The sequence below is a fragment of the Vigna angularis genome, chromosome 4, assembly GCF_016808095.1.
Source record: "Vigna angularis cultivar LongXiaoDou No.4 chromosome 4, ASM1680809v1, whole genome shotgun sequence".
Classification (NCBI taxonomy): domain Eukaryota; kingdom Viridiplantae; phylum Streptophyta; class Magnoliopsida; order Fabales; family Fabaceae; genus Vigna; species Vigna angularis.
This window is the reverse complement of record NC_068973.1, coordinates 40,514,437-40,585,719: the sequence shown is the minus strand read 5'-3', so window position 1 is coordinate 40,585,719 and position 71,283 is coordinate 40,514,437. Positions and strand designations below refer to the sequence as shown.

General features: G+C 32.7%; 8 protein-coding genes and 1 long non-coding RNA gene across 12 annotated transcripts in view; 4 read left to right on the top strand and 5 right to left on the bottom strand.

The window, feature by feature from the left end:
• Window positions 1-1,312, top strand: part of LOC108342524 (WEB family protein At1g75720) — a 1,726-nt gene extending 414 nt beyond the window's left edge. Inside the window, exon 2 of the mRNA XM_017580311.2 lies at window positions 588-1,312. Within this exon, the coding sequence (XP_017435800.1) occupies window positions 588-1,064 (477 nt within the window). The 3' untranslated portion in view covers window positions 1,065-1,312. The remainder of the gene's footprint in view (window positions 1-587) is intronic.
• A 6,158-nt stretch (window positions 1,313-7,470) lies between these two features.
• LOC128196141 (uncharacterized) lies at window positions 7,471-7,874 on the bottom strand. Its single transcript, XM_052876062.1, has one exon. It carries the CDS (start codon window positions 7,770-7,772, stop codon window positions 7,533-7,535), a length of 240 nt encoding a protein of 79 aa, XP_052732022.1. The 5' UTR covers window positions 7,773-7,874; the 3' UTR covers window positions 7,471-7,532.
• Window positions 7,875-13,683: 5,809 nt separating this feature from the next.
• Window positions 13,684-14,063, bottom strand: LOC128196140 (uncharacterized). Its single transcript, XR_008248299.1, has 2 exons — window positions 13,984-14,063; window positions 13,684-13,895 (listed from the first exon to the last, which is right to left on the bottom strand). It is a non-coding gene; the product is annotated as an uncharacterized LOC128196140 (long non-coding RNA).
• A 159-nt stretch (window positions 14,064-14,222) lies between these two features.
• Window positions 14,223-15,195, bottom strand: LOC128196139 (uncharacterized). Its single transcript, XM_052876061.1, has 3 exons — window positions 15,089-15,195; window positions 14,743-15,002; window positions 14,223-14,660 (listed from the first exon to the last, which is right to left on the bottom strand). The coding sequence occupies exons 1-3, from the start codon at window positions 15,110-15,112 to the stop codon at window positions 14,456-14,458; spliced, it is 489 nt and encodes a 162-aa protein (XP_052732021.1). The 5' UTR covers window positions 15,113-15,195; the 3' UTR covers window positions 14,223-14,455.
• A 9,875-nt stretch (window positions 15,196-25,070) lies between these two features.
• LOC108341948 (transcription factor E2FC) lies at window positions 25,071-28,853 on the top strand. 2 transcript variants are annotated; one of them, XM_017579639.2, is made up of 14 exons: window positions 25,071-25,435; window positions 25,848-25,941; window positions 26,110-26,160; window positions 26,254-26,339; window positions 26,519-26,607; window positions 26,694-26,748; window positions 27,375-27,427; window positions 27,509-27,559; window positions 27,644-27,692; window positions 27,782-27,847; window positions 27,932-28,008; window positions 28,125-28,323; window positions 28,400-28,457; window positions 28,583-28,853. In XM_017579639.2, the coding sequence occupies exons 1-14, from the start codon at window positions 25,307-25,309 to the stop codon at window positions 28,624-28,626; spliced, it is 1,101 nt and encodes a 366-aa protein (XP_017435128.1). In that variant the 5' UTR covers window positions 25,071-25,306; the 3' UTR covers window positions 28,627-28,853. The 2 variants fall into 2 exon arrangements, with proteins under 2 accessions (XP_017435128.1, XP_017435127.1); XM_017579638.2 differs by having other exon boundaries at window positions 25,848-25,995.
• Window positions 28,854-31,363: 2,510 nt separating this feature from the next.
• On the bottom strand, window positions 31,364-34,209 carry LOC108341909 (putative HVA22-like protein g). Of its 2 annotated transcripts, none has more exons than XM_017579588.2 (7): window positions 33,976-34,209; window positions 33,389-33,421; window positions 33,177-33,275; window positions 33,029-33,085; window positions 32,851-32,914; window positions 32,546-32,755; window positions 31,364-31,869 (listed from the first exon to the last, which is right to left on the bottom strand). In XM_017579588.2, the coding sequence occupies exons 3-7, from the start codon at window positions 33,272-33,274 to the stop codon at window positions 31,504-31,506; spliced, it is 795 nt and encodes a 264-aa protein (XP_017435077.1). In that variant the 5' UTR covers window position 33,275; window positions 33,389-33,421; window positions 33,976-34,209; the 3' UTR covers window positions 31,364-31,503. The 2 variants fall into 2 exon arrangements, with proteins under 2 accessions (XP_017435077.1, XP_017435076.1); XM_017579587.2 differs by having other exon boundaries at window positions 33,381-33,421; window positions 33,976-34,208.
• Window positions 34,210-40,669: 6,460 nt separating this feature from the next.
• On the top strand, window positions 40,670-48,918 carry LOC108343098 (endoglucanase 2). 2 transcript variants are annotated; one of them, XM_017581163.2, is made up of 7 exons: window positions 40,670-41,286; window positions 41,493-41,776; window positions 42,461-42,898; window positions 43,787-43,934; window positions 47,647-47,813; window positions 47,889-48,252; window positions 48,576-48,918. In XM_017581163.2, exons 1-6 carry the CDS (start codon window positions 41,067-41,069, stop codon window positions 48,219-48,221), a joined length of 1,590 nt encoding a protein of 529 aa, XP_017436652.1. In that variant the 5' UTR covers window positions 40,670-41,066; the 3' UTR covers window positions 48,222-48,252; window positions 48,576-48,918. The 2 variants fall into 2 exon arrangements, with proteins under 2 accessions (XP_017436652.1, XP_017436651.1); XM_017581162.2 differs by lacking the exon at window positions 48,576-48,918 and having other exon boundaries at window positions 47,889-48,511.
• A 3,128-nt stretch (window positions 48,919-52,046) lies between these two features.
• LOC108341978 (probable cytokinin riboside 5'-monophosphate phosphoribohydrolase LOGL10) lies at window positions 52,047-54,698 on the bottom strand. Its single transcript, XM_017579678.2, has 7 exons — window positions 54,086-54,698; window positions 53,897-53,994; window positions 53,782-53,812; window positions 53,605-53,704; window positions 53,068-53,138; window positions 52,501-52,644; window positions 52,047-52,377 (listed from the first exon to the last, which is right to left on the bottom strand). The coding sequence occupies exons 1-7, from the start codon at window positions 54,209-54,211 to the stop codon at window positions 52,282-52,284; spliced, it is 666 nt and encodes a 221-aa protein (XP_017435167.1). The 5' UTR covers window positions 54,212-54,698; the 3' UTR covers window positions 52,047-52,281.
• A 15,715-nt stretch (window positions 54,699-70,413) lies between these two features.
• Window positions 70,414-71,056, top strand: LOC108342514 (protein SMALL AUXIN UP-REGULATED RNA 51). The gene has a single exon (XM_017580300.2). The coding sequence runs from the start codon at window positions 70,485-70,487 to the stop codon at window positions 70,788-70,790; it is 306 nt and encodes a 101-aa protein (XP_017435789.1). The 5' UTR covers window positions 70,414-70,484; the 3' UTR covers window positions 70,791-71,056.
• Window positions 71,057-71,283: the final 227 nt, after the last annotated feature.

The window sequence follows — 71,283 nt, the reverse complement described above, 5'->3', positions numbered from 1 at the left end:
TCTAATCTGTGCTGGAAGCTTACGAATAACGTTTTACATTTTGAATGTGATTTTCAAAAGTTAATTGTCCTATATAGTTCTAAACGATGCTATTAGAAGATTTTCACAAACCTGCTTGCATAAATTGTGTTGGCCTTAAATTTCTGAACCAATAGTAACATTTTTATCTGAGCCCCATCTTAGAATCTCGTTTTCTGAACATTCAGATGGTTTAAATTATCGGTATTTTTAATCGCAAAATTTCATTAATTCAAGAGGAGTTCAGAAGATTAGCTCCAATCTTATCCTTTCTTGTAACAAGGTGCAAGCAACAAATGGTTTATGTGTGCCTTGCTTTCTTTGTCGTGTCACAGAATAAAGGCACTGAAAAACAATATTAATTTACGCTTTCATACTTTAATTACAATGTATTCATTGTATCTTTCAAGCTTTCTATGAAGTACTGAGATATTATACTACTCTTTTATAACTTTTCACTTTACCATATACATGATTACTTCTTTTTTTCCAGTCTCAATATTTTATCTTACATTTCAATCTTAATATTGTATGAACAAGTAAATCTAGTCTAATGTATATGGTTACAGATGGAGAGTGGAGGAAGTGAAAATGGCTTGGAGTATTCGAGAATTGAAAACGTTGAAGCTGAGCTAGAGGAGACGCGAGAAAACCTGCAGAGGGCGAAGGAAGAAAGCATGGTAATGGCGCATTGTCTGTCTTCTCTGCAGGAAGAGCTTGAACGCACGAAGGAAGAGCTTCAACAACTGAAGCAACGAGAAACCGAGAAACACCCGGTGGAATCTGAAATCGAAGATGTGAAGTTTGTGGAGAATTTGACGACGTTTGGAGTGAAAAGTTTGAGATTTGACGAGGAAAAGATGGAGTTCCAGAAAAAAAGGTACGTGACGTTCGCGAATCCTCCATCGGTGTCTCATATGATGTTTCCACAACAAGGGGTTGGAAAGTTGGAAAGGCACCCTTCTCTGAGGAAGAAGAAGAAGTCATTGATTCCTTTGATTGGAGCTATTTTTTCAAGGAAAAAGGGGACCCAAGAACTTCCATGACACACTTCCAAACAAAATACCACTTTTCGGTTTAGCACTATGTTAATTTACCAGAATAATTCCCTACTGCATTTTCTTTAGAGTTTTTTTTATTTTTTATTTTTGGTTCTGGAAAAGTTTATTTTCATGCGCACTTCAACAGACTTCAACGGCAGATCGATGGTACAATCTTGTTAAACTCGTGGATGCTAACAGGGTTGCATGTTGAATGTGGTAAATGTAATAAAGGACACCGATTACAATTTCAATCTCCTTTTCATCTTTTAAAAAAGATAAAGACAAATATAAATTGCATTAATGAGAAATTTAAGTGATGTATGAATTAGGACCTGTACTTTGACACCAGAATTTTATTATACTCCCATGTCACACTCACAAATATTATTATTTTAATTCAAAATTTCATTTATATTTATTTTTTGTATATTACATATAATATTTTATTAATAAAACACATAGTTAAATTGTACTAAGGGACAAATTGGTTTTCAAACTACAATTTTCTCATAAATAAAATACGTTTTATTTATGAGTTTTGCAGTTCACCGATCAATAGAAGGACAATGAATGTGCTAATTTAAGATAGTTATTGTAGATATATATGAACCCATCAAAGTCTAATATATAATTAGTTTATTGGAGAAAACTTTTTAAATGAGTAATTAAGAATTCTATTTATAACCATGTGATTGGAGAAGACTTGGCATAAGATTTATTTTGATGATATTCTAGTAAGAAGAAAAAATCTGTAAACTCTTGGACACTTTAAAAAGCACAAACAATAAAATTTTGGTTAATAAAATTTCCACACGTTATAATCAATTTATATTACACGTAATATTTTTTTGGTAAATTAAAACTGTCCAATGTAAAATGTTCAAGCATTTTTTTTACTAATATGTATAATTGAAACATAGTCTTACTGATTAAAAAAAAAGATAAAATTTTCTTGTTCTCAGACCTCTAAGACCAATAATCAACTGTTTGGGTAGACTTAAAAGATAGCACAAATGTTATAAGAATGGATAGATCTAGATGGAAATAATTGATCTGCATTTAGTATAGTTGTTTATTACTGTATTGGTTGAACTTTTTCCTTCTTTCTTTTTCTTTCATTTTATCTTTGTTATCTTTTACCTTTGTCATTTTATTTATTTATTTATCAATTAGTATTTTCTAAGTCAAAATATTTAAATTTCAAATATATTATTTTAAAAAAATGATTATATATCATCTATAATAATTATAATAAAAATTAATATTAAAATCATTACTTTATAATAAAAATTTATTATCATTATTCATTGTTTTTTCTACAATAATATTAATTATTATTACTGTAGATAATTATAATAATATATTAATTGTAATAATTACAACTAATATTGATAATCCTTAATACAGATTTACGTGCATTCTTTCAAAAGCCATGACTCGGTTTAATGTAATATAGAAGATAAACAATTTGTTCAAATAAAACATTACCCAAAATGTACATGTAAGTGTTTCTCCAATATATTAGAGTATACTATTAGGACATAAAATTTAAGATTTGTTATCTTTAACCCAAAAACAAATATTTTAAAAATATTTATAATTAAAATATTAATAAAAGTATATTCAAATATAAGTTATACAATTTTTGTATTAGAACAAAAGTTACGTAAGATTTCATAATGAGACATTACAGGATTCTCATATACTAAAATAAAACAGATCTTATAATGAAGATATCCGAAATTACTTAAATTCAAATTATACTTAAAAGTATAAATTCAGTTTTTTAAATATTTAAATGGTTAAAGATGGGTGCAATTGATTTTGAGAACGTTTGTGTATTTAGAATGATATTCCAATTTGATTGGATTTTGTTTGATTTAGGTTTAGATGTGTTTCGACACGATTTAGAACCCTAATCCAAAACATTTAAAGTTGTATGCTCCGATGTCTAGTTATGTTGTCTTCGCTCTTCTCCTTGTCCAAGCCGCAGGGGAGGGTGCCTGCAAAAGACGCTCCGACGCTCAAGTCAGTGACTGCACATAGTAATCTTGTAATCAAGATTTAATTATCAGAGTTCTAAGTTCAGTTCAAGTTCGAGTTACCTGTCTTTTTTTCCAGACAAATATTTATAAATTATAATAAGCTTACCGTTAGGTCTGACTCATTAATCACCCATGAATGAGATTATTAATTGTCAATAAATGACAATTATTTTCATTAACTCCCCGGCAGTTATTACTATTGATTACCTTAACGGCTCTTTAAACCGATCGGTTCATCGACTGAGAGGTATCATCGGTCGGCCGACTCTTCTGCACCTTTGCTGGTTGGTTGCGAGCCCATTTTACTGAGCGGTTAAATGTTTGTTCGCTCAGTTCATTTGCCTAGGAGGTACCATCGGTCGGCTATAAGCCCATAGTAACATAAGCCCCCCAAGCCCTAGCAAAATTTTTTATATTGCGTTGGGTTTGTAGAGTTATATCGATCGGTAGAGGATTTTACCTGAGTTTCAATTCATACTAGCATGTGTTCTTTATCGTCCGATCAGGTTTTACGTAAGAGTTCCTTTGAAGTGTTCCTCAGACCAAGGCGAGAGTTCACGAAAGAGCTTGCTTCGCCCGCTTGATTTAGGTCTTAGGAGCTCTCTAGAAGCGTGCCCTAAGACCAAGGTGAGAGTTCACGAAAGAAATCTGCCTCAACCTCTCGGTTTAGGTCTTAGGAGCTCTCTAGAAGCGTGCCCTAAGACCAAGGTGAGAGTTCACGAAAGAAATCTGCCTCACCCGCTCGATTTAGGTCTTAGGAGCTCTCTAGAAGCGTGCCCTAAAACCAAGGTGAGAGTTCACAAAAGAAATCTGCCTCACCTGCTCGGTTTAGGCCTTAGGAGCTCTCTAGAAGCGTGCCCTAAGACCAAGGTGAGAGTTCACAAAAGAAATCTGCCTCACCCGCTCGGTTTAGGTCTTAGGAGCTCTCTAGAAGCGTGCCCTAAGACCAAGGTGAGAGTTCACAAAAGAAATCTGCCTCACCTGCTCGGTTTAGGCCTTAGGAGCTCTCTAGAAGCGTGCCCTAAGACCAAGGTGAGAGTTCACAAAAGAAATCTGCCTCACCCGCTCAGTTTAGGTCTTAGGAGCTCTCTAGAAGCGTGCGCTAAGACCAAGGTGAGAGCTCACGAAGAGTCTGCCTCACCGAGTTGAAAAATGTTCCCTGCCGATCGGTTGCTCAGATTTGGCCAAGTAGTTTGTATACAGGGTCCTGTTATCTACACCGAAGAAAAACAACACTAGAATTTCGAACGGTCAGAAAAATGTAGTTGAATCTAGTTTTGAGTTGAGGCCAGATGACTGAGCGAGTGTGACCGTCCGGTCTTGATGTAACTGTTTTAGAGTCTTATGACCTACAAGATAATATCAAGGATATAGATGTGACCGTTCGGTCGAAATGTGATTGTTTTAGAGTCTTAGAATCTTGTGACCTGTAAAATATAATAAAAATATAATTTATATTTAAATAACAACATCCATTTGATCGCCGTTGTATCGAGCCGGAACTTAAATTTGAATTTTACGGGGTGTAACAGGAAAACGTTTGCAATTGTATCTCTCGTGTTTTCCGATGATGATTCCTCTCAGCTGTTTTGTTTCGGTACCCAAGTGTATTCTGACACTCGTTTTGATGCTTTGATGTTATCGATAAAGACCGAATGTTGCCTGATTTATGGTCACTGTTGTAGCACTCAATGCCTTGTGTTTGTGACCGCGCACTATCTTTTGAATGATGTAAGCAACACTGAGAAGTCACCCCTGCGTATTAGCAAAACAATAGGATTTGGAGCTCCATAATAGGGTGTGTTGGGATTGATCCACTTTTTGCTATGGCTAACCATGCGGTGGAAACACCAAGACTCTTCCCACCGTTCAGAAATTTTTCCAACAAGTGCTTGTTGAATATGCATTTCTATTTGCTCCCTTATGTTACCAGCCTCATGGAAGTCACCTCTTCATTTCCTTTCTCGTTCCAAATTGTTAGGTTTTGGGAATGCGAGGCAATAGGTGAGGCCTTTGTTTTCCTGAAACTGATCCAAAATAGCGATATTGAGACCGAGCACACGTATGGTTCCTTGTGATTACAGGGGATGCCGCTCAGCCCCACGGTGGGCGCCAAAGTGTTTCGGCAGGATTTAGAACCCTAATCCAAAACATTCAAAGTTGTCTGCTCCGATGTCCAGTTGTGCTGTCTTCGCTCTTCTCCTTGTCCAAGCCGCGGGGGAGGGTGCCTGCAAAAGACGCTCTGACGCTCAAGTCAGTGACTGCACGTAGTAATCTTGTAATCAAGATTTAATTATCAGAGCTCTAAGTTCAGTTCAAGTTCGAGTTACCTGTTTTCTTTTCCAGACAAATATTTATAAATTATAATAAGCTTACTGTTAGGTCTGACTCATTAATCACCCATGAATGAGATTATTAATTGTCAATAAATGACAATTATTTTCATTAACTCCCCGGCAGTTATTACTATTGATTACCTTAACGACTCTTTAAACCGATCGGTTCATCGACCTGAGAGGTATCATCGGTCGGTCGACTCTTCTGCACCGTTGCCGGTTGGTTGCGAGCCCATTTTACCGAGCGGTTAACTGTTTGTCCGCTCAGTTCATTTGCCTAGGAGGTACCATCGGTCGGCTATAAGCCCAAAGTAACAAGATGTATAGTAAATTTTTAATAATTATCATGATTACTACTAACATCATATTTTCAATCAATGTAAAATTATTAAAAATGAAGTTTTGTTTTACGTTTCTTGAGTAACATTTTTAGAATTGGACTCAAGGGACTATTTTTATTAATGTTTTGATCTCAAGCTTATCATGAGGTATTGTCTTCAAATGTCGAATGATATTGTTATGGTTAGTCACTCACTATCTGAGGTATTGTTCGTTTTGTAAGTTTTTTTTATAATTTTATCTTTAAAAGAAAATACCTCAGAAGGTGAAATAAGTATTTAAACTACCTTTGACGTTAATTCTTAAACCACATGGTACTATTGAATGTGAAAGGAATATAAATCCTCAATCGAGATCTATGAGGAATGACAGATTGTCTCTAATGGAGGGCTTAAGGGATCGATGGTTCACTTTAGAACCTCGTTATGAGTCGTACAATGAGTATCAATGTTCCGATCCTAAGTCTGTTGAGTGATATTGTTAAAATTAGTCATCATGCATTTTAGGTATTATTCGTTTTTTAGCGTATAATTCTATTATTATTTTATCTCTAAAAATTACCTTAAAAAGTGGAAATAATATTTTAACTATCATAAACTTCAACTTCTAAACAATATGAGATTATTGAATGAAGTAGAAATAATATTTTAAATATGTTATTATTTTTTGGTAGATTTTATTCTTAGTCTTTTATACTTAATAAAAAGAAAAAATCCATGAGTTAGCTGGAAAAAAATAATTTATTGAATATATAAAACTATGTTTGGATTATTGTTGGATTTCCGTGGAGGACGGTCAATGTACTCTGTCAAGAAAAGCTCCTTATATTTTTACTCTAAAAAAATTCCTTTATATTTTAAAAACATAACAACATAAATAATTTATGTTAAACAACATACCCATACGTTGTTTTATATATAAAATAAAAAACACAAGCATTCACAAAAAGAAAGTTTATGTATAATCTAAGTAGATAAAAGTTTAATTTTAGCTTTAAAAGTCATTTATTTATTTTTATTCTACTTTCATAAAAATACCGATCCAAAGTTCGTCCAAAGAAGATAATACCTTCAAACCAAGTTGCATCCATGTTGCATTAAAATATTTTTACGTATTCTTCCAGCAATTTTAAAAAAAATTACATTTTCAGTATCACAGTAGCAATATTTATAAATTTGTCACTCTTTTCTCTCATTTTTTTTCTGGCTGTTATATATTTCCAAACCAAACAAAGAACTAGGGAATGAAAATATTTTGAGTGTGATGAGTAAGTTGGAGAGAGAAACATAAGGCGAACACTGGAAAAGTAGGTTCTTCATATAATGCTGACCTTATTATAATGCGCTACTTTTATTGTATGCCTAATGTAATCCTATTTTCATAATTACAGATGATGGGATATTCATAATATATTCTGCTCCGGGAAATACCTAAAAGCTGAAATTTGGGTGGGTAGATCCACTTCAAAACCATTTTTATAGATAGTAATTTTGTTTTGCAATTCATTATTCATCATCCCAGAACAACTTAACATTCAACATTACCCAGGAATTGAAATATCAACAAGTAAAATAGAAGCCAAGGAATTGAAGTAACTCCATTATGCAAAATACAATGCTCTCTCATTTACATATACATCATCAATCACTGTGCATAAGAAAAAAATATATAATCGTAAGTATAATGAAGGACGTGTGATGGCGACATAGCACGGGTACAGAACATTAATCAAAGGTTGGATGATGTGGGACTCAGACAACATCAGATTTTCGACCGTCGAAAATGCCATCTTGTGCTGACTTGTTGAAAAACTCGATGCAATCAGCAATGGCCTCGTTGTAATGCGAGTAAGAGGAATAGTAAGAACTGCATGAAGTCTTGGGCGGTTCGAACCGGTCGGAAACTTTGTGCTTTGAATCCTTGGAGCGGCGAGAAGGTACCGAGAAAACAAAGCGCATGAAGATCTTGCGGAAGCGTTGAAAGAGCTTCATGGCAGAGAGGTTGTTGAACTTGGGAGGAGGTTGAGGTGTTTGTTCAAGCGATGCTTCTTCAGTAGCTCCTCTTATTTGAATAACAACAAAATTCTCTGTTCCTCTAAGTGCGTTGTTCTTCAGCATTTTTCTCTCTTTTCACAGAATGACAGCGCCTTCTTGAAATATATAGTTTATAGTTGAGGTTTTGTTGAGCATTTAAAGCTTGAGATTATATTCGATAGTGTGAGGCAAAAAAGTATTCCCATGTGGCCAAATCATTTGCATGGCCTTCCTGTCCTCTGAATTTGGTTTCTTTGTTTGGTTTGGTTGATTTTGTTGAATTAACATCTGAAGGGAAGATTAAAATTTGATGATTTGTTGTTTAGCGGTTAAGTTTATTAAAAGGGGAAGAATGATGATCGGTCCACTCTGCCTCAAATATAAAACCTTGACGGATCTGCAACAACAATCATTTGTAACATTTGTGGAACCCATCCAACATGTCCAACGTTAAAGCTGTGAGTTAAACTTAAATAGAATAAATTTAAATGGGTTATTTTATGATCTTTAATTTGATCGGAGAGTTTAAAACTTTGAAATGAAAAGATAAATTAGAATCTATAAATTAGAGTGAGAGATGAGTAGTCTTACAAAGAGTGTATTCGCACCCGAATTAAAAGAAGTAGTCAATTATTATCATTGGAGTCTCAAAATAAAAGCTCTTTTTGCCTTTTATAAAAATTTGAAGGCAATGAAAAATGGTCATGTAAAATAAAAAAAACATCATAAACTAATTGAATGCTTAGATGATTGTGTTGAAAATTACATACAAAGGACAAGGTAGCTTGATAAATTATGTATGAAGTTGTGGACAAGTTTGACTTTAAGGAGATTGCAAGTGAAAAAACTTTAAAAGAAGTGTGAAACTTTTTAGAAAAGACAGAGATGATCGAGTGAAGCAAATGAGGTTTCAAACACTCAAAGGAGAGTTAAAGAGTAGAAGAATGAAGGAGATAGAGGAAGTAGTCAAGTAGATTACTCGAGTTAAAACCATGGTCAACCAACTCGACAGAAACAAAGAGGCACAGCCCAGTAGTCGAGTGGTGGAGAAGATTATGAGGTTGTTGAACGAAGAAACTTTGAAAATGTAGTGTGTGGGACTCAGGAGTCCAAAAACCTATCAACGCTCATAGTTAAAGAGTTTGTTGGGTCTCTTGAGACGCACAAACAACGAAAGAAGAATTGGGCATCAATTGAAAAGGAACTAGCACTAGTGCAGAATTAGCTTTTAACGTCACTCCGTAGACCGTAGACGTTAGACCACAAAATAACCAACATAAATTATTGACCGGTGGCATTTTCGTAAATAAGTTGGGCATATAGACGTTGGGCCCCCCCTACCCGACATCGATATGCCTGACAGGTAGGTGAAAAGTCATTTTTTTCCGCCATATAGACGTCTGATCCCGCCAATCCGACGTCTATATATAATTATAGACGTCGGTCCCCCTGTAACAGATGTCTATATGACTGACAGGGTAGGTGAAAAGTTAACCTATACGTCGGGCACCCTCCTAACCGACGTCTATATGCGTCAGAATGTGAAAAGTCATTTTTTTTCGCCGTTTAGACGTCGGATCCCGCCACATCCGACGTCTATATACACCGAGAATATTAATTTTTAAATCGAATGGACGTCATATTAGTGAGGTCCCCGACGTCTAGTCGAGAATAGACGTCGGGCATTGGGGCACCGACGTCTAGATTCCTGTTAAATCAAAAATCGCGAACCCGCGGTTACACACACTTCATCGTCTTTCTCCTCGCCTTTTGTCTCTGCGGCATTGCATTTCCAGGTGTGTTTTATCTCTTTTGATCTGTTTCAACTTACTTTTACTCCGATTAAATTAGTCTTTGATTGATTATCTTTCATTTGAACTTATTAAAATGAGTTTTTGTTGTGTTTTGATGCAGTTTTTCTTGTGTCTTTGGGTAGCGTAGTAGCACATTCTCCCTTTGCTAGTTTCCTCATAAGAAAAGCTTGCGTCTTTTGGATGTCTTATAGCGTTTCAACCAAAAACCGAACCTAGGTCCTTGCCTAGTTCTCAAGTCACCGTATTCGTTTTCATTGCCGGTTGGAATGGAACTAGGCAAGGACCCATATTCGATTTTCGGTTGAAATGTCATAAGAGGTCCAAAAGACACAACCTTTTATATGACGAAACTAGCAAAGGAAGAAGGTGCTACTACGCTACCCAAAGACACGAGCTGCAGTAGACGTCGGTTAATGCCATGTCCGACATTTATAGTGCCCTTAGACGTTGGTTAGTGCCATGTCCGACGTCTATAGTACCGTTAGACGTCGATTTTGGTGTAATCTGACGTCTTTTATAGACGTTGGTTAACGTCACTCGTAAAGACGTCGGATCGGGATCTGACGTTAAAAACCCAAAATAACAGACGTCTAAAGCTCTTTCTGCACTGTAGTCAAAGTAAGGGGAATGACTCAGAATACTCAAAGAAGAAAACAATACCAAGTAGATAGAGTAAAAAGTCTTGGTGATAGAAGCCAAGGACAAGAAGAAAAGAAAAGACAATATGGTCAACAAAATTGGCACGAAAAAGGACAAAGTTGTCCATGGAGTGAAGGTAAATCAAGTAACTCAAATGTTGAGTGCTTCAAGTGTGACAAATATGACCATTATGCAAAGGACTATTACTCAAGCAAGTGTTTTAGTTGTGGTATGGTTGATCATTTTGTAAAAGATTATCAATTTGAGAACAAAAGAAAAGAGATGACGAAACTTGCAAAATAAGTTGAAAAAAAAATGATGCTTATGATAATGGGATATAGCTCGAGAACCAAACACAAGCAATTAGAGAACTCGACAAAACAATCAAGTAATGTGATGAACTCGACAAAACAACTGAGTAACATAGATAAACTAACTAGACAACTAAGTATGCCAAAAAAGGCATGAAAAGCTCAAATAACTCAAAAAGTACGTGAACAACGGACATATTTTTCAAATTAAGTAATATTTTTATAAATTAAAAAGAAATAATTATTTTAACAAGCAAGCTATTAAAAATATATAGTCTTTAGTTAAATAAACATAGAGTGATATATATAATATTATTGTCTAATAACAATTAATAAGAATAATCCATCCCAAAAAATAATTAATTAAAGTGAAACTAAATTAATTTCTTAAAGAAGGTTTCGACCAGTCACCGAATAACATAATTATAACAAAAATAAACAATCAATCAAAGCATCTAAAAACAAAATCAACCTGAGAAGCCAACTCATTGCAACTTATGTCTTGACCATCATATTGTTGGGGTTCAAAGATTAAATCTCACAGTGCAACTTAAATCCCTTTTCAAGTTAAATGTATACTGTTTCGTGATTTGAAGCACCTGGCGTAAAAAAATTGATCTATTTATTTTCTAAAAATAAATGTTAAAAAAATTGCAACAAAATATGCTTGAAACTTAGTTCCTCAATATTTGTAAATTAAATTATTAATTTTAGAAACTTATATGCTGAGTTTTGTGAATAAATTTATAGAATATTTATAAACATACAATCTTATTTGGAAACTTTGTTTATATTTTGGAAAGCATATTGTACGTCAAAATAAAGTTGATCAATGAAATTTTATTGTATATAAACTTTTAAACTAACTCATTATAAATAAAATTAGTTAGTAAATTAAATATGACTTACTCGTAACAAAAAATGACTATTATATATATATATATATATATATATATATATATATATATATATATATATATATATATATATATATATATATATATATATGTATACATGTATATGTATGTATAAACACTTGCAAAATATCAAAAATATGTACGTGAAGTAAAAATAAAATCTTGATTTTTAGGCGGTTTAATTAATGCACAATAAAATTTTTGAATCTTGCTTTTTTCACACTCTCTGAATTTGTTAACATTAAATCAGAGATAAAATCAATAAATTTTTCTTTTACTTTTCAGAGTTTATTTTCTTTCCTCTATGCAAAATTTAAAATGATAAAAAAAAATTACTTTAAAATTGGAAAGAAAAACCTAATCTTTCCTTTAAGATTTCCCCTCCACGAATCATACTAATAGCACATTGGCATGACCTTACCCTACGTATATATTATTGATATTCGTTTATGTTAAAGTAATTAATCCATTAATATGATTCGTAAGAACATATGATTACTTACCAATTGGTAGTAGATTAGAAGCTAAGAATATAATCATTGGCCTTCTTTTGGCAAGTTTTTAAGAAGAAACAATGAATATTTTCATTTTAAGTTGAATAAAATAACCACGATTACGCCGATAATGGTCCAAATAAAGTCACTTAAATTCTGTGTTGAGGCAAATTAACCTGTGTTATACAAGTTTATTTAAGAAATCGTTTACAAGCTTTGGGATGAAATCAATGTATGTTAATTAATTTTATGATTTTGATTAATCACATAATCAGTTTTGAATTTTATTAACTTTTTTCCTAATACCTAAAAAAGTTCGCTGCAGTTCGTAAAAAATAGCCAATTGCTTTTTTGGCTGTATAGTTTGCTACATCTTATGAAATCAATATCGCATGAAAATTCAGTGAATATCTTAAGTTCATGAACATACATATAATAATAATATGGTTCCATTATATGTATGATTAATTTATCAGGGCTGGAGAATGTAAAACGTGGTGATGATAATGAATGAATGAGAATAGTTGAACATTGTGTCTTATGAATTTTATGATTAGTGTGAAGGTTTGGGGGTAATGATGATTAATTCTTGAGACATTAATCATTATGTCTTGTACTTGTTTCGCCTAAAAATAACAGACTTAGGATAGGATGAGGTCATTTCTGCACAAGAAACATATACTTTTTCGAAGTCACAACAAACTAGTCTAATTCAGAGTTTTCGGTAAAATAAATATTCATATTCACTCCAATTAATCTTCTTTCTTATATTTAAAAGTTATTCTCATTATTCTAAAATAAGCAGTGGATTTAAATAACCTCAAAATTAATTCCAAACTCTTGTGTTTGTTTCGCGAAATTTGGAAGTGATGATGAAGCAAAATTATGGGATTATTCCATAATGCCATTTCAATGTATATAAAAATTGTGATTTTATAAAAATATCTCTCTTTTAATACCACGTTTCATGCACATTCATGTCACTATTGGAATATTTTTTTGCTTTTTGTTAGAGAAACTCTGATAAGTGTAAAAATGATAAAGAAATCATCCAGACATGTTTCATGATGCAGAATCCATACCAATGGTTCCAGTTGTGCAGCAATGCGGTGACTAAGGATGCAGCCTCTATGTACATTTGAGCGTTGAAACACTAGTGCAGAAAAGGCTTTTTACGTCCGATATTTTGGCCTTTTGACGTCCGGCGTACGCCGGACGTCTATGCGGTAGACGTCCCTCAGACGTCCGTCCTTCACGACGGACGTTTATACGAACGTCCGCTCTTCCTGAGGACGGACGTCTATGTGAACGTCCGCTCTTCCTGAGGACGGACGTCTATGTGAACGTCCGCTCTGCCTGAGGATGGACGTTTATATAAACGTCCGCTGCATCAGGACGGACGTTTATAGAAACGTCCGTGGTCTGAGGACGGACGTTTATATAAACGTCCGCTGCATCAGGACGGACGTCCACATAAACGTCCGCTGCTGTCTGAAGACGGACGTCATCCTCGCTGAGTTATTTTGGTGTAGCGCTGGGGGTGGGACGTCCGTATGTGCACAGACGGACGTCTATAGACGTCCGACTGTACACTAACAGACGTCTAGTGGGCGTTTTTTTTTTAAAAATTTGTTTGTTTTCTCAATAGAACCACACCTGAAAAACAGAAAAATGTCCCAGAACAATTCTCCAATAACATAAATATGCGTTTTATATAAACAAAATTCTACTTAATGTTCAATCCACTACCAAACTATTAACATAAAAATAAAACTAAAACCAAACAATGTTCAATCAAGAAGAAATATAACTATTCCTAACTCCATCTTTGTAAAAGATAAGCGGTCCACTCCTGCCTTATCTGGTTAATTGTGTCCTCTGCAATAGGCGATGTAGTCTTGAAGCGCTGCAAAATTCAACAAAGATTCATTATTGTTTCATATATAGTTGAAGATGATTTTAATTTGTAATGTATTGAAGGTATACATCATTACCTCATTCCAGTCATCTGTAATGACAGCTCGAATGATGGTCTTAATCCAACACATCACATAGAAGCCACATTCCCATGAATTTACCTGCTGGTTACACTAAAATAACAAACTAAATAGTTAAAAATTTTGATCATTCAATAACATAAATGAATTAGAAACTATAAATGACTTACAACCTTTGGATACAAAATTTGAACCAATTGACCACGAGATTTACCAATAACTCTGTACAGATTGAAAACACAAAGTATAATTAATATGACTATTTTATCATAAAAGTTGAAGGTTAACATCAAATTGAAGTCATTTTTTGGAGAAACACTTACCCTTGAAGCATGGTTCTCAAGTCATTTTTCATCTTCCTGTGCAACGAACAAAACCATATAATTTTACATTGTTTGGGAATGATAACCATCAGCTGCCAGTGAGACCTATCACGAAGGACAAATAGTTATTCAACTAATTAAGGAAACTATAATAATAAACTGACCACATATAAAAACACGTACCCGTCAATGTATGGCACAAGGTATATGTCTCTTTTGGACTCATCCATCCATGTTTGCAAATAATGTTGTCTGTTTTGAAGTGTGTTACCAGACGGTTGAATGGTCTGAGGTTCAACAAATCCGTACATGGAAGACCGACCTTGGTCTACAACGATTGTGTCCATGTACCTAAAACAACAAAGTTAAGTCGTTAGAAACTATATAAGAATGTAAATAAAAGTAATATCAAAGTCCAAATTGACTAACTTACATGCACCACAACTGAATGATGGAAATATTCAACATCCTGTCTCCCTCAATCACCTCCAATGCATCAGAAAATGTGATATAAACTGGCACATGTGGGGGAAGACCAAATACCCTCAAATCCCAGTATAGTTCTAATGATGCTTTCTTCAATCTGGGTAATTTTGTCACTAACTTTGATATAGGATCATCCTCTGCTTCAGCCATGTCATCATCTTCATGTATGACTGTATCATGAATTGGCTGCTTCTGAGGACGTGTGAACTGAAGATAAGAATTTACGTCAAAGCTTTATAAACAATTATATGAAGACAATTAACATAGAAATACTAAGGAAAAAGACATTATACCTGTGGAGTCGCGATGTGGGACATGATCAATGCTCTAGGCCAGGCAATAAATGTTCCTATGGCCTCCCCCACAAAGTTAATTTCTGGAGTGGGTACAGGCACCTGAGCCTGGGGATCTCGAACCTCGTCAATGGTCACACGCACGTGCTGGGGTAATATGGCAACACCATGAATGGTCTCCCCTCCCTCAAGCACTCGTCCGACAGCCACAATGCGTGGGGGATCCCCATCAACCAACAGCTCATATTGACCGCTATACTCATTGGGTTCTACAGCAGAGCATGATCCTCTAGTGCTGACACGAGGTGCTGTGGGAGTTTCATCGGCCCCCATGTGGCCTTGCGTCATGGAATGCAGCTTTTCTTCAAGCGCTCTTTGTATTTGTTTTTGTTCTTGTAGCTGCTCCATGAATCGTTGCTCCATTGATCTCATGCTTTGGTTGAGTCTTTCCTCCCACTGAAGATCCATCTGCCTCAGTGTCTCCTGACTCATTGATTGGGGGGTTTTCTGTGTAGGGCCAAAATAGTCACGAAGACCAATCGCCCCTGGAACTCCACGTACACGTCCTGGGTGCTCGGGCCTTCCAATGGCCGTTGTCAGAATGTCGTCCCTACCTTGGCCAACAAATGTCCCCTGAGTCTGCTGCTCAACCAACTCATCCTGCACATAAAAAAACCAAGTTACTTAGAAGACATGCTGTGATAGATACACAATCAAATAACTGCTTATAATTTGAACTTACAATTCTCTGTGAGATCAAGGCAGCTGAGGAAGATGTCATGTTCCCATCAGATTTAGTCCGAGCAGCCTTCCACAGCTCGTACCTAGCAGGTGCAGGTGCTAGGTCAGGCGACTCAAGTCCCAAGGCATCGGCTCTAGACTTTCTCAGTTTCTTCTCCAGTTTTGCATATCCACCTCGTGATAACAAGTGGGGTGTGTCGTTTAGCCTTTGTCTTTCTTGGGCGGCTAACCTTTTATGCTGTGAAACCATGTATATAAGTAAGTCTAAAATCATAAAAAATCAATGAAAGATGATCTTAAGAAACGTACCTTCCATTCTTCAGTCTCTCTAGATGCACGAAACTGCATCCAATCCTCCTCTGTGAAGGTATAATGCTGAGATGGATTTTCATGTTGTCTATCTCCAAAGACATATAGTCGTGTCAGCCTTGTCTTGAAATCCTTAAATCTTATCGCTATATGCGATAACACTTTCTTTCTGATTTGCAATGTGTTTGGAATATCAAAATGTTGCTGTTTAAAACAAAAAACTTGTTACCAAGAGAAAAGTTAACAGATAAGTATATCACAAATTGCATGAAGTCTAAACATACCAGAACATCTTGCCATAAGAGGTTCTTGTCGACCTCTGGGACGTCATCCCAACATGCATGAAGGATAGAGACATGACTTTTTGCTAACTTGCCCAGATAACTCCTAAACCTATCAGCATTTGACCCTGATGGATGACCTGATCTGGGGTCAATGTCAACATGCCTCCTCTGACCATCCACGCGTCCGGATGTCACATCTGCCACTCGGGTGACGCCTCGTCCACGTCTGCTCTTTCCCGATCCTGAGTCTGAGGCCGACATACCTGAACCAATTAGACAACGTTAGTAATAATTCAATTATGATGAACATACATATAAAGTCAATAAAAGTGAAAATATTAACCTATTAATTAATTGTTTTTTCCCAAATGCCTTCGTTGTGATCACTACGAATTGCTTGCATTACATCGGCAACGTCATCAACTGGGTCTTCAGTGGGTCTACATGCAACAGATGTTGTCTCAAGTATATCAAGAGAATCGTCATCATCATGTCCATGCATGTTTCTACCTTCTAAAACCACTGACCATTTGTTATTCGATGGATCACTTATGTAGAATATTTGTCTTGCTTGACTAGCCATGATAAATGGTTCATCAGTGTAATTCATCTTGTTCAAGTCTACCAATGTGAAACCAAGGTCATCCATCATGACACCAGAATTTATATCAACCCATTTACACTTGAAAACTGGTACTCTAAAAGTAACGTAATCAACTTCCCATATTTCTTGTATTATTCCAAAATAACTGATGGATGCTGTGATTGGATTTTTGTCTTTAGAACTAGCAAAGTGCACAGACTCAGCTTGTAGTGTGACGCCACTATTTTGAACTCTACTTTTGTCATCTTCTACCTTTGTCTGAAAAGAAATATTGTTTATATAGTACCCACCATATGTAATGACCTCTGTGTTCGGTCCACGAGATAACCTCAATAAAGTTTCAGAAACATGTGGAGTCCCATACACCTTTTTCTTAAACCATCCCAAGAAGGTTTTCACATGTTCATTAAGATGCCATTTTTCACTCATTTTTGGGTTTGCTGCCTTTACTTCATTAACGTGGTCAGAAATGTAAGGAATCACATCAACAGTGTTGTTTAAGACGTACAAATGAGCTTGGTCAATTTCTTTTCTGCTAACACTTTGAATTGTCACACCTCGAACACCCTTTCCTTCACATTTTCCTTCGTTTTTGCTCTTGGGAAGACCGACGGGTTCACAAGATGGCATATAAGTTGAACAAAATTCAATGGCTTCTTCTGCAACGTATCGCTCTATGATTGAAGCTTCTGGTCTATACTGATTCTTGACATATCCCTTTAAGATCTTCATGTATCTTTCAACTGGGTACATCCACCTTAAGAAGACCGGCCCACATATTCGAATTTCTCTGACTAGATGAACAATCAAATGTACCATGATGTCAAAAAAGGAAGGTGGAAAATACATCTCCAATTGACATAGTAGTCTTATTCCCTCATTTTCCAATTCATCTAAACCTCGAGGGTCAACAACTTTCTTGCAAATGGCATTAAAGAAAAAACTCAGACGTGTCAGAATACCCCTAACAGAAGGAGGTAATATGCCTCGAATAAGAACCGGTAACAATTGTTGCATCAATACATGACAATCGTGAGACTTTAAACCAACTAGCTTTAAGTCTTGCATAGACACAAGGTTACTAATATTTGAAGAATAACCTTGCGGAACCTTCACACTTCTTAAACAGTTACAAAAACTTTGTTTTTCTTTTTTGGAAAGTGTGTGACAGGCTGGGGGCAGATAGGTGCGTCTTCCTATTATCTGTGGATGTAACTCAGATCGGATTCCCATGTCAGCCAAATCTTGTCTTGCCTTTATTCCGTCTTTGCTCTTCCCTTTGACGTTTAATAAAGTTCCGATGACACTGTCACAAACATTTTTTTCAACGTGCATCACATCAATACAATGTCTAACATCAAGTTCACACCAATATGGAAGCTTAAAAAATATCGATCGTTTCTTCCAAATGGTCTTTGCAGAGGTACTTTTATGATGTTTTCCAAACACAATGTCAATGTTTTTGACTTCGTTGTACACCTCTTGACCATTCCGGGGTCTGCACACAACCTCATCCTCAGCACTTCCATTAAATGCTTTTTTCAATCTACGATAAGGATGATTACGAGGAAGAAATTTTCGATGTCTTGTATATACTGTCTTCTGACCATGCTTCAACTGAAGGTAACTAGTGTTTTCTTCACATATGGGACATGCAAAATGACCTTTAACACTATAACCGCTCAAGTTTCCATATGCTGGGAAATCATTTATAGTGCAAAACAACATTGCACGCAAACGGAACTGTTCCTGAACATGTGAATCAAACACGTCGATGCCTTCTTCCCACAACAATTTCAAATCATCAATTAAAGGTGCTAAGTAAACATCAATGTCATTTCCAGGTTGTCTAGGACCCGATATCATCATGGTCAACATCACATATTTTCTCTTCATGCACAACGAAGGAGAAAGATTGTAAATCATCAACATAACTGGCCACGAACTGTGTTTGCTACTTAAGTTTCCATAAGGATTCATACCATCAGTTGCAAGTGCAAGCCTTAAGTTTCTTGGATCTGCACCAAATTCAGGGAATTTGTCATCAATCTTTTTCCATTGTGGAGAATCAGCAGGGTGTCGAAGAAGATTATCGCACTTTCTTTCGTCAGAGTGCCATTTAAGGTTCTTTGCATCTTCTTTAACAGAGAACATACGTTTGAACCTAGGTATTATAGGCAAATACCACATCACCTTAGCAGGTGCACCATCATTACCTTCATTACCAGTGACTCTGTCAGATTTCTTTTTAAAACGGGATAAACCACATGTTGGACAATAGTTTAACGAAGCAAACTCCTTTGTGTACAAAACACAATCATTAGGACAAGCATGTATCTTTTGATATTCAAGACCCATTGGACATAAAATTTTTTTGGCCTCGTAATTACGAATAGGTAGAGTATTATTTTCTGGAAGCATCTCCTTCAACAACTCCAACAACTCGGTGAAACTTTTATCGGTCCATCCATTCCTTGCTTTTAAACTAAACAACTTTAAAGTTGAAGACAAGCGTGTAAAGTTTGAGCATCCTGGGAACAACGGTTGCTCTGAATCATTAATAAGAGTATCATACAAATTAGCCCTTCCAAAATTATCTTCACCGACATCACGTATCATGTCCTCTAAATGGTCACTCATCCATTCTTCCACATAATTTGTTCCTCGTGACGTGGTAGGCTGCTCAAGTACTTCTCCATGCCAAGTCCAAACGGTATAAGTCCTCATTATGCCGTACATGAATAGATGGTCACGCACATTGCCTAAGTCTTGGCGTATTTGATTAAGACAACGCACACAAGGACAAAAATATGTCCCGTTGACAGACTTAGCATTTTGTTCAACGTATTGCAAGAACTGCGAAACACCCTTGTCATATTCTTCACTCATGCGACGTTCGTTCATCCATCTTCGATCCATACTATGTTCGTAAAATCATCAGTTCAAGTGTTTTACCTCTCACAAGGTTAGGCCCTACCCATTCAAAAAAATTAATTTTCATAATTTGCTCAGCCACGTGCATTGAAGTCTACGTCATAAAATTGATACAATTTCGGCAGCATTTCGCATTGGTCTCCAAAATACACGAAATGAGAGTAGTCAACGATGACCACAATCAAATATGCATCCGGAGAACAACACAAGTACTGAACCGAAATTTCATCAATGTTATCCTTAAACTCCAATTGACATGGTATTGCAAATTATGAAAATTAATTTTTTCAAACTGTCCAATCGGACAATTCAAAATTTAACACAAACGATTAAAAGATTAATCGTTTGTCTTAAATTTCAAACGGGAACTAAGTGTCACTCAATGTATGGCAATAACTAATACACATTTTACACAATAACACATACATGCATACACAAAATTTAACAGTCAAAAACGTCTATACACTAATACACATTTCGCATTAATCGTTTAACACAATAACATAAGTCAAAAACGTCCATACACAAAATCCACATACATGCATACACAAAATTTTCAACCAACAAGCTAACCTGAAAAGTTGATTCCAAATGAGAAGGAGGGAAGTGGAGGACTAAACGGCCTAACTCGCAGTCCAAAAAGAGGTCAAGGAAGCCGTCCAAGAACACGCAAGAGTCTGCAAAAAAACGGACCCAAAACAATTTTTAATCGGTTCAAATCAAAGACATTTCATCACAGAGCAATGTAATCGGATTAAATGTAATTTTAAACGGTCCAAAAGTGAGAAAACGCACCTGCAAATCAATGGCGCAGCAGCGTTCTGCGGAGGAAGACGATGAACAGTGGTTGCGCGTTTGCGGAGCAAGGTAACTGGTCACGTTCGTGTAGTAAAGGTTTTATAATCTTAGACGTCCGACACTCTGGGGGACGGACGTTTATAATAGTATAGACGTCCGTTTCGTCACTAATATGACGTCTTTGACGATTTAAAAATCATATTCGCGGTTCTTTAAACGTCCGTCCTGAGGACGGACGTCTATTGTACTGAACAACTGAACGTTTCAACTCCCCATGGCAGCCCATAAACGTCCGTCCAACGAGGGCCCGGACGTCTATAATATTATAGACGTCCGTGCCCCCAGACTGGACGTGTAAACCCTAAACCTAAACCTGCAGAGAATTAAATACCCAACCACCCCTGTCAGTACATAAACGTCCGTCCTGGGAGGGGACGGACGTCTATAATATTTAACACAATTAAATACTCAACAACATGTCAGTACTTTAAACGTCCGTGATGCGGGGACGGACGTCTATAATGGCTGCCATGGTATTTGAAACGTTCAGCTTATAAACGTTCAGTTGTCTATTAAATTCATATCATTATAAACGTCCGTCTCAACCTGGGACGGACGTTCAAAAAGCTACACACAGAACAGCCTATTAACCTTATGAACGTCCGTCTCGGCCAGGAACGGACGTTCACAAGTGCACATGATTTTCACTGTTGAGCTTTTAAACGTCCGTCACCTAGGACGGACGTTCACAACACTATAAACGTCCGTCTCGGCCAGGGACGGACGTTCAAAAAGCATGTCTGTCAGTCCTCTGAACGTCCGTTCTGAGGACGGACGTTCGCGCACTCACAGGACGGACGTTCTTTGTTAATGAACATACTCGCCAAGCGCACGGACGTCCGCTCACCCAGGACGGACGTTCAGAGATTGACTCTGTCAGTCCTCTGAACGTCCGTTCTGAGGACGGACGTTCGCGCATTCACAGGACGGACGTTCTTTGTTAATGAACATGCTCGCCACGCGCACGGACGTCCGCTCACCCAGGACGGACGTTCAGAGATTGGCTCTGTCAGTCCTCTGAACGTCCGTTCTGAGGACGGACGTTCGCGCTCTCACAGGACGGACGTTCGAGGTTAATCAACGTACTCGCCACGCGCACGGACGTCCGCTCACCTCAGAACGGACGTTCAGAGATTGAAAACGTACGCCTATAAAACGTCCGTCCGCGTGTGACGGACGTCTATAATGTTTAAAACGTCCATCTCGACCACGGACGGACGTTTAGAGGTCCACTTATTTACTATTATGCCACCGGTCACATATATACGTTGGGGATTCGTGGGACGGACGTCTATTGGGTGACGTCAAAAGCCGTTTCTGCACTAGTGAAAATTTTAATTTTAATTAAATTTAACGTGTAAAATATAAACTAATTTTAATTTTAATTCAATTAAATTTAACAACTATAAATTTAATTTTTTACCCATGATAGAGTGGAGTATGAATAGTATGATATATTCATTTATTAATAAATAAGTATTAAAATATTCTTTATTTACACATGATAAATATTTGTGTATATTAATTATCCGTATTTTATATTTTTGTCATTCTATGTTTATTAAAATTCATATCTTATGTATTTTGCTGCCAATATATATATATATATATATATATATATATATAATAAAAATCTTACATTTTCATTTATTAGAAAACATATTTTATTACATTTATCAAAATTTTCACCAACTTTACTCATATATTCACTTACTTCAACCTTCAAATTCTTCAAAACAAATACAAATTTTTTATCTTCAAATACATTTATTCATTATCTTTCGAATCCATCTTAAGAAAAATACACCATAAAATCACTTCTAATGAAAGAAGTTCAAGTTATCTTTACTTTAAACAAAAAATAAATTCAACTAAAAAAATTAAATCTAATTCAAATATTCATTTCATTTATCACATCAGTTTGTTACCAATAAGGAGTATTGATAAATCTTGAAGAAATTTGTTTTGATGATGCTGCAAGAAGTTTTAGTTGAAGAAGATATTAGAATTAGTTAAAAGCAATTTATAGAAATTAAATGTAGTAGGAAATTCTTGTAAACTTTGTAAACTTGCATTTTTAACTGCAATAATCGATTATAGAATGGCAATAATCGATTATCACAAAGTCATACAGGAATAATCGATTATCACATCATATAATCGATTATCACTTTTTGAAAACCCCATAACGAACACAAATAATCGATTATCACTTTTGATAATCGATTATCAGTGGCAGTTGGGAGATGTCTTTTCAGTTTTTGACCCTGCACGAAACTAGGCTTATAAATAGAGGTCTTCACAGCTCTTAGAAAGTACTTTTCAATTGAGAGTATTAGAGCTTTATGACTAAGGGAAGCTCTCTGTGAGTGAAAAGGATCTATGCCATTTTGAGAATACAGTTTGTCTGAGGAAGTTCTCAAAGTGATAGAGTGCTCTTGCCTGGTCTTGTGAATAGGAGAAGCTCGCGTTTTGTGTGTCAAGTCGGAGCGGTTCTCTTCAAGTTGGCTGAGCAGGTTCTTCCGTTCGTTTGTCGAAGGAAGGTGTTTTCTATTCTTTGCTTATTTTGATTATCTGATTGTAATCTGCAAACTATATTTTTAGTGAAAAAGGTTAATCACTATTTATAGTGATTAACGACTGGACGTAGAATCTTTTGATTCGAACCAGGATAAAAATTCTGTGTTGATTTTCTTGATCCCTAAAACTCTTAGCACATCAACTGTTCGATAAAAGTTCGCTAAGAAAATCAATTTTTGAAACCGACTATTTTAACTTGTGTTGTGATCGTTACACGCTTTCCGCTATCTATAAGTTATTCCGCTGCGCAACTCTATAACGGTACCAATTGTTCCGATACAGTTTCATTAGGCATAAAATCAAAGAAAACATTCTTTCAATTTTATACTTATAAAAAAATTTCCAATTCTTAACAAAGACAAAACGAACGAAAAATTCAATAATAATAATAATGCATTTTAAATAAATTTAAAAATTTTAAATCAAATTTTGTGGATAAAAATCTTGTTGGTAGAATTACGAAAATAAAGTTAATTTTGAAAAGAAAAAATTTAAAAATTATAAGTAATAAATGAAATAAAAAAAACAAATTCAAACTAAAAGCTCAAAAATAAAAAAATAGAATAAATTGAAAAAAAAAATATTTTAGTGTTATGAGAAATTCCCACTTTTGTGAGTACCAGTATGTGTATAATAATATTTAATTTTTTTATTAGATATGTGAAGTGATGATATGTACCTATTAATTGTCTCCATACTTACGCTAGTTTCATATTTGTTATGATACTCATAATTATCCTCCTTTTTGTTTTCATTTAGATTATTAAAATACTTATAATTTATTAAGTAATATATATATATATATATATATATATATATATAATTTTATTTTCTTAATTTTAATTATATTTTTTATTACACGTTTTTCTTCCTCTCAGTTTAACTTTTTCATGACAATTTTTTTAATGGTTATGTTCAAATAGTATATTATTAGTTATCTCAAATCAAAGAGTTTTTATATTTTACATTTAAATATTATTTATTTTTAATATTTTTATTTATTGTTTATTTTTTTTACACAAAAATATATCTAACTCTTAGCTAATAAATATTTCTTCTAATCTTTAATTTATGTTTCGGTTGAAAACTTTTGTTAAACAATTTTCATTTTCTCAACAATTAAGCTAATTTGATATAAGAAATTTTTGTATACCATTAATTATATATTTGCTTTCCTTTCTATGATTTATCAAATGATTCATCGAAATATTTCTAATAATAACATTTGATCATTTTGATTTTTTTAATATTTTTATATAATTATTTTTAATTTTTAAATCAAGTATAATTTTATCGTCCCATTTGTACAAAGATATTTCATTTACTATAATATAATAATTTATATCATTATCATGAATATTATTTACCATCATCTAACTTAATAAATTAAAGTTTAAAAGGTAAATTTATATTAAATTTTAATTATTACTAATTTAATATTATTCTTTGTGCAATATCATTCAAGTGAATTATAATTTTTACTCGTGTATAAGAAAATATATTTCATTAGAATTACATAATAAACTAATGTTATAAAAAATAAATAGGAAGATCATATTTCATATTATTCATCTAATACACATAGAGGCCCAGAAAAAATAGGGCAGAGAGAGGCCCAAATAAAAGAAAAGGTGAAAGAAAGGACAACAAAAGGCGGGGTAGCTTGTGCACTCGAACTCAACTGACCGCTTTTTCTGCGTTAGTGTTGGCGGCCATTCAGTCTCGTCTCATCTCAATATCTCATCACTCACTCTTCGCTCAACAACACATCTCTTCTTTTTTTGTTTGTTTCAAAATTCATAATCTCACTTTAACCCTCTTTCATTTCTCGTTACTATATAACAGTGTTGCTGTTACCTCTCTCACTCCCGCTCTCTCTGTTTTCCAAACCCTTTATTTTCTCTGTTAATGTCGACTTCCGGCCAGGATCATCATCAATCCCACGACCCTTCTCATCCATCTCAATTTAAATTCCACCTGCTGCACTCCCCTTCTCACATTTCTCCCCTTCCCCATTATCTTTTTCCCAATTTCTTCGTGAGTTTTCTATTTTCAATTTCTGTCCGCTTTTCATTTTCTGTTCATGATCGGATGGATAGATCGTGTCCCTGATTCCAACTAACACAATCTCATCATGCAAATTATACACTGTTTTCGTTGTCACACAATGCATTCATTTCAGTTGTAACAACATCTAACATTCACCTACTCATATGATTTCTTCCTCGGCACACAGTTTAATAAATTGTTTTTGGATTATAAGAGATGAGTCCATGCTTTCAGCGAATTCAGTGTTTTATGTATTTATCAATGATAAAAATATTGGCTCTCTGTAAGCTTATAATTGAATTTTGTTTTCCTTCCTTTAGATATTAGAAATATACTATGAGCCTCCGCCAAATTGTAGTTTTTGTAAGACTTTAATGTTCACTTTCAACTACATATGCAGCCGAGTCAAAGATATGAAAATAGTCACAGAAGTAATCTCGAAGTGGTTCCCCCTCCAGTTCAAACCCAGTCTACCGAAAGAGGAAAGCAAAATGGTAAATCAAAACTTTCTAGAAACACAAAATCTGGGACTCACAGACCTAGTGCCGGTAACACTCTTTTAGATTATTAGATTATGATTCTGTTAAACTCTTCATTATGTTGCTTTTATATTATAACTATTATCTTGTTGGAGTTTATGTTGGGTGTATTTTTCTTATCAGATTCTCCTAATTTAACTGCGGTTAACAACTGTCGTTATGACAGTTCCTTAGGTATGTCTATACTCAAGTATTACTCCACTGTCCCTTTTTAACTCAATTGTCAAGCTGACTCTCTTTATAATGCTTATAATATGCCTTGGACAGGACTGTTGACAAAGAAATTTGTGAGCTTGATCCAAGATGCTAGGGATGGCACCCTTGATCTTAACAAAACCGCTGAGATCTTGGAGGTATAGAAATGTCTTTCATAGTTTTGTTGACAGAAGGACCTTTTTGTCAGGCATATTTTGATCTTTTCTTCCAGTTCTTTTAATTTAAAATTTTCTATTTGTGCTATTAGTACATGCACTTCTGCTTCATGGCTTTTTAATTTCTGGTTTTATAATATATCTAAACTTAATTGTGTCAGGTTCAGAAAAGGAGAATCTATGACATTACAAATGTTCTTGAAGGAGTAGGATTGATAGAGAAAACTTCAAAAAATCATATACAGTGGAAGTAAATATTATGATTTTGTTTGTTACTTTGAAGTTTCTTTTATCAGATTTCCTGTATATATGATACACGTTGTGTTTTACGAGCAGGGGATGTGATGGACTTGGGCCACGAGAACTGGAGAACCAAATAAACGGTCTAAAGGTTTTGGATCTTTTTTAATGGACTATGTTCAAATCTCCTGCTTTTAGACTGCTTGCATGGTTGCTTTGAAGTGTAAACATGACTTAATTTTTACATTCGATTATATTGAAAAATGAAAACCTACTTTGCCTCTTTTGAAGCCATGGTATGGTATGTTCAACATATTTCTTCTAGAAGCGAAAAGAAAATTTTCAGGTCACATAAATGCATCTTAAGAGGAACACTTGTATGAGTATCTTTGTTATGTAGAAACTCAAGCTTATGCTTGACATGTGTCTGTATGACGTTTGTGTGTCTTACAAATCCATGATAGATACCTTTTAATAAGCTTCTTGGTCGAGGCAAAATCTGAATGTAACATGATTCCATTTCTTCTGATACTATTTAAATATAGATAGGGTATAAGCCTCATATTGCGGATCGAATGTATTGGTCTCGCCACTTCTATCCTGAACTAAATATGCCTATGCAGATAATATAGCCAACTTCTGTTCGTGCCTTGGACTGATGTAATTGATCACCAATTTTAGTTTAAAATGCATGTTGTTCTTAGGATTTTAGCTCCACCTGCCAATACTGCTTGTGTTAGTGATTCAGTCCAACTTTGACAATTTGATTCGATACAGGCTGAAGTTGAAAGTCTATATGCCAGGGAATGCGAACTTGATGATTGTATAAGGTCTGTTTGTAAAGTGATATCGCGTGAAGTTCCATATGGTTGATCAATTCTTTTAAAACAATTACCATTTTAATTTCTCAGGAAAAAACAGGAGCTTCTAAGAAACCTAGAGGAAAGTGAAAGCTCTCAGAAGTAGGAATTTCTGACAACTTGCCTTGTATTTTAGTTCCAATTTATAGGTTTCTTTACCTGATGGTAAGCTTGCTTGATCATTAGGTACCTTTTTTTGACCAAGGAAGAGATTCTTAGTCTTCCATGCTTCCAGGTCATTTTTTTTTCTATACGCTTAGATTTTATGAAGATATATCTATTTACCATTATGGCCACTTTACTTATTATCTACTATTTTCACAGAATCAAGAAATTATAGCAATCAAGGCTCCAAAAGCTAGTTTCATCGAGGTCCCTGATCCTGATGAGGTGGTATCTACTTTCGACTAACTTGGGTGTTCAAAAGGTTTGGTGTATCACGAGTTTTAACTGACTCCTCACTCAAATGAGCAGGAATCAGTTTTCCGGCAAAGGCAGTACAAAATGATTGTTAGAAGCGCCACTGGACCAATATATTTGTACCTCTTGAGGTAAACATTGCATGCAAAAGTTTCTTTATTATTATGTTAAATCTTTGTTTGTTTAAAGGTGATTTTTCCTCTGTATTGAGTCTTCTACTAACTGCTGAACTTTTTAACCCTTGAAGCAAGGACGACTGCAAGTATGAAGATGATAGTGTCAAACGGGTGAAATTAATGGATCCATCATGGAACAGTGAGCAATGCATAAAGAGAGGTGTGGGATTATTAGAAAGCCACGACGATAAACAAAATACTTCTGAAAGTTTCAATTTTCATGAATCACAGGCATCTGGAATTCAAGAAATAACTCCCACTGATTTTGAAGTATGTATAACTTAAGCTCTGAGTTGTAAAATATCAAAATCTGGAAAGACATGTCATGTCATTGTGTTTATTGCAGATGGAAGATGACTACTGGTTTCAGTCAGATCCTGGAGTAAGGCTAACACAACTGTGGGGTACCAATATCTTCTAACTAAGCCCTACTATATGAATTTGATTCTTGGATTTTTATCCTACATGGGGATGAAAGTCGACCAGTTTTAAAGTTCATATCAACCAATTCTTGGTGTTTTTTGTTCAGAAAATGAACCAATTTTGCCTATAGACGAGCTACCAGACTATTAATGCAGTGAGTGGAGTGGAATTTTCTACCGCACAAGCAATCACTAACCGATACAATTAAAGTAAGAGATAGACCATAAATTATTCCAGATGACACAAAGGTATATTCAAACTGTAAATTTGTCTTTCTCCTACCGTGTAACTTACGAATAAATAGGGTGAGTTATAATTTTTAAATACAAAATGTTTCACATTTAACTCCTAATAAAGTTGCAAATCATTTAATGAAATTTTTGAGTTCAGGCAAACTTCTATTTATTTTTTGACAAGTCCTTTATTTTCAGATTGCATATATCTCATAAAAAGAACTTAATTGACGGACAATTAATGTTGCTCTTTATTATGACTACATTTCTTGTTATTTTTTTTTTCTAATATCATTATACATTTCCATTAATTAATTGATAGATTCAAATCTAAAATTTATATAGCAAAGAGTGAGAGATTTCTTGAAATTGACACCACCAATAATTTGATCCTTCGATATTTCCCCATCTGAGTAATCCTTCATAAGTTGTTTTTTTATTCACGTGATTTTTTTAAGCAAGTGTAATTCATTACAATTTCTTCGCCTGATTCTCGTTAGTAACAGTTGCTTCCTACAAATTGAGTATAGGCTCATTCATCTCCAACACTAGAATCCAGAAGCATATAGTGTCAAACATTACTGGATATATTTTGTGTATGCATAATTAGTTTCTAACCTTTGAGAGTAATAAATCAAATTAGTCTGCTAGAATTTGTATCACTAGAACCTTATCAGTAATAAAGTTTCACTCTATTTATTTTTTAAAATATCATTAAAATAAAATTTTGGATTCACTAATTCAAAAATTATTCTTTTAATGCATTTAGGAATGAGTGTTCCGATATTTCGAAATCCAAAAATATATTCTAAATTTAAAAGTATATTTTGAAATATAAAAAAAATTATAAAACATATGTTTTGAAAATCATTTCCAAATTTGAAAATACATATCGGAGCACCTGTTTGGATAATTCTTTCTTCTATGGTTACCTTCCTTTCTCTTTTTTTGTAACTCACCTCAAATCAAACAAAAAATTTCATTATTGCTTTTGTTTCTGTTTTCACTTCCACCTCAGGCCTGACAAAAATAAAATATCAATGTGTATTGTTGTTGTACTATGTTTAATTATGCGTTTTTCAGAACCAATTATTTTATTTAGGTTCCAGTTCCTGGCAATTATCAAGTTTATCAAAGAGGTCATTGAGTAAAATTCATGTAAAAAAAATTTCTTGATGGAAGGGAGAGTGTAGTTCGAAGTTATTTGTACATAATGATCTTTTAACGGTTTTTTTAATACATCATTGAGATAACTTTTACTTTAAAAACTAATAATTATTTTATGAGTAAATATTCACACCATTCCAAAAGTTAAATATGTTGATAGATACATTTTTAATTAATTTTTTTACAAAAATCATTCTTAAAAATGTATTTTTCAAGTTTATTTAATCATATATAAATAAAAATGTCATTAATTATCAAATATCAATTCATTAAAAAGTTATATGCAGGGTTATAAATTTGTTAAGGATAAACAATGTCTAATAAGTATTAATAAATTTGTGTTTTCAATATAAAAAAAATTATAATCTTATTACAAAAAAATTATTTTGTTTGAGTTCCATCAATGTTAAATTAAATACAATTTTGGTCTTCAATATAATTATTAAATTTCTTTATTAAAGAAAAATGAACATTAATATGTAGCTAACTTTTTATTTTTTATTTTGTAAATAGAAGGTTCTTATTGATTTCTTCAAAATTAATTGTATATTAACACTAATTTTCTCTTTAACAAATCTGTGATAATTATTAAGACATGTTCAATCATATTAATCACCAATAAAATTTAAACAAAATTAATAAAATTAAAGTTGTTATAATTTTTTTTTATTGCACTAGAAACAAATATATAAATAATTGTTGTTATCAACCAACTATTTATCCATATTTTAATACTAATTTACACAAATTTTAATAAAAAAAACTGGTACACCTACATGCAAAACTGGTACACCTACATTTCTTGGTCATTTCGTATTTAGAAAAAAAAAATCATACATGCTTTGCTAATCTTCGCTTTTACAGACTACTGTAGTGTCTAAAATCTTGATCATTAACGTGACATAAATATGTGATACCAACACAAAAGACCTAATATCTTTACTGTCAGACGAAAGGATACACTCTCATGTTACAAATAATACATGAAATCCTTAGTACATGCACAAGAAAAAAAAAGAGACTACATATACATCACTGCATACAATTTAAGAAGTCATCAAATATCCTTACTAGAACATTCATCCTTGGAAAGAGCCCATTGTTGGCACATCGTTGGGGGCACGCCAAAAATTTGAAGTTTGTTTCCTTCATTATTACATAGAAATTCACAACACTAAGTGCGACATGGAAGGATCACATGCAACCTAGTAAATGTACACTTTTCCATAGCTGCAACTTGTTTAATAATTTATTTGGCGATCAAACTTATAAACAAGACAATAAAATAAAACTATACGTATAATTCTTTAAATAAGTTACCATGCTTGATATTTTAAAAATAAAAAATATATAAAATATTCGTTTTTTTACGTTTTATATATTTACAAGTAGAATATAAAGTGGAAGAAAATAGTCAGTATGTTAGAGAAATAAAATGAGCATTTATACTTTTTTTCGTCTAACAAGGAGTTAAGAATGATAAGATCTGGTAAAAAAATTAGAATTATTCGTAAGAAAGAAAAAAAGCAATAGATGGAATGAAGCTGAGGCAAGTGATTTACATAAAATTTTACAATTGGACACCCACCATTGTTTTTTCAGGCTAAAAGTTGAAACTGTTGATGTCCTAACGGATTCCAGCTGATCGATTGTTTCTAAGTCTAGCTCGTGTAACCCTAATACTTTCTTCCATTATGGTATCTTCCAAGGGAGGGTTCTCATCTGCATTTGCAGAAGAGGATGAAGGTGCTATTGCTACATTCTGCATTGACTCTTCCTCGGCAGGTACGGATTGGTTGGTATTTTCAGGCATAGAATTGGACTTCTGACTCTTTAAACTTGCTGCTACAGTAGAGGGTTCCTCTGCTGCTACTTTCTGGAGCTGACTTGATGTGTTAGAGGTAGCAGATGGATCTTCAGCTCGTGGTTCTGTTGCAGCCGCTGGTTGGCTATCAGTATATGGGGGTTGACGCACCCTCGCAGTTGATGGTTGCTGTGAAATTGAAGAGATTTTAATGGGAGAAAGGCCATGGAGATGGCATTTGATACCGCAAAGAAAAACCATAATTAACTTATTTTGGAAAAATAATCACTTTTCTCACCCTACTTTTTTTTAAAAAAAAGCTTTCAAATAATATGCCAGATTAACAATACTCTTTCCAGATACGAACTAATCAATCAAATATCAAATAATGCTGCAGAAATTGGAGATAATTGATCAATATGACAACATGGAAAGCACTAGCACCAGCACCATTGTAAAGCAATCCTTTACATTTGCAAAATATATCTCCCTCCTATAATAATAGTATTAACTGCCATTAGATGAATTCGGTATTGGCATGCACATCTATATATAGTTACGTCACACATGTCAAAATATGTGTGTGTGCGTGTGTCCTGGAATTAAACAACATAAGAATGAAGGGTAAGCAGAGCAAACCAAGTTCGTGGTTTGGAAAGCTTATTTCTCAAGTAATTTTTTTCCCAAAAGTTATAAGAAGTTGACAAAAATACGATCCGATGCTTTCTCCAGAATATGCAGAATCAAGCAGATACGAAGTCTGATGATATAGAAAAAGTATAAAAGTATGTGCACAGAAATTTCAGTATAGCTAGCCACTCGCCGATTATAAAAGTAGACCAGCCAAGATAAGCTCAACAACTACCTGAGTAGGGCGTGGCGAAGTTGTTGATTGGGCTGCAACATACTGCAAAATGTCAAATACTCTAGTCTGGCCATAGGTAGCAGCTTTTTGCCAATACAAAACTGCGATGTCTCCTGCCCTTGTCCTTAGTTCCAATAAGTTGCGATCAATTTCTGGCTCATGTTTTGCAACATACGGTCTAAAGAAAGAATCGTACACATATGTTGTTCCCTAACACAGGTAATGATATCAAATTCAACCATCAAGTTGAAGAGAAACAAATAATGGAGCAATACAAGATTCTACCATAGTAGTTAATTTCATACCTTAGTTTTCGGGTACCACAAGTATATGAAAAATGCCAACTTAGCTTCACTATACATTGGGACCCTTCAAGAAAAATAAGCTGCTTATTTAATAGGAAAGCACAATAAACTTTTTCTTTTTATAATCACAGAAAAGGCATAGCATTCTCTGCATCCATTAGAAGATACTATCCATTACCAAGAAATAAAAGTATCACCAATCCTCTCACATATTGTCAAAACAGCTACCAAAATCCTGCAACACAAGGGGGTACAAAAAGAATTCAATATTGCATTTACCAACAGCTATGTACAAGTTTTACACCAATGGTGGATAAGCAATCTACCAGTACTGGCACCAAAAGCGAAGCTGTTCAATTTCTGGTCTATTCTTTTCAACTGCCTTATAGCACTCATAGGCTGGGAAGGCATAGCCAAAAACCATCCTATCAACAAGTAGATGAAAATATACAAATTCAATAAATCTTGAGAAATAAAGAAAAACCGCATCATACAAAAACGGCCAGAGATTTAGTAAAGCATGAACATACACAAGTACCCTCGTAATAAAAGATCCTATCATTGTGTATCCCTGCCATGGAAAAGAAAAAAAAAGATAATTGGTTAAGTCAATCAAGATAGCTTCCAAGACTTCCCAGAGACTGAAACTGAAGAAGAATTGTCAGTCTAAGATATACCCATCTTTAATTAAAATTGCTTTAATATGAGAGAAAACGCACAAATTTAGTTACAACGAATTTCATTTCAAAGAGGATTAAGCATAAAACTAGGTTCAACACAAATTAAAGCCGTATATTCACATAACGCTAGGCTTCTCAATGGGAAACATCACTTTGTGCAGCGCAAATTGAAACCAAAGCCAAACGAGGTCCATGAAGTACACAACAATCGGTTGCGTGCTGATTTAGATTGAAATTGTAAACACACGTGGAAGCTGAGAAAAACGGGTTTCGTTTGCGTTGTTGACTCCAAACAACACACAATTCGAATTAGGGCGAAGTAAAATAAAGATCGGTTTGCAACATGGAACTCAAGAAGAAGGACGCCAACAACAACATGAAAGAGAACCTTGTTGAATTTAATGTACCCTTGAGAAAATAAAATGGAGTGAGAAAAGTGTAATACCTGTCTGGTGTGAGAGAAAGAAGGAAGAATCGTGTATAATCCGAAAATGAAATGAGTTTATAGAGAAAGCAAAGAATGTGACGAGAAGTGAAGAAGGAGGAAGAGAAGTTGAGAAATGGAGCCGTTTGATTTTGTGCTTAATTTGTAATTTCTTCGATTCCTGTTGATGAATATATACATGTACATATACATACGGCGGATACTCTTCTCTACTCTACGCTCTACGCTCTAACTTAACCCAACCATGGATTTGGGTTCACTGTGGCCTTCTATACGCTCCTTCACGCCTCTCACTTTCATCATATAATAATGATAAATTAATAGTTATGTATTAGTAAAGAAATGTGAAAAGATTAAATTAAAATTTAATTAACATAATTGATAAATATACAATGATAATATTTTTTTTCTTCAAACATACTTTCGTTTAATGGTTCATAAACCAATTTCCCAAAATACAGTGAAACATTAAAGCGAGATATGTTTTCAGTTACACAGACGATATTGAGATTGAACTCATAATTAATTATCCGAAGGAATAATACTTAATACTTTCGTTAGGTAAAATAAGGAACAATATTTCTTTTGATAAATAACACTGATTAAACTATAAAGTTAATTTTACTAATAGTACATGGAAATTAAACTCTTCATACGACTTTGCAAGACTGTATGTGTGTTATTATAAGGGAAGTTTCTGAGTTTTTCACGAAGTAATTATTGTCCAGATTCATATATTTTACAAAACTCTAATATTTCATATTTTCATTCGTAAAAAATTGACTGTGTTTAAAATAACTTGTTGGATGAATTTAGTAGACTCTATAGAGAGATGATGAATGGTAATGTCTGATTATTCATCATTGTGATACTTACAGAAGTTGATAATGGAACATCCACTCATGGTCCCATTAGTGGTAAGTGCTTTCTCTTCGTTATCTATCCATCCATGGTGCTTGTGTTTTGTCAACCACAATAAGGGTCAAAGGTAATAGTAATATAAGAGATATATGGTGAATTCATTACAAATATTGCGACATGAAAGCATATTTGCCCTCATGAGTTAAATGTGAAAACCTAAAAGCAAGGGAACTTTATGAAATTGTATTATATATAATTTTTATTTTTTTTATATAACATCTCATTTAATAATATATAATATTATAAATTTTTATAATACATATATGTAAATAGAAGTAATATCAAATATTAATATAATTATTTATTTTAATAATTCTAATAATACAGTACATGTCCATAATATTAAAAACTATTCAATTTTTTCAAAAGAAAATAAACTATGTAATCAAGTGGTTAAAACTAAATCACTTTAGTATATTTTCCTCTTTCACTACTAAAGGTATATTATTACAAATTTCGTTATTTACTTACATTGTATGTATGTAATCATCGCAAAAGAAAAAAGAAAAAGACATGGTAAGTTGGTGCGTAGAAGAAATATCATAAATGAGTTGAATCATATCAAATACAAGATAAACATTTATAAAGTACTAAAAACTCATAAAAGAAAAGATAACATTTAACTCTAGACTTAATTATCCAGATACATGTTTTTAATATTGAGTTTCACGGTAGACGTGTTCTTCCAGTAATATTTATACTTTTCATAGCAATAAACAAAAAGATTATTACCCTACTAATCACAATGTTAGTCTCCTTCGCACTTAGAACTAAAATTGTTCATAACCTGCAGTGCAAGATGGCGTTCAATGGGGTCATGTCATCACTTAGTAGCACCAAAGCATTATTACTCAATAATGAAAAGGGACACTCAATAGTCTTTAGCAAAAATGCTTCGAGACTTGCACCAAACTTGCGCTAAACCAATATTGCACCATACCATATTTTAACACACTTATATTTGTGATTTAAGTGAAATGAAACTTAATCAATTGCTCAATTTGGTAATTATATTTCAAGAGAAATGGTTCAATAGAGTTTGTATATCTTAAACTCATTTGAACAATTATTCGGCTCTTTAGTTTTCTCAATCATAATAACTAAACCACCAAACTCAATTAAATTATCAAACCATTCAATTCAATTCCAAACACAGCATGAATCAAATTCAACACATACAATTTTCAATCAAAATATACAACTCACATGCAATAAAATAACTAGTTTCCCTTACTTGAAAGATAATCAAACAACTCAATGATAATTAAGTTTTATTATTTTAAACCAATTATCAATTATAAAACATCATATTTTATAATCTTATTTTTTATAAATACAAAATGTAAAAAACAACTTAGAACAATATCAACACGTAAAGAAGACATTTTTTCTAAAATCAAACATGATGATTATATCTATAAAAACTAAAAATATTGAACTGTTTATTTTACACTATAATTTTGGACACTTGTTTAAGAGGACAATACTTTTATTTTCACCATGTTCTATCAACTGATTTTTCGTATTTGTTTTTTTTTATTACATAATAATTTGTACTTACAACTCATGAGATTGTTTTTAATATTTTAAGAATTTTTCAAATTAATTATATTTTTTTGTTATTATCTCACTATCTTTGGATTTATTTTATAATATTTTATATTGAGTTATCATAAAAAGAATTTGTAATCTAATAAACCTTGAGATTGTTTGTCTGAAGGCCATTATGGTATTTTGATGAATTTGAGGTATAGATTGGTTGCTCCCTGAGTGGATGTTCTTATGCTTCTGTCGAATAATTATCAGTATTGTTTATATTATTATTGGTATTAATATTATTATTATGTTTGTGTTATATTATTTATGTCACTATTATTATTAGTATTAATATTATTAATATTAGTATTATTTGTATGATTATTATTAGTATTATTATTAGTTTTAATATCATTATTAGTTCTATTATTTGAATTAATATTGGTATTACTATTAATATAGTATTGGTATTAGTATTGCTACTAACATTATTATTATTTTTATAATAACAATAAATTATTATTATCATATTATTACTTTATTATTATTATTAGCATCAACATTATTAGTATTAATATTTTATTTTTATTTAGTAATATTATTATTTTTATTAGTATAATAATTATTATTGTTATTATTATTAAAACTGATATTATTATTATTATTATTATTATATTAGTAGTAGTATCATTTGTATTACCATTATTATTTTTATTATTAATATTATTATTATTATTATTAGTAGTCGTCGTCGTCTAATTTTTATGTCATAAATTTACGAACAATACCAACAAAAAATAAGCTAAAGTGTTTCATTTAATATAATATTTAATTAAACAGTCTAATTCTAACTTTTTATCATTTAAGAAAATTATTTTATAATTTAACACAAAAAAATCATAAATTGATATTATTTTTTATCTTAATATTTATCATTCTAAAAAATAATAATAATACGTCTAATTCTATATACCAATATTTTTTAATATATTTTTTCTGTCAATATCTACATGTAGTGGTATTATTATCATTAATAGGATTATTATTATTATTATTAGTATATAATTCATTTCTATGATCAATATTGATATTATTAAATATATTTTCTATAATCCATTATTTTAGCATAAAAATCAATATTAAAATAATATTATTTATTTTTAATTATATTATTATTATTATTATTATTAAATATATATGATTAAATAATTAATTATTTTCATACAATAAAACTCTTTATTTAAATATTATATTTATAACTATAATAGTTATAACACTTAAATCTAGTTATATAAAAAAAAGTTATTTATTTAAATATAATGATAATATGAATTTTCTTAACAAAAAATTTAAAAAAACCAAAACAAAAAACACGTCATGCGCGTACGCAAGAGTTAAAACTAGTTTAGTAATTAAAATTTCCAACAAAAAACAGTTTGCAATTAAAATAAACAATGCTACTGGAGAGGTAACTTGTTTTTAATTATTTACTCAAATTAAAAGTAAATTTATGTATGTGAAATTTGTTTGGGATTTTTTGTGTGAACGTGCTCTTGATTGGTACTTTGTTTAGTAACATTCTAATCAAATTGTATCACCCATATAACATGTTAATGGTTAGTTTGAGAGTTTTATTTTGTTTGTCTCAATTTTAGTTGATGAATTTGGAAGAGAGAGTAAATGAATTTAAGAGAATTTGAGATTTAATTGTTATTTTTTTTAGGAGATTTAAATGTGAGTGACTGTGAACTTGAAAATAAAGTTTATAAAAATTAATATAAGATTTATTCGATAATAACACATAAAAAATGGTTTAATTAATAAAAATTAAAGATTATTAAAATATTTTAATAAAAATATTATAAAATAATAATAGCTAATATTATATATATTTGTTAAAATTATTATTAGAAGAGAAAAATAATTCTTTTATTATTATGTTTATTATTGTTGTTTTTCTTTTCAACTTTTTTATGAACGAATATCAAATACAATCACACATAATCATAAATAAAAAATGTAGAGATTATATAGATATTTGATGATAAATTTGAAATCTTACATATGATCGAACATTGAAAAATTCATTTATCATGTAATTATTTGCAGCTCACAGATCTTTTAAAACGAACATAAAATCAATCCAAAATCCGTTTTAGGCAATTAACATTAACAAAAATATACTTGAAAACAAACACAATGTTAATGTAGAATTTGGTCAATCAGTTGCTCGTTTTGTAACCATGTCAAAACTTTAGTTGAGAAGACAGGAGAAGGTAGTTTCGTGTTGATATCCATGGATCGAATGATTTTTTTAAATATATATATAAATTTGTTTCCAAAATGTGTCTCATGATACCTATTTGTTAGTCTTATGATTATATTTGTTAATTTGGTCTTTCTTATATGATTTTGACTTTGATTCATATAACTTAGATTAGAAAACCTTAAGATAAAGTTTCTATTGAAAAAGATTATAAGACTAAAATATTCCTAAAAGTTCTATAGGACAAGTCCATTGTATTAAACACTTTTTTTAGAAAAAAAAATCATTTTGAATAAAAAAAATATAATTAAATTTTTATTTATAGTAAATATAAACATTCATGTAAAAAAATTATATACAAACATTTTAATTAGACTATTACATATTTAAATATGTAACTAATTGAATATATTTAATTTTCTTTAATTTACTAAACCTATTTTAAAACTAAGATAATCATTTAATTTTATTATACGAAATTTTTGGGTTAAATATGTTTTTAGTCTCTAAATTATTCGCCGTTTCTGGTTTTCGTCCCTCTTTCAAAGTAAGGTACAATTTGGTCCTCATTCTTTTCGAAACGTTTGTTTTAGTCCTCGAAAACTAAACATTGTTTAAAAATTTGGTCCTCATTTAACAACAAATGAGGACTAAAACCAAAATTCCGAGGACTAAAACGAACGTTTTGAAGAGAATGAGGACCAAATTGTACAACCTTTGAAAAAGGGACGAAAACCAAAAACGACCAATAGTTTAGGGACTAAAAACATATTTAACCCGAAATTTTTTCCTGATTTGGATTAAAAGTAAATAAAACATCTCAATTTGAAAGTTTAAAATAATAATTTATGAATAATAAATTTATAAATTATTTTATGATTTGGATTAAAAAATAAATAAAACATCTCAATTTAAAAGTTTAAAATAGTAATTTATGAATAATAAATTTATAGATTGTTTTATTATATGCTGTTTATTGTCTTTTTAAATAATAATTTATGAATTATAAGTTTATAAATTTTTTTATTATGTTTATTTTTTTTCCTCTTTTTTAATGCAGATATTAAATCTATACTTAAATTTTATTACTTATTAATTTTTTAATTATATATATATATGTATAACTTTAATCGGAAAGCCTCAAATATATAATTTTAAGTGGAAAGCCTCAAATTATGTTTTTAATAATTCAGTTTTAAATGCTTCAAAACAGTTTAGCAAGCTTGAGTATTGTTCAGTTTGATTAATTTTTATTATTTTGTAACCGAGTTCAATTTAAATTAAACTAATTTTTCAATTTAAAATAAATTTTAACAGTTAAGTTCAAACCGAATCATCGGCCCACACTATAGCATTCAAACATTCATACTTTATTACATCAATTTTTACTTAAAATGTCTTATTATGCGACAAGGGAGTCTTAAGAACCAACATTTTCTTTTGACAAAACTCTTAGTCATATCATCCCCATGTCAATTAGAAAATCCTTGTCTAATAATTGTTCTAGACTTAACAACTTTATTTAATTTCGTATGTACATGACATCATAAATGAAGGATTGTTTACCATCCTCCCTTTTGATTAGGACTTTATATCCAGCAAATATGTTGCTTCAAATATTAACTAGAAAATAATTTACAAAATAGTATTATCATGTTATATTTTCTATTGCAAAAATATGTTAAATGAAACTAAAATTGAGAAAGGGTGAAATCGTGGCCGTTGCTTAGCAACGCATTCATGTTGATTAAAGATGAAGCAAAACGAATGGTTGATGGTGGTTGCATCAGATGGAGGGTCCCTCTCACTCCACACCAGACTACGTCCCTCCGTTCAATTCAATAACTAACAACAAAAGCCCACCGACGCAGCTGGCATCACATCACTCACATGTTGACTATCCTTTTACCTTTATACCCTCAATCCCACCGACACGACCCTCTTTTCACATAGGCATTCTCGTCATTTAGCAAACAAAAAAGACAAAAGTCACACCGCCAACGGTACCTAACCTACCACTCAATCCACTGCCAAATGCTTCCTCCCGCGAGAACAACACTCTTCGCCGTTGCTATTTCCGCTCCATTTTCTTAACCCTCACCGTATCGGGTCGGGTCAACAGATTTGTGAATACGGCTCCACAAACGGAAACAGTAAACCAGGTTGTTGGTGTTGTTCTGTCCGAAACCGAACCTCATTCCAAAGATAGCGATTGTCATTGCCAGAAGGAGAAGCATTGCGTTTTAGAAACTGATACCGTGAGCGACAACAATGCTTCGCGTTAGGGTTTGATTATATAACGCAGATCGAGGCCCTGAACTGTGTGGTGAAGCGCATTTTGCAATTTCAATAATATTAATGATATAAAATGGGAGAAAAATCGAAGTCCAAAGGAGGGTGTTGCGGTTGGTTCATCGCATTTGTCGTTCTGGCCATCGTCGTCGGTGCTATTGTTTTTACCGTCAAGAAGAAATTCGGTCATTCCGGTTCTGATAAAGCTGCTCCAGTTCCCGGTCCCCCTGGCGCCGTTGATCAAAAATACGCCACTGCACTAAAAACCTCACTGCAATTCTTCGATGTTCAAAAATGTATTTCATTCTATCACCTTTTTGACGTCTTTCTCTGTTTTTTATTTCAATATCTCACAATGTGGTTCTTAATGTATATTAATGAAGGCATCAGTGGTATGCTAATGCCAGATTATTAATTTATTCGACTCTTTAGTTTCTATTAGCGATTATTCTATAGGTGTTGTTGTTGTCGGTTAACAATGGCGTTCCCTCGTGTCATGCAGCTGGGGAGTTAGTCGACAATAAAATACCTTGGAGAGGGGATTCGGGTCTTAAGGATGGGAGCCAAGCGAAGCTGGATCTCACAAAAGGAATGTATGATGCTGGGGATCACATGAAATTTGGTTTGCCGTTGGCATATACGGCGACGGTGTTGTCTTGGGCCATTCTGGAATATGGAGATCAAATGGATCACGTTGGCCAGTTAGACTCGGCTCAAGATTCGCTCAAGTGGATCACTGATTATCTCATCAATGCTCACCCTTCTGCTGATGTTCTTTACATTCAGGTTTATGTCTTTTACAACTTCGATTTTATGGTACCTATCTGTGCACGTTAGTTAGTCTGCATATGAAAATGCATATATTTATTGTCTTTTCTGTGTGGGTACTCTCCATTATTCTTGGAGTGTTTTTTGTGGTAAAACTATAGGACTTTTTCTTTTTTAATCCTCACCTGACTAAAAGATTTGACTTTGATCTATTCAGTGCTAGAGATTTACACAATAAGTTAGCTATGTTTTGCCAGCTGTTTGAGAAACGATTTAAAGTTGTAACTAGAAGTGTCAAATATTTATTAGTTCCGATGGTGATGTAACATGTTGTTTCCTTACAGAGAAAAACTGCTACATTTGCAGTTATTGAATTAAAAAAATCTATATTGTTGTTCTTCAAGAATCGCCTTTCTATTGGAAGGTTATTGGTATGCTTGTGGTATTAATCCTATGACATGACAGGCCATGTAATTAGATAAGGGATTTTGTACAGGGCAGGCTATCAATTTTAGATTTTGGGACTCCCTTTCTTTGTTGTATGTGCGTATGACGATTGAATAACTCTCATTACTCCTTTTACTTTTCATGTTCAGCCACTTCATTTTTTTGTTTTGTGCATTAGGACTATCAAGCCTTTAACAACCTATTTTTAGGTTAACCTTTTCTAACTTCTTTGACGTATTAAAACCACCACGGCAGGTGGGTGATCCTGTTGCAGATCACAAGTGTTGGGAAAGACCAGAAGAAATGACTGAAGCTCGACCACTCACACAAGTGAATGCATCTCATCCTGGATCAGACATTGCAGCAGAAACTGCAGCTGCCATGGCCTCAGCATCTTTGGTCTTTAAAAAGTCTAATTCTTCGTATTCAAGCACACTCCTCAAGCATGCAAAACAGTTGTTCACTTTTGCTGACAAAAATAGGGGATATTATAGTGAGAGTATACCTGAAGTTCAGACATATTATAACTCAACTGGATATGGTGATGAGCTTTTATGGGCTGCTAGCTGGCTCTATCATGCTACGGGTGATGATTCTTACCTTGAGTTTGTGACTGGCCAAGATGGAGAAGACTATGCTGAATGGGGAAGCACAAGCTGGTTCAGTTGGGATAACAAGCATGCTGGAACTCAGGTATAAATAAAAGATAATGATAGATAGTAAAAATTTGTGTTTGCCAAAAAACTGAATAACACACTCCTCGAGTGATTTCTATGAAGCTCCCTCTGTTTGAACATGTCAATTTTCACACAAACAATCTTCATACAGATCAATAGAACTCACTAGAAAAAGCTCAATCTTTTTCTCCAGTTTCCAATTTGTGAGTTGATTAACTGGGAAAGACAATCATTAGCGTTACGAGTGTTGCTATAGAGAATGGCTTTTCTGATTTTATTGCAACCTACGTACCTAGACATCATGCAGAAAAGGCCCAATGACCGGCTTAAATTTCTGTCTTATGAACAGAATTGAGCTAAGTCAAGTCTTGTGCCGTTCAAGTGTTCTGGATCAAGATTCTAGCTAGATAATTATGATTTATAACTGTACAAAGCTGGCTTTTGCTATTCGCGTATGTTTCCTTAATAATTTGTGTTTGCCAAAAAACTGAATAACACACTCCTCGAGTGATTTCTATGAAGCTCCCTCTGTTTGAACATGTCAATTTTCACACAAACAATCTTCATACAGATCAATAGAACTCACTAGAAAAAGCTCAATCTTTTCCTCCAGTTTCAATTTGAGTTGATTAACTGGGAATGACAATCATTAGCGTTGCGAGTGTTGCTATAGAGATGGCTTTTCTGATTTTATTGCAACCTACGTACCTAGACATCATGCAGAAAAGGCCCAATGACCGGCTTAAATTTCTGTCTTATGAACAGAATTGAGCTAAGTCAAGTCTTGTGCCGTTCAAGTGTTCTGGATCAAGATTCTAGCTAGATAATTATGATTTATAACTGTACAAAGCTGGCTTTTGCTATTCGCGTATGTTTCCTTAATAATTCAACATTGTTTGTGCAGGTTTTGTTAGCTAGATTAAGCTTTTTTAAGGCAAAGGGCATTTCAAATTCGTATGGCTCTGGGCTCCAAAGTTACAAGAAAACAGCCGAGGCTGTAATGTGTAGCCTTCTTCCGGATTCACCAACAGCCACAGAAAACAGAACAGAGGGTAATATTCTCCTTGAATGCTATATGATTGGATACGTATGGCTATAATCATACGTTTTTTCTCTCCCAGCTACGTATCATTTTTCACATCTTGACATCTTTGTTGGTTAAATGCCCGATTTCCCAATGCTCAAGCCTTCTATTTGAGGGATCTAGAAAGGGTCAAATGTTTCCAATCTTACACCATCAGGCACCAGTCTGTTTGCAAAATTAGAACTTAGATTAGAATGCATCCTGGTTATTAAGATGCAACAGTAACGCTTCCCCAAGGTTCACCGTTAGGAAAATTGAGAGTTTCTGATTAACTAACTAAATTGAATTATAGGTAGATTCCTAATAATGGACATGTAGGCTATTTTTGTTGCTTGTGGTGTTGGAGTCAAGACATAAACACGCTGAATTCTGAATATAGATAGAAATAATTTGTTTTTTAGGCCTGATTTGAGTATAGACATAGGATTTCCCTAACACATCTAGGGTTTTCCCTTTACCAACCGTTTTCTCCTTACATGGGGTTTCATAGAAACACATGAAATAACAGTTTTACGCCTTAGTTCCCTTTTACCAGTCTACAAACCAACTTTATTTCACATTAACAGTTGCATCATAATCTGTAATTACCTAATCCAAAATTATCATAAAAATAACTTCCCAATATTAAACTACGTTAAATCTTAACCTATGAATGCCTCCCAGTACACTATCAGTCCTGTCCTCGGGACTGAGATAGGGAAACTGTTTGTTGCTGATCAACATTTCAATTTGGTTTCATCAATTCAACCCTTTTGGATTTTTCTTGTTCTTCCACATCATCTTCCCCTAGGTTATCACATGTAACTTCCTTTCAAGACATCAATGAAGTGGCCCAAATGGTTGGCTACATGGAAAATGACCCTTTCTCCTCCTTTTAACCTTCTTTTGAGTAGGTAAAAGCTATACCACAATTTTCAAACAATTTACTGCAAGCAAACACACTTGAACAATGTAAGGAAATTAGAAACTATTTTATTGATAACAATATACCAATAACATTCTCATCTCCTCTATTTGTTACAATCAATCTCTTTAAAATAAGAATATAAAAATATGTTGAAATGAACACGAAGATTCTAAAAATATTTTCTCCTAATCACTACTATGCATATATTGAGAATATTTTCATCCTAATAATCCCTTATTTATAACAACCCCCTTCAAGTTGGTAAGTGAATATTGATTATTTCCAATTTTCCTACAAGATTCTAGAATGTGTCCTAAGGAAAACACTAGTGGAAATGTCCATCATATGAAGTTTTATTGGGGAAATAGGTTGTAACCAAGACCTTTGCCAAAAGTATCCTTGATGAAATATCTGTCAATGCTAATATGTTTGGTTCTATTATGTTGTACTAGATTATGGGCAATCTATATGGATGACTTGTCATCATAATACAATTGCATAAGGATGTCGAGCTTTGTTTTAGGGTTATTTGCTATGATTTTCATCTAGAGTCCTTCATGCATCTTGAGCAACGTCTCAAAATTCAGTTTTTGTACTAGAACGAAATACTCTATCCTGTATTTTGCTTTTTTGAATTACTAGACTTCCTCCAAGAAACATGCAACTCAAAGATGGATTTCCTGTTGCTAATAAAATCTGCATCAGTATATCTATCTTCAGGGTCAGTGTCTTTTTTCCTTAACGGTGATCCGTCTTGACTATAAGTATTGAAGAATTTTGTGAATTACTTGCATGTGTCTTTCCTTGGATCATGCATAAACTAACATACCGCATTCTACATAAACAATGTTTGGTCTTGTGTGTGATAGATAAATAAGTTTTTCTACCAATCTCTAATAGTGGATCTTTCTTACAAGAGGACTCTCTTCAGTTCCAATTTTATGATTTCATTTAATTAGAGCATATGAGGTTCTACATAAAAAACTTGTTTTTTTTAGGATATTAAGTACATATTTTCTGAGAGATGAAGCTCACCATTTTGGAATAAGAAATCTCTTTTCCAAGAAATTATTTGAGTTTTTCTAGGTCCTTTATTTCAAATTGGACCACCAAATTTTCCTTTAAAACTGATTTTTCTATTTCATCATCTCCTATCACAATCTTATCATCCACACTTATGAATAAGGTAGGATTTCCTTAAACTGTGGTTGTATCCTAAAGGAAACTATTGCTTTCGTAAATCACCCATGCTTTTGGAATTCACTTAACACCATATAAGGCCTTCTTTAGGAGACATACCTTGTTTCTTTCACTGAGTTTCAAATCCTAGCAGAATTTCCATGTAAAATTCTTCTAAAATTCCTAGAAGAAAGACATTCTTCACATCCAACTGGTGTTAGTCTCAATCAAAATGAGCTGCCAAAACAAGAAGAAGTTGAAAAGCATTCATGTTTGCTACCAGAGCAAGTTCTTGTAGTCAATTCCATAAGTTCGAGTATATCCCTGGTAACCAGTTTAGTTTTATGTTGTTTATTGTTCTATTTGCATTATATTTCACTATAAATATTTCCCATGTTCAGTTTTTTTGTAATGCATTCATCTTTTCTCCCATGGCTGGAGTCCAATGTTTAGTTTTCATGGCTTCTTGAACTGAGGTAGGAATTTATGTGACATAACAATACAACTTCAATGTTTATTAAAGAGATTGTCATTGCAAGCATATTGAGAAATATGATGTTTAACACATTATCTTTTTCCCTTTCTTAATGCAATGGGTAAATTCTGAACAACATTTACCACCCCATTATTATCTTCAGGGATCCTTGCCTCTAAATCAAATAACTCTTCTTGCTTCGTAGTCAAAGTGGGTGGTTTCCTTCTTTGATGTTTTTTGCCAAAGAATTTGTCTTCTTCCTTAATGTGCATTGTTCGAACCCATTTACGGTGACTTAACCAGTGTGTAGTTGCCCTTTTTGTGCAAATGAAGGCCGTGGACACCCTGACCTACGGTTTAGTATTTTGAATTTCAAAACACTTTTTTACATACTGACCAGCCATCCAGTTGAATCTCGCCCTTCGAAAGTGGGTACTTGTACTTGTACTGCATTTTTAATTAAAAGATCTTGAATCCCCATCTAGAAAGCTCTATGAGGGAGTGTTGAAAACCCCTTGATCATTGGTTCACTAGTTCTCACCAGGCTAGAACTTCTTTCATGCTATTCTCTATTATTTGGCCCTTTATGCTAATCTAAATCCTTCTGCAATGGTGTATGGTATCCAAACTGTCGAAGCCTTTCCCTCATTTCTATAAAATATATGAATGTCTTGAATTTCATCTGCCATTTTTTCCCATCATCATTGTGGTGAGAATTGGCCTTTTAGCATCTCCTTGACACTCATTTCCTGTACATGCTTTTCCGATGCTTCTGCTCTAAAGTTATTGTTCTCAAGAAACAAATACACTGATTTCTGAATAAAGATAGAAACAATCAGTATTTTAGGCCAAATTTTAGTACGAACTCAAGGTTGCCCCCCAACACATACAGGTACAGGGCAGGGTTTTCCTGTAATAAGGAGTTTCCTCTTTCAAAACATAGAAAATAACAACCAGTTAGTACAGAATTATAACTGCTTGAACAGACTTGGCCTATCATACGATAGTCATTGCTCCTGGATAAAAGTATTTTTGATATGTAAACGTTTGAAATTCATTTTTAGATTAATATTTCTATGCCATATGTTCTACAAATAAATTGGTACTTCTATATTACAGATGGTCTTATATGGGTGACCGAATGGAACTCTTTGCAACATCCTGTTGCATCTGCGTTCTTAGCTGTTATTTACAGTGACTATATGCTAACATCGCAGACACCAAATCTAAAATGTGATTCAGATTCCTTTACCCCATCAGATCTTCGAGACTTTGCCAAATCTCAGGTATGCATGCATTATTATTTGCACATCTGTTTGGTGTGATCCATGCTCAAATATAATTTATGTAATACTTTTTAGGCTGATTACGTGTTGGGCAAGAATCCTATGGGTATGAGTTTTCTGGTGGGTTACGGCGATAAATTCCCGCAATTCGTGCATCATAGGGGTGCTTCAATTCCTGCCGATGCAAAAACTGGGTGCAAGGATGGTTTCCAGTGGCTTGATTCATCTGATCCAAATCCCAATGTAGCTACTGGAGCACTTGTTGGTGGACCCTTCAAGAATGGGACTTTCATTGATTCCAGGAACAATTTCATGCAAACAGAACCAAGCACGTACAATAGTGCTGTCATAGTCGGTCTCCTATCAAGTTTAGTCACCACGTCTTCTGTTGTTCAATCCTTTACCTAAGCTCCTCGATTGCACTTGTTGACTGACATAGGTTTGTGTTTTTTGTAGCTTTATTCATTTCCCTATCCTGACAAATGGAAAGTGTTGTTAAAAGCATGAGACATAATATTGTAATGATGTGCTTGATTGTATGAGTGTAAATCATGAGGTTTGGATAGGTTTATCGTGTATATGTACTGGTGTAGTTTGCTTTGGCTTTATTAGCTCAGCAGGTGTGGAGCTATTTAGTTGTAGTTGTTCGTGGAACACATTTTCAAAATTTATTATTAATATCACTATTATTAGTATTACTTCTGCCATTATTCTTATCATTAGACTCTGATCATATTATTGATCTTTTGTTTCATTCTGTAGTACGAGCACTTTGTTTGACACAACCAACTCCCGACATGGTACATTTTGTTGGCATCTACGACTACCTAGTCCTAACGTTGTACATTATCACTTGCCTACATGCAGTGATCCCTCGTTGTTCAAAGAAGATTTGGGAGGAGAGGATATGATTGTACTTTTTTCATTCATTAATGGAAGAGTAACAACCTAATAAGAAGAAAATAATACTACTAGCTTACTTCACAGTACTGTGGTACACATCACCTCATGTTAAAATTGAAATGGTATCAACTGTAACTAGTGATGAAATCTGTACAATGGAGAGTGGTTTGTACAAGGATTGCGGATTATATGACTGGAATGTCCCATGTATTGGAACACAAAAGAAAAATAAATACTTGATAATTCACTCTAATAATAGAATAAAAATGTATTAGTATATTAAGTTAAATAAAATACTAACGTTTTGAATTATCAATATAGAAGAGACTCAAGTATCCTTAAGTTTTTCAACTGGTGTGATGTCATAATAATACGTTCATCAGTGTTGAATTTTTCCGTTGAATTCTCCTCCAAAGATCTAACATTTATACCGTCAAAAAGAATCAATGAAAATGAAGCTACTAAAATGGAATTAGATCCTATAATGTTAGCATTTTTAATTAACAAAATCAAAATCCTAACTAAAATAAGTGAGAATATTTTAAAATTAAATAAATTATATGAACTTTAATTGCAGATTGTAGAGATTTTCATTTTAGAGAATTTTGACGAAAGCTCCATAGGTCTCCACCAGGACACACAACTTGATCATTTTGAAATAAATAGTAATACAAACCTCAATTAAGAAAATATGTTAAATAAAGATAACCCCATAGCTAAATAAAAAAAAAATATTGATGAAAGCACGAGATTCAATTATTCTTATACACAAACGTATGAATGTTATGACCTTATAATTATATATATATATTCAAGTGAAGTAAAAAAAAAGGGTACATTCTTTAATATACTATTCCAAACAAACTATTTATAATTAAAATCACAAAGTCAGTCATAATTTTAAAATTTTGAATAACTTTAATTAATATTCCGACGCTGCTTACATAGTCAACAGTCAATCTAAAAGAACGGAAAAAAGCTGGATCGATGTGGTTTTTCAAAGTAAAGAAATGATGAAGAAGACGATGGCGGAGGTTTTAAAATCATAGATGGCGTAAGATGAAGTAGAAGCGGAAGTTAAAACGGTGAAGAAAAAGTCAGAAGGAAACAAAAAACTAAGCTATAGTAGCTTCTGATTTGAATGAATAAAGGGAGAAGCAGACGAGAATGTTTACTTTTGGGTTCAACAGGAATTGCTGTGGCAGAAAGTTTATTGTTTTACCCAACAAGTCCAAGCTTAAGTTCGTGATGGTCGCCAAACATTCAAAACGCTAATGATTTTGTTCTTTCTTTTCACAGAATTCGGAGGCTACGTACATTCAAACATGCTTTCTCGTATACCCACTGCATTAACATTAATATTCCGAATGTCGACTCTGTTTGACGGTAAAACTTGTGTGAAAATGGCAAAGGAACACGAAAACGGAAGCAAAGTTTGAAGTGCGTATACACATAAATTAGTGAAAAGTAAGGAAAAGCTAAACCTGATTCTTTTGGTGGGGCAGCCATTAAATTCATTACGTCACCATAAGCTATCTATCAGCACAGCTTAAACAAGACTTTATTATGAACGTTATAATCACTTTCTTTTGGTTTGCTCTTTAATCTTTTTGACCGGCATAAAATAAAAAGGGAAGAGGAAAGACGAATGCACGCAAATAAAGACTACGAAGACGTGATTCGCACCGTCACTGTAAATTTTATGAAGGAAGATGATGCTTATCCAATGCTGAAAAGGGAGAAAAAAAAATGGGAAAAGAAAAAGTAATGGAAAGGTAGGCCAAAAGGGTTTTTTTATTTTCTTTCCATACTCATCCCCTTCCTTTTCTCCAATAATGAAAGAAATCGCAACGTGAGGAGTTCCCATTCATTCTAGTACAGTACCCAAATGCCACCTTCACGTGCTCATGCATTCCTTCTGGTTCCTTGCCCCTCATTAATTATTGCACACTATCCTATCATTTTTAGTGTTTCAAAAATGGTCGATTTTTTCACTAAGCAATTTAATATTAACGACTTCGTAGGTTCATCCCACACCTTATAACACCTGTGAAGAACTCCGTCCACAACAACAGAGACACATAGGTTCGGAGATATCACATTATGCCACCGACAACATCATCCAATCAATAAACACCAACTGCTTCTTCATCACCAAAACTTACGTAAATCTTTCAAGTTTCTTTGATGTAAACACGTAATAATTTCAAGACATTTTTCTTTGATTTTAACTTTCTTTAAAAAAAAAAAAAAGATTTTATCCTTCCCTTCTGTTTTGTACACGGGGCACGTCGTAAGTTGTCGATTGAGTACGGCCAAGAATAGGTTTCCTTTCACCTCTTCAATTATTCAAGATTCATCGACAATAACTTCATCTATGCTCCAAAATGGCTGCTTCAATTATGAAGCCGAAGTCTCCAAAATGTTCCACATACTGTGTTGACAAATATAATGATGTAAGCCAGCATCATGAATTAACCATCGTTTGTAGTTATTTCTTTCACTACAGTGATCTCGATGGGACTGGCTTTTGTCCCAAACATTCAAAATTGATAATATGAAAAAAGAAAAAATAGAAACTAATTTTTTATGCACATCAGTGGTTAGCATGATTTTTAAAATAACAAATACAAAACAATAAACTCGTTAATATAATAAATATGGTTATAGGGGATCCGTGTGTACATATATAAATATTTAAAAAAGAAAAGAAAAGAGTATAAAGATATTTAGGGTAAGGGGAAGGACCCACCGTTGCTCCCCCTTGAATATACTGCTGCCTATTTCCCATTCCTCTTATAGCTAATAATAGGATCTTCCTTTTGAGATGGTAGGAAGTGATAACTATTAGTAATATAAATTTCATTTACATTATTATTTCTCTTCTCATCCTAACTCTACTTCATTCATTCATCAAATGGGTGGGTCCATCCCAGAGGGACCATAGGGTTGGTTAGAATAAGACTCAGAAAGTGTGTCTTTTTTTTCTCAAAAACGAGAAAAAAAAAAGAATAGGGTCCCGTCGCCGAACCCACACATCAAAAATAACCCTCATCACATCATGGAATGGAACCTCATCATGTGATTCACGTCAACATTCCAACCATTTTTTTATTTTTTATTTTTTATTTTTCTCACTTCTTCTTCCCTCTAATTTCAACGTGTCATCATTGTTCTCCATCCACCACAATCTTTCTCTTAAGACCTGTATTAAAAAACTGCTTAATTATATTTATATACGAAACTCACAGCATTACAAATCAATCACCGACACGATATGCATTATATATCTGTATTCATATATGTTCTTCTTGGAGCATCGAAGTCAAATTCTAATGCACAATTAGTTGGTAGCTAAGAAATGAAAATACATAGTGGTCTGAGGCGTTAAAGCCAAACAATCAACAGAGAAAATTGCAGAGTGAAAATCTGGAATTACAAATCCACAGGTGAACTAAAAACCTATTCTGTGGAACATTTTAGCTGCTGAGGTTATACTTATACACTAAATTTAAGATCAACCTAGGCTCCTCCTTAGTGTTGTTGTCGTTGTTCTATTTTTCAGTCAACGGGAAATATCTGACTTTGCAGTGTTAACTAACTGTTGCTCCATCTCCCAACTTAGCTTGGGGGCCACGCCACAGTGCTCGGGGACATATTCCTGTTCCAAGTGGAAAATCAACGGTTCAGATAAATCGGATTCAACCCACCACGTTCTCCCACCTGTGCATATATCATATACTCTACATAACATCAAAATTATTAAATAAATATTATCATGTACCTCAAGTTTGCACATGAGGTCTTGGGCAGTTTGGGCAGAAACAATAATGTGACGGGCAGCAGGTGTTACGAAACCTTCGTCCACAGCTTTGTCCATGAATGCCAGCAGCGAGTTGTAGTACCCATCCACGTTCAACAACCCCACCTGTAACCAATTCACTCCCATCACTTTTCTTCCCTTTTCATTATTAAATTAATCTATTACTTAATCAATCTTTATTTTTATTTATTTATTTTTTCTCTTTTAACATTGTTTCACCTTCCAAAAATAATCATCAATTAACTACTTCTCTTGTTTGAACAGTAAACACCATCATTCTGTCTTTTTCTTTGACTTCCCCAAATAATGCCTTTTATTACTAGTTAATACGCGCTTCATTTCGCTAAATAAATTTCCTGATGTATTAAGTGACGTGAGCAGCCAAAAAAAATAAAATTCTCCACTCTATCACGAGAAGAAAAAAAGGCTTATTTGTACAAACTAAAAAAAAAACGTTTTAATTCTGTTTTCTTAGATAAAAGACTTAAAAAAAAGAACTTTTTTTTTGGTTAATTTCGGAAATCTTACCGGTTTATCGTGGATACCTAACTGAGCCCAGGTGATGATTTCCAGTAGTTCTTCAAGGGTGCCATATCCACCTGTCGGAATATAAATTTGCAAGGAATTATTATTACTGCCAATACCAGGAATTTCATAGGAATCACCGCCACAACCATTGAGATTATACAACCCATACGGTTGACAGTTACAGAAACAGTTATCTTGGAAACCGATTTCGATTTCGCAAAGAATGTCAACGGCGAAGGATGAGAAATTAAGATGGGCGTATTTATTATTTATACATATACAAACCCTTCTTTTTCACAAACAAACATTAAAAAAATTGCTTTAATTAATATAAAATAAAACATAGATGGGAATAAAAATCATTGCAAGGGGTGAAATAATTTGAGGTTAAGAATGTTACGGTTTGAAAAGCAATAATAAGAACAATAATAATAATATATATAGGTATATATGGAGAAGAGAATTTTGAAAAAAAAAAAGAGAAAGAGGAGAATATGAATATGATGGAGAAAGAAGAAGAAGGAGAAGAAGATAAACCTGGCAGTGCAATGAATGCATCGGCCTGTCGGGCCATCTCTGCTTTGCGTTGGTGCATGCCCGATACAGCTCTGACTTCTCCAACACTCTCGCCGGTGATCTGAAGACATTATTATTAGTTTTTGAAGGAATTGAGAAAAGAAAAATATGCAAGTTTTATTAGATAGTATAGTGTACCTCTCTTGCATTAAGCGTGTTTGGAATGACCCTGTAGCAGCGAGAAGATTGATTAGCATATTAAAAAAATAGAGGAAGAAAGAGACAGAAGAAGAAGAAGGGAGCGGTGAGTTACCCTAACACGTGGCGTCCACCATCGTATACAACTTGTGAGATTAGACCCATCAAGCCTATGCTTCCTCCTCCATACACCAAGTCAATCTTCCTCTCCACCTACACAACATTCAGAACAAAAGTCTGAATATTTTTGTGTTTCTTGTAAAAATTAAGGTTGTGTTTGGGTTTGTGATTAAGATATACTTGCCAGTTGTTTTCCGAGTTGAACAGCAGCGAGCTGGTAGCTGGGGCTTTTGCCAGGGCTGCTACCGCAGTAAACACAGATGCGTCTGAACCTAGACTTGCAGGGTGATTGTTGCGGTTGGGCTTCCATGAATAGAGCAAGTGAAGTGAAGGAGAACAGAGAATAATAATATTTGGCAGAAAAAGGAAAGTAAAGAAAAAAAAGGAGTCAGCAATCACTGAGAAGCCAAAAGTGAGGGGGAATGAGAATTGGTGTCATTGCTTCTCTTTATAGTCACTCTGTCTCATAAATAAATATGAGAATGAGAGTGCCATGCTACCCACACATGACATGATAATATTCACCATATCATATCAATTTCTCCATCACATCTCACATCATCTCATCTCTCATCTCTCATCTCGTCTCCAGACATATTCTTCCTTGAATCTGATTGACACTCACTCCTCTATCCTTTTTCCTTTTCTAGTTCTCCGTATATTCCTTTTCCAAATTCCGTCCATTATACATTTCTTCTACAGTTATATATCAAATTTCATAATTCCTTTCTAATTTCCTAAAACATTTTAACACCCTTAAACAAATGTACAATGTCGGTACGTCACACGTACGACACTTTTCTCATATTAATATTCTTAATTAAATGTTATAATATCTTTGATGCAAACAAAAAGAAATCCCAGTTAGCAGTTGGTTTGTGAACAGAAATCATGTTAAGGCTGTAATGTGTTTTTTTTTTCGTTATGTACCTAGAAAAAACCTCATGATATCAAGCTATTGGAGTTTCTTTGCGGTTCTCATATATTCGTACTATATCAAACCGCTGTGCAGTTCAGTGGCCCAAAATAATTGTCCTTCTCCACCATTTTCCTTAAAAAAGTAAACGGAGGATCATCACGACCATTTCAAATATAAAAACTAAATACCTTACACTCAAACAAACGTGTCCATATAAAAATAATTAACCAAGGAAAATATAAATTGACCTAACTTTTACTTTAATTTTGGAGACACAGAGTATTAAAAAAACGAGGTTAATTAATTTTTATGTGTTTTATTTTTCATTTTCGGGTGGAGCACATTGTGAATTGTTTAAAAGTTTCAAATGCTTGATGATGTTAAAAGTATAAATATAGGAGTCCCGGTACTTGGGAGTTATATAAGCACACGTGAATGTCACGTGAAGTCTCGGATGTTGTCTGCCCGGCCCGTGATTCGTGAATTGCTTGGTATGGAAACAAAACCCAGAGGAAGGCATAAATATCTGGAATATAATTTAACTCTTCCAATCATTTTTCTAGAGGACACGTTATTTCTTACTCTCGATCAAAAACATATTTCTTTCCTAACCGAATAAAACATTAATATTTATGTGAAAAAAAAAATAAGTTCTGAATATTTGTAAAGTATCCTCTTTTCATAAAGCATGCACACATTAACAAAACATTTAACGTCACTCTTACGTTGTTATAACTGTAGTGTTGTCTTGAATTGTTTGTGGATCAGTGGAAATTTATTTTTATGGACCTACTGAAAAGATATCCGATAATCATAAGTTTTATTTTAATTTTTAATTTTTGAAAGAATGATAATAACAGCTGTAGTGGTTGTTGCATGTAATAGAGGACCAAGCCTACTGGGCCTGCCCGATTGCCTATCAATCACCATTGTAATAATGCATAAAAGGGACATTTCCTAACAAAATTAAAAACAATAAATCAAATTCACATGGTCTTATATCTACTGAATTAAATAGAATCTCTTCCACTAAATAATTAAAACATTTTTAATGATAATTTTGCAATCTGGGTATCCAATATCATTAATGATGATGTTGTACTTAATTTAGTGGATGATGGAAAGAAAAGGTGGTAGTACTTTGAAGTTTGAAGTTTGAAGTTTGAAGAACAGGTACAGTGGCATGTATCGTCTTTGTCAAGCACTCTCACTGCTCAAATTGGATACGTTGCTAATTCAACCTATTTATGAACCTGTCATTTTCCAACTTAAGGAGCAAAGAATGTTTTACTAATATTCCATTCACTTTTACATTTTTTATTTTTCTTTTTCTATTTTTTCCTTTTTGGTCACAGCCTACTCACTTTACACATATCTATGTGGATAGAATGAGAATAAAGTTTATGATAGGAAAATGAGAATACAAAACTTCAACTATTGTTGCGTTCTTTTCCATTTCCACTTTCTTAAAACTGCTTTCATATTTAGAGTTGGATGACGGAATCTTGGTTTTTCAATTTACGCCAAAAATGTCACATTACTTTCTGAGTTATTTTTAACCCTTTTCCAAATATTCTCCCTCGGAAATAAAATAAACCCGCGATTTCACATTCACATTAGACAAAACATTCGTTGAAATTTCTAACGCCAAACATGAATAAAGAATAACTTATGTTTTTTCTTGTTCAAACTAAAGAATTTCCAGTGCAACAAACCAAATATGACCTGAAGAATATTCATGCCTATTTAACGCACTTTTTTTTTTTAAATTATTTTCTTTTAGGGCGGTGAGCAATGTCAACTTTGTTTTGAAAATACAGTCTTAATTTTATCACGAGATTATTATAATTAAAAACATAGTGCTTTGAATAAATCATTTACAATCAATATTCTTAAGAAATGAATGTACTAGAACAAAGATTGGTAAAGTATATTTATTGCAGGATCATAATTTGGTCATAAAATTAAGATCTAAGTTTTGTAAGACTTTTCTATTAAAGTATGTTAACATGGTATAAGAATAAGACCTTTATATATATATATATATATATATAGTTTTGAAAATGTATATTTCATCCAACAATTAAATAAAATATTATTGACAAATTAGTCATGTAAGATCTTTACGTTATAATAATAATTATAAAAAAAATTAAACATAATGATGTGAAACAAGAAAATCCAGAAAAAAATAAATTAAATAAATAGTAGTATCTGAAACTTCTTGAATTGAAATAATACTATTATCTCTAAAAATAGCTCACTAGTCAAAATAGACATATTAAAACATGCTATTAAATTGGTGGTAGAAGAAGTGATGTAACACTAGCTCAATGTTTTAAGAAAAAGAAAAAAAACTTTCTTATATTTTTTAGTAAGAGTTTTACAAAATTGTTTATTTTAGACTCAAAAGCTTGATTCCTCCTTTTTTTTCCCTCTCTCCAAAGGTTATGTTTAAATTCAAAATATAGGAGTGAGTACTTATATTTTGAAAATTTATTTATTTTTTCTTTCCTAAGAGAGTTTGCAATTTAAGAGTTCCAAAAATATAATAATTTGAAAGGACTTTTCCACAAGAGTCAATTTTCATACATGACTCAAGTAGATAGATATTTAGTTTTTTCGACCTGTGATGTAGAATAAGAAAAGAGGTCGGTGGCCCCATATTATTATTATTTACGAGTTTTGTTATTTTAAGGTAATAATTCACATGGTTAATTTATACGAAAAGACAAAATAGTTTCATATAAACTTGTTGAATAAAAAAGCAACAAAAAGCAAAACTAAAATATTTAGTATAATACATTCATGTTTCTCTCTCTATCTGTATAAAAAGGCGAGGATCAGATTAAATATTAGTTTATATAATTAAATAAATGAGATTTTTCTTAAAATTATACATGAAAAAAAAATTCACAGCATGGTTATTGAGTATTTTAATATCCGTTTTTAAGCGGATTAGGTATGGTAATATGTTACCTAACCCGTAACGTAAAAATAATAAAATATTAATTTATATATTTTTTAATTAAAATTAAATTATATTTTATTAAGTTAAATTTAATTAAATTTAATTAAATTTATATTTAAATTAATTTATATTATATTATATATATTTTGTAATTTTATTTAAACTTTTTTTAAAAAATATATAATTTTTTTTTCAGATATACGCGAATATTATAAATTTTAAAATATTTGTAGATATTTTTAAAAAAATATCCCTACAAACAACAAGTAAGTTATAAGTCAGATTTTTACCTGTGAATTGGGTTATGGATAACCCGTTATCATTTCCAATTAAGAGTAAATACTTGATTATAATAAATTTACCATGAAGGAAAACATCATATAAGATGAACTCAAATTATTTAAAATGAGATGTTTTATTCTCTATTTCTTTACTGTTTTTCTTTATACCAATGATAAAACAGTTTTTTTTATTTAAATATAAATATGGTTTTAACTATTTTTACTTTATTTAATACTTTATGCTAAAAGATTTTAACGTTTTTTAATGTCTGTTTTTTTAGTTAAACCATTGTTTGTTCTTACTTTTTACAATAATAAGATGATTTTCTTTTACTGCTTGTTTTACTATATTAACTAAACATTTTAAGAAGGTTAAAGAATTAGTAAAGTATAATACAGTATTTTGTTTTGTTTTTATAAATAACAATGGAGAGTTTAATAAAATGTTTGTTAATTTGCATGAAGCATGGAAAGTAATTAATTAATAAGGTACGAATCAATTAATAGATTGTTAGCGGTGGTTTATGCACTGTAACTACTAGGTTGTCTAAATACGCTATTCAATTTATTCAGTTTGATGTTATGGCTGGAAATTACCTATATTTTTAAAAAGAAATATAATTTTATTATCTGGTTTCATCTAATTTTAGACCTGCGAGTCAGCATATTTTTTTATGTAACTAAAAATTAAAAAAAAAATACCACTAGGCTATACAAACAAAATTATGGTATATAATTAAAGTTTAATATTTAAGAATAAGATACATTATACAATATCTACCTAAGTAGATATATCATCAGTTGAGTGTTTCTGCCGCTTCATCAGTTGAAGTGTTTACTTTTTAATTTTTTTTATTTTAATACAATTAAATAGAAGATAGTTTTTAATTAATTTCAAAATATATTGATTTTTATATTTTAAAAAATATTAACTTTTTTAACTTACTAAAATTCATAACTTTAAAATTTAAATACGAAGAGAGTCTAAAAGAGAATCTTTATCACATCAAACAAATTAGATAAAAAATATATATTTTTATGTAATTGACTATTTTTAAAACTTATTCGACCTCAGAAATTTAATACGTACTTAATTAGAGTAAATCCTGGAAGTGATAATTAAAAATAGGCGCGAAAGGAGCGATAAAATGGAGATAAGATTTTAGTCCCCAAATTGCAAGGCATGAGTTAAGTGGCGGCAGTTAAATGATGTGATGTGATGGTATACATATAAATTGATGTCATAATCCAATTTTATTTATTTATTTATGATAATATTGAAGATTATGGTAATAAGTAGGTACCCCATAGGAGCTGGTTTGCAATATGATAACGCCGCGTGGGACATATCTTGTGCCTTCCAAATGTTGTCCCTTTGGAATCCCAATGCCACGCTCTTCCTTTCTCTTCCATCTCTTCTTCTCTTTTACTTTGTCTCTTTTCTTTCTAATGAATCACATCATAAAATATTATTTTTCCTTTTCCTTTTCTAAAACAAGGAAAGGCATCAAGTGCTTCCAAACACAAAATAGGAATGAATCTTCTACACCTCAATTCAAACATCCTATCTTCTTGTCTTACGTCTTCCTGCAAAATGTAAACCACACTACCCTTTTCTTTATACATTTTTTTTTCATATAAATCTGTTTTTTTTTTTAAATAAATTACTCCAAAATTATTGTAAACGCAACTGTCCTTGAATATATAATATGTGAGTGGCTGTCTCTAAAAGGCATGCACATCTGTGCTTGGCAGAATTCAACAGACACTCATTCATTCCTTTTACAACTCGTGGGTGTTAATTAATCCTACGTGAATGTGTGAACCTTAAATTGTTTAATGTTGTTCGTTCACAAATGAGAATCGCGATTTCGGTGGTCCTTTCACTGCGCCTTATTTATATATTTAAGTGGATTTCTTAAATACAATATCTAATTACTATTATATAGTCTTAGGAGGAGGCATTTGCGTGTGCTAATTTGATCCTTCAGAAAAGTCAAGTTCGTGTTATTTTCTTAACACATTAATGAAGATTATTCGTTATTCAAGACTTTAAGCTCTTACTGGCATGGTTGTCCAAGGCCACGAAACTTCTTTTTCTAAAAAATTAAATAAATTAACATCTTTTACGACTTTTTCATGTCTTGTCGTTTCCCGCTATGGATGGAAGAAGAAATTCACTGATTGTTGAAAAACAAAGCACCAACGTGGGTTAGAAAAGAGACACTTGGCATGCTTAGCGTTGAGAAACTCTTTTTCCAAAACAACCATTTTAAACACATAATAACTCGTTAATTATCTCCGTCACACTTTTCTGTTGTTAATTATATAAAATACAGATTTTTTTTACAAACGTCTTTCTCTCTCCTTGTCTCGTTGTTATCTCTTCAACGTTAACCTTTCAAAATGAACTTATATATAAATTAAAATGCTTTCGCTTTCTTTAATATTATAGTTTAAAAAAGGTATTTAATCAATCCTAAATTAATTTTTTTTAAGGATTATATTTATTATTTAAAATATTTCAACTCTATTTATAACTATTTTTTTCTCCGTTTAACTCTCTAGAGAAAGCAAAATTTTCATACATATTTCTATGTTATTAATACACTCGGTGAGTTCGGTTTCGATATATAGATTCATCTAGCATAATCGCATTTACAGGATTACGTAATCCATTAATTGAGTGAGTTTAACCGATCCTTAAATTAACCGTTATAGTCACTTCAGGCATTTATTATTTGAGTTTATGAAATATCATGTAATGTTCTTGATTATACTCGTAAATATTATAAACAATAGTCGGAAACTGGTTAATAATGGATTATTTTTTTCCAAATTAAATAAAGTGACCAAAATTTAGAATGTTTGAAAATAATTTGACGCTTAATTATACAATATTGAATGAATTTAAATATGTGAATTATATAAGATTCCAAAGTCATTAATTAGTACGATGACACATCATTAAATGAAAGTATAACTCCTTTCTACCTTATCCATTAACATTAATTTGAGTTTTGTTTTTTCAACAAAGTCCAACACAATGCTCTAAGCTTTAGACAGTGCTGAGAGGACTAGAAACAGTTACCAGGATTCTTCAGCAACCTTCACTCTAACAGTAACGTATCATGCTGCTGCATGTAGTGATAATAATACAAAAGTTAGAGGAACTGCGTACGTATACGAACCGTATACGGCGCGGTCCGTTACTCGTACTACATACGTACAAAAGGTATCTGAGTTTGAAGACAGGGGGTCTCTCACTCTGGCAACGCCCGACACATACAACCTGTGACCTCTGACTGCGATGCATTCGTGTGTTTGATTGCTTTGCAATCATTTTATATAGATTTGTTGTTCAGTTTCACTTCCCAATCCCTGTCACCAACTGTTTAAAAACGCGTTCACTTGTCTCACAGTACACGTTTCAAACTTAATTGCAACTTGGAACCACACACATCTACTACTTCCCATGAATTTATATCTTCACCTCATTGCATTTGGAACACTATATATGTGTCGGTGAAACTTAATCTATTCTATATAACCTTATCACTTCAGTACTATGTAATACATCAAACATATAAGTAAGCTACTGGTGCCAATTATTTTTAACTATACCAACAGGTTATGATATGACATGAATGTAACTCTGAATAGTTAGCTTAGAACTGGTTGACGAATTACTCTAAATTTTCTCACACTATTATCTCTAAATAAATAAAGGCATATGAAAAATGATGTTGACAGTAGATTTGAGAAGGTAAACGAGCTGTGTTGGTAGGACACATATGATGGACTAGCTCAAAGAGAGAAGATGCTTGTATTTGATGGAAATCTCCAATGTAAAATCAATTTGTAATATATATATATATATATATATATAAGTTAATCAATTGAGTTAAATTTAAACTCTAGTTAATTTGGTATCAAAAGTATGAATTAGACTTTATCTTAACAAAAGTTGCAAAAGTTTGTTTTTGATTATATTGTTTTACCCACTATCTATCCAATATTTTGATAATGACATTATTTAAAAGTTTAATCAAGTAAAAAAATAAACAAGATGAAATACAAATTTTAATAATGTGTATGATTAAATTATAGAATTTTGAAATTAATTTCTATCGTATTTATTATCTACATTTCAAAATAAATAATATCAGAGTATATTTTTCATGAAAAATGTTATTTTTTATATGTGATTGTCTTAAAATATATATATATATATATATATAAATTTTAACATGATTAATTCACCTTCAACAACAACAAACACACTTAGATATAGTCATGGTAAGAAAGAACAAAAATATTTTATAGATTTGAAATAAAATACATATAACGAATTTTTTTCCCCGTGCAATTTAATATTTTCCCCAGAAAACAAAATAATAAAATGGTATAGTTACTTCAAAATAAGAATAGTACATATTGACTTTTTCTTGTATTTCTAAATCCTTAAACGTGAGTCCGTAATGAATTTCAAGAGCTTGGAATTTTTTTCTTCTAATACATTTGAAACGCGAAGATTGCTTAAATTGTGGTGTTCCATCAATTACGGAGAAACTACAACAAGGTTACATCCAATAAACTATACTAATGTTTGTTTGATTTGGATAGAAGGATGGAAAATAAAAGGTTTTTATCTGGATTGGATTGAAACATGGAAAATAGAAAATGAAGAAAAAAAACAAAAGGAAGAATAAAAAGGAAAGTATTTAGATTAAGAAAAAGAAAATGAAAATAAGTGAACAGAGAAATACATTTCTTTATCATTGATAAACTTATTTTTAACTTATTAGTTTTGTTATAATAAATGCATAAATATTAATATGTAGTCGATTATATGTAAGTAGTTATAGTATAAAATATTTTAAACATAATTAGTTATATTATAAATATTAATAAATATACGCAAATTATTCATGTGAATTTCGTTATATTTATGTTGAAAATTTACGGCATGTAATATTCTTGTTTTTTCATTTTTAATTTTTCAAAATTTCTTTCTGTTTCTTTACCTCTTGACTTTATACTTATATATATTGAAAATTTGAGATGACATTTATATTTTGTCTCGTAATCCAATTTTTCCTTTTCATTTTTTATTCGAGTGAACTGATTTCTTAATTCTAGTCAATGGGCTCTGATTCGTGGACATCCCAGATCGAAGCCCATATGTATAGTAATACTAGCCCAAGCAACTTGCTAACAAAAAGGGCTGAAAAAAGGCAGAGGAACCAAATGAAACGAATTGCTCTTCAGAATCGATGGGTGTATTTAGAAAATAAAATACAGATTTATAACTGAATATTAATATAATAATCTCACGATTTTTTTTTATCACAAATAATAAATTCGTAGATAGATTTTAATATTAATTGTAATTCAAATCTTAGTCTTTTAAAGTACACAGATATATGAATTAAGACTTTTAGTTTGTGTTTGCATAGGTTGTATGAAATAAAAGTGTTTTATAATGTACTAAATATTAAACTGTGCATAATTATTTGACATGTATATCATGTCTATGTTATGACATAAATGTCTACTTTTTTTTCCCCTTGATTGATGATCTACAAGGAAGTATAGAATTTGGCATTTTTACTTATGACATCTTAATGCAATAGAACATTGTGATAAGAGTGTGGATAATCAATTATTTTCCGGATGTTAAAGTATGTTGGCTGAATGGGAAACAATGCAAGTTGTTGTTCCCTTAATATATACGGAAAACATAAACACATTCACCTCAACATAATTTCTATACTCATCGATTAAAGACAAACTTGGAAGAAGTAAAAACGTAGATGGTAAAATATTGTCTGTTTTAATCAAATTCTTTGTTTTTGGTATTATTTCAAAATGCTTCTTATCAATAAACATATATGTTGATCTCTTATTTTATCGTATATAAGATTTTTGTTTATATCCTAATATTAGGAATTGAGATGCGTTACCTCATTTTCGTTTTTATTTTAGGTGAAACAATGATCTGATTTCTTGATTTTAGTCCATGGCTATGGAGATAGTAAGTGGGCTTTTACAGACGATGGCCCATGAGTTCCAAAGAAACACCCCAAAAAACACAATCTTTGTGCGACAAAAATACATATGAAACTTTGGTAAACATAAGGATGAAAAAGAATTAGAGTCCTAAAGCAAGCATTGAGTTTCTAAGTTGCAAAGCAAAAAAAAACAATTGAAGTGTGGAGTACTAGGTATACGGCATACAATAATTCTTTCAACAGGGAAGACTGGGTAACCTTTACTTACACACACGTACTGTTGATTTTCTTTTTAATAAGATTCCTAGGAAGCTTGTGTTGTGTGAACATAACATCCAACCTTTCACGTGCTAAACAATCCTTTTCTATGGGCTCCACAATATGTAACTCTTGTCTACTCTTCTCCATGCAGGTCTCTCTCAAAACCCCTCCCTTCTTTCTGTGTTTCAAAATATTCATTATGATTCTTTTCAATCTGGTTAGAGAAATCACACGCTAATTACAATTTCTGAAAACCATTCCTTCGTTTGAATTGGGTAGATAAGACTTTCATTGAATCAAATTTAATTGGACCCATCTAAGCATAGGTCTTATAGAGTGATGAAGCTTTTGTTGCAAACTAACGAATTTGATGCTGATGATATACTTCTCTTCTCTTCTTTTAAAGTCATACAGCACATGTGCTGGAGCATGTTAGAGGTACATGGTAAAGTCCTTTGGTGCTCGTGATTCCAAGCTTAGCTGTGATGGGGTCAATTCTGTTTTCCCCTGCAACAACATAAACTCATGCATATATACCTAACGTCTGTGCGTCTTCATCAGTGTAAGCTTGCGATACTGCGTCGTATCTCACCATATAAGTATTAATGAATATTAGGCTGCGCATTAGGGTAGCCACCCACCAAGCTAGTAGCTACATTAAGGAGATTGGTTGTTCGAGTATTGAGTGATGAAAATGGATGCCTATTGTCGGTGTAGACCTACATGTTTTTTCTTCTGTCTTTTCCAATTTCGATGTTTGATTTTTTTCTATCCCAGATGCTTTTCGTTAATCCTTGTCTAGCACTTAATAGGTAAACCTGTTAAGGCTATCTTTAGTGGATCATGTATTAGGACCCATGTTTTTTTAATTTAGCAACATGTAGAAATACCATTTCCATTATTTCCATTCAGAAATGCTCCATAATCCAACTTGCTGTTTACCACCTCTTTCTGGTATAACCAAAAGAAACGCACCATCAGCTCCAGTACAAAACTAGGGAAAACTTTAACCGTGACTTTGAATGCTGTTTGGTAAATTCGAGAAAGGTTGTTGCCACTGCCATTTCATGTCCTTATACTCCTCGTAATGTCCCTTCACCTTTGAGTGCAAAAGTAACGTGTCTGCATGTGCTTAACAGAGCCTGCCAGGGGAAGGTTGTTACCACAGTTAATGTGAAAAAGAAAAACTAACTCCCTATAAATATATATATATGTTTCCTTGGAGCCTGGTGGGGTAACATATCCCATCTCCTACTTTCGTTGTTCGTAACGAATACCAACCAATCTCAGTCACAGAACATGGGTAGCCTCTTTTCAAGACTCAACCTTTGATCACTACCAACACATCGGCCCAACCTTCACATTTCACATTTAAGGCTTCTTCATAACTTCACCCTTCAGAAAGGATACGCTTTCAAGCTTTTCCACCACTGTATTTATTATTACCAGCCACCCATCTCCATGCATACGGAAATCGAGAGCCCAAGTCAAACAACCCTTACTTACCATTTATTATGCCACCGTAACAAGTCTTACATTACAGCTTTTATATCTTTAAATTTTGTAATTATTATGTATATTATCATCGTCCAATGAAATAATAATGATAAGTAAACGTCTTATCATCATCATCATCATCATCCAATGATGGAATGCCGTGGACGTCTTCCTGCCTCAAAATTAGTAGAAGGAGATTCCGTGTCCGAAAGAAAAGTTGTATGAGACCACAAAAATGATCATAAGATTAGTAAGAAAAATGGATGCTTTCGATGACTTTATTAGTGAGCGATTGAAAATGTCATAAACATGGCTCCACACCTGAAAAATAAAACGTAGAAATAGAGTGGTGTATGATCACATGCGATGCCTGGTAATAGAGATACAGAGAGATACGTACAACGAAGGTACTACTGGTTGAGATGAGAGGCATATGATATATGGAGTGAAAGAAAAGCATGGACATAGACATACACATGCACATAGTTAGAGATGGCCACGTAGGTAGTGATATATATATTGGGTGTGAATTGTGACAGTAGAGTAGTTATTCTGCAGAAAGAGCCAAGTGCACAAGTCCTTCCACATTTAATATTTTTCTCGACCAATTTATAGCTGATTGCGACCCCTGCTTCTCCATTGCTAGTGCCCTCTCTCTGCTGCATGCGTTTGCTGCGCAGCGTACATTGTAAACAGGACCACACCCCAACCACTCCCTTTACCACCTCTCTTTCTCTGCATGTGATCGTCTTCTCCATCATCACTCCAACTTTCCTTTTTATCATCCTAACCTTTTCAACTCTCATTTTTCTCACCTTTTTCCATTTTTAAATAAATATACACTCTCTTTTTTTCTAAATTAAATATATGTTAATGAAATATTAAAAAAGAAGAATAAAGAATGCTATAGACATCTCATACGCATTTGAATATAACAACGGAATAAAACTCACTCACATTTTTTCAACAACTTAATCTCTTCTACATGACTTAGAACACCTTGGCCATATGACTACATATACCTTTTATATTTGAGTACATCTCATTCATTTAAGTCCACATGTGTTCGGACCAAACATATTTTGACCAAGTAAGAAACATGTCAATCGTGTTATTGGTGTTAATAAATTATGACTAAGTTACAATAAAGGTCAAATTCAGCGGGTGAAGATAATCAAGCCACATATGACCTAGACTCATTCAAATAAGGGTTCATAAATATGGTATAAATTATACATTCTACAAGATATATTGATTACGTTTTTATTAATTACAACATTTATTATATAATCTGATGACTCAGCTAACTTTAATATCGAACTTTTTATAGACACGACTCATGTTTGGCCATGAAAGGACGTGGGAAAAAGGTTTTGAAACTGTTTATTTTGAACATTATTATGTTTCAATTGTAGAATCAAAGTATATCCAAACGAGATAAAAAAATGGTGACTTGTTTACATGTAAGAGTGTCATAAATGTTTTATTATAATTCGATTTCCCTAAAACCCAAACATGAAAGCATAAATAAATAATAGAAAATAAAAATTGTTCCATAAACTATTAAGTATCATCAAAACATTTAGTTGTCATGTACATATGTCATCCATATTCTCTTCTTACAGGGGTGGAGGTGAACAACTGTTTTTACGACTTCTACCTATTCGAAATAATATCAATACCATTTTATTAAAAAAATTAATCAATTCATAACCTAACATTAAATAATTGTTAATTTTATTTGTCGGAAACACAAAAAGTTCTGATAGGAGAGATAGTTGTGAACGAATGATATATATATTTACAAAGGAACTTTTGATAGACTCAAAAAAGTTATGAAACAACGAAACAATAATTTCAATCCACAAGCTTAGAGGTAATTCATTGGATGAAGTCTAACATCTTCAAAATCAATTCTATCCTAACATTATCATTTAATCATATTTTGTTCTTTTCAAAAAATATATGTTAATGAAATATTAAAAAATAGCACATGCTAAAAAAATTGATTATTTTAGAGTTGTTGAATATTTATGCCTGGGACGTAATAGAAAATAAAGTACAAGAAGCATGGTACGCGAATATATGATTTGAATTTTGATTTGTATGTATGAGGGTATTGAAGTTGCAAAAGAAAGTGAAGGGAACTAGGTTGCTTTTTGGATTGACAAAAGTGTGAGCATCTACGAAGATAGACATATGTATAAATAGATTGATGTTGCTATGAAAAGGGTAGAGTGGTGGTGATTTCTATATAAAGAATTTTGTTATTAATCATAAAATAATAATAATAGAAAAGAGAAAAGATGAAATAGAAAGGACATGAAGTTGAAGAAAAATTCTCCCCCGTGGTGGCAGGAAAGTTTAATGCAAGCATGTGAAATCCTGCATTCAACTGTCATCTCATAACACCAACAAAGCTCCATTGCATTGCATGTGTTTGTACTATCAACTCAATAATTCTTTATCCTTCTTCCACGCTCCATTTCATTCTCAATTACGGATAATTCTACTCCACACAATCCATTTCTTACAACTCACCTTCTTTTTAATCTACCTAATCTTTCTTTTATTATTATATCAAACCAATCAAGAGTTATAATTATCATTACTAAAAAATTTCAAAGAACAAAATAGCTTTTAAACTTAACAAATCTTCCTCTCAAAATTATGTGAAGGTGTCCTCAATCCACGATCACATGACAAATTTTATTCTTCATAAATTGTCGTTTTGGTTTCATTATCGACAAAATCAATCTTTTCCAACTTCAACAACTCAACATCAAAAGCATATTGTATTTAATATATTTCACATTAATATTGCTTAGATCTTGAATGAGTAGTTAATTTTTTTACAAGGATAAATAGTACTCTAACTATATATCAATAATATATATTTCTCTCAAACATAACCTAACTTTTACGATAATTTTTTCAAAGATGAAAACTGCTTATATGCTGATAAGGAATTTTGCGTTTAGATCTTAGTACTCCTACCAAAGTACGTTTAGATCCACCAAAACAAGTTTTACGTCAATAATACAATAAAAATACTTCAAAAATCATTTAATAATGTTCTATACATAGGTTTGAGATCTTGTTCATATCTTCACATCTTGTATCCATGAGGTACCTTCGCCCTAGATGCACACGAAACATTTAACATATTATTTCACAACTCACAAATAAAAAAGATGAAAAATCTTAAAATAGAATCCGAAAACCTTTTCCTTCTCTAAATTCATAATTTTTAATGATAAATCTCTCACAGGTCGGACTTTTCTATTTAAATAAATCAGAAAAATAGATTTAGACATAATAGAGAATTGTAAAAAGCTATCAGAAATGGGTGAAGAAAACCTGCAACTCTCCATCCCTGGCGTTGAAAATGGTGGCAAAAGAGCATGCAATGTACGGATATTATTTCACCACGGCCCATTTACTGCACTGAAGAAATGGGTCTTGTAAAATCATTCACCTTTTCATTTTATTTATTTTTTTTGCAAATTTTCTTAAATACTTCGTGTAAACATGGGAAACTACGGGGATGCTTCTTCCTCTCACTATTCTACCTATTTCCACAACTGCAAAAATAAACGACAAAATACATTTATTCTTTCCGACTTTTAGTAAAATCGTACTCAATATATCTTTCTATTTTCTATCTTACGTCATTTAGAAAAAAATACATAAATTAAGTGAACTGTGAGTTATGAATTGAGGAAGCTATACGTTGATAGAAAAAATTGTTTTGTTTTTTAATTAATAAAAATTATGCAGAACAGATAAAGATGAAGGATGTTGAATGTAAAATTACCGATGGAAAATTTCACGTAATTAGTATGTGTGAAAAATGAAGAATGACCAAGGCAGTGTAATTTCCAAATTTATAAACTTTCCTTATATATTAAAAAGACGTCGGCAAGAGATAAAATCTAAACTATACAAACATTCAATATCTTAAAAATTTATATAACTTTACTTCAGTACTCATAGTTTCCATATAAAAGTTTTTATTTGCATGCATACTTCTTTCTATTATAAGAGGGAATTGCAGATATCATAATAATAATTTCTTTTAATAGTAGTATTGTTTTTGTCATGTCACTCGTCAACATGAGATTTTTTATAACTCCATTTGACCCTAATGCATATTTAAGACAATAGTTAAATAGGACAATCCACTTCACATTTTTTTAGCTCTTATGAAAATTATAAAAAAAAATCTAATTTTATATCATGAAAGTTTGAATCACTACAATGAAACCATTAAACATGATATGGTTACATGGATGGTGGTATTTTTAGGTAAAGTAAACACAGAAGACAGTGTGAAATATATGTATATTTGAAATAATAAGTGTGTAGAGAGGGGCCAGGGTGTCTTTGGAAAGGGCAACAAGGGGAAGTTCTTAGCTCCCTTAAGCAGCCATAGGACCCCCCAGACGGTCCTAAGCTAATTTGATTGTCCCCACAACCCCACATGAGTCTGTTTGTGAATCTACCACTTACTTTTCTTCCCAAACCTATCAATAAATACCACCACGTTCCCTTTTCCCTTTCACAGCAACCTCTTTCAACTTTTCTCTTCAACCTTATTCTGTCCCTATACCTCTTTTTCACTCCAAACCCACAACACAATGGCTTTGAAAAAATCAACTAAACTCCCTCAAGCAGCACTCATCAAGCAAATCCTCAAGAGGTGTTCCAGCTTAGGTAGGAAAGACGACGAAGGCCTTCGCTTGGACGTCCCCAAGGGTCACTTTGTTGTCTACGTCGGAGAAAACAGAAGCAGATATATAGTCCCTATTTCCTTCCTTAGTCGCCCTGAGTTCCAAACACTTCTACACCAGGCTGAAGAAGAGTTTGGCTTCGATCACGAAAAGGGTCTCACCATTCCATGCCAACAACACGTTTTTGAGTCTCTCACCTCCATGCTCCGATGAACATCTTACCACCTATCACCATTTTTCCTTTTCTTTCTTCCTTTATGTGTATAACTGAGGTTTGTTTTTTAGAGAGGCTCAAACCTCACTGAATTCGACCATGAAACAATGTTGTCATTATGTCGTAGTTTAGATTGTAAATGTACTAGAAAGCACCAATTTTTCCCACAGAGGTGAACCATCCAGTAATGTACCCTGTTGGAGAATTAATCAAGAGGATCCATATATTATTATCTACATATATAAATACAGATATCTCTCTCTTCTCTTCTGTTTCTCCTTTCTTTCTCTTCTGTAACATTATCGGTTTCACTGCTTTCACCTCCAACATCTCCCACTAAATATGCACTCTCTATGTTTTTTGCGCTCACCATGTTCTGTTTACATGCTCGATACCTGTGAACTACTGTAAGTGGAAAACATTTTATATTTTCAGTCAATAAAAGAAAATGTTTTTCCCTTTTCTTTTTAAAGCCACATCTATCTTATATTT

Excerpts from the sequence above, each read along its gene's own strand:
- LOC128196141 (XM_052876062.1), bottom strand. The coding sequence starts at position 7,772 with ATGAAGCTCTTTCAACGCTTCCGCAAGATCTTCATGCGCTTTGTTTTC.
- LOC128196139 (XM_052876061.1), bottom strand. The coding sequence starts at position 15,112 with ATGTCCCACATCGCGACTCCACAG. Across the intron at positions 15,003-15,088 it reads CCCACATCGCGACTCCACAG|TTCACACGTCCTCAGAAGCA; the intron begins GTATAATGTCTT and ends TCTTATCTTCAG. Across the intron at positions 14,661-14,742 it reads ATCATTCAGTTGTGGTGCAT|GTACATGGACACAATCGTTG; the intron begins GTAAGTTAGTCA and ends TTGTTGTTTTAG.
- LOC108341948 (XM_017579638.2), top strand. The coding sequence starts at position 25,307 with ATGTCGACTTCCGGCCAGGATCATCATCAATCCCACGACCCTTCTCAT. Across the intron at positions 26,749-27,374 it reads ACCAAATAAACGGTCTAAAG|GCTGAAGTTGAAAGTCTATA; the intron begins GTTTTGGATCTT and ends GATTCGATACAG. Across the intron at positions 27,848-27,931 it reads AGGTCCCTGATCCTGATGAG|GAATCAGTTTTCCGGCAAAG; the intron begins GTGGTATCTACT and ends TCAAATGAGCAG.
- LOC108341909 (XM_017579587.2), bottom strand. The coding sequence starts at position 33,412 with ATGATAGGATCTTTTATTACGAGGGTACTTGT. Across the intron at positions 33,276-33,380 it reads TTTATTACGAGGGTACTTGT|GATGGTTTTTGGCTATGCCT; the intron begins GTATGTTCATGC and ends ACTTGTTGATAG. Across the intron at positions 32,756-32,850 it reads TGTGGTACCCGAAAACTAAG|GGAACAACATATGTGTACGA; the intron begins GTATGAAATTAA and ends TACCTGTGTTAG.
- LOC108343098 (XM_017581163.2), top strand. The coding sequence starts at position 41,067 with ATGGGAGAAAAATCGAAGTCCAAAGGAGGGTGTTGCGGTTGGTTCATC. Across the intron at positions 41,777-42,460 it reads CTGATGTTCTTTACATTCAG|GTGGGTGATCCTGTTGCAGA; the intron begins GTTTATGTCTTT and ends CCACCACGGCAG. Across the intron at positions 42,899-43,786 it reads ACAAGCATGCTGGAACTCAG|GTTTTGTTAGCTAGATTAAG; the intron begins GTATAAATAAAA and ends TTGTTTGTGCAG.
- LOC108341978 (XM_017579678.2), bottom strand. The coding sequence starts at position 54,211 with ATGGAAGCCCAACCGCAACAATCACCCTGCAAGTCTAGGTTCAGACGC. Across the intron at positions 53,139-53,604 it reads TGCATTCATTGCACTGCCAG|GTGGATATGGCACCCTTGAA; the intron begins GTTTATCTTCTT and ends ATATTCCGACAG. Across the intron at positions 52,378-52,500 it reads ACCTCATGTGCAAACTTGAG|GAATATGTCCCCGAGCACTG; the intron begins GTACATGATAAT and ends CACTTGGAACAG.
- LOC108342514 (XM_017580300.2), top strand. The coding sequence starts at position 70,485 with ATGGCTTTGAAAAAATCAACTAAACTCCCTCAAGCAGCACTCATCAAG.